The 72,089-nt window shown below is 41.6% G+C and overlaps 1 protein-coding gene across 2 annotated transcripts; it reads right to left on the minus strand.

The window, feature by feature from the left end:
- Positions 1-27,110: 27,110 nt before the first annotated feature.
- On the minus strand, positions 27,111-60,153 carry LAMP2 (lysosomal associated membrane protein 2). Of its 2 annotated transcripts, none has more exons than XM_068532412.1 (9): positions 59,945-60,153; positions 48,838-48,956; positions 47,930-48,146; positions 44,098-44,256; positions 42,974-43,161; positions 42,054-42,176; positions 38,636-38,699; positions 38,060-38,224; positions 27,111-28,980 (listed from the first exon to the last, which is right to left on the minus strand). In XM_068532412.1, the coding sequence occupies exons 1-9, from the start codon at positions 60,006-60,008 to the stop codon at positions 28,841-28,843; spliced, it is 1,239 nt and encodes a 412-aa protein (XP_068388513.1). In that variant the 5' UTR covers positions 60,009-60,153; the 3' UTR covers positions 27,111-28,840. The 2 variants fall into 2 exon arrangements, with proteins under 2 accessions (XP_068388513.1, XP_068388512.1); XM_068532411.1 differs by lacking the exon at positions 27,111-28,980 and adding an exon at positions 33,289-35,709 and having other exon boundaries at positions 59,945-60,152.
- Between the last annotated feature and the right edge of the window lie 11,936 nt (positions 60,154-72,089).

A 72,089-nucleotide genomic window follows, 5' to 3' on the forward strand; every position in this document is an offset into this window, starting at 1 on the left:
ATCTACATGTTTGTTTTTCTTTGGATTGTTCATTTAGTTTGCTTGTTTGTTATATTGCACATATGAGTGAAATCATATGGTATTTGTCTTTCTCCTTCTGACTTATTTCACTCAGCACAGTACCCTCAAGGTCCATCCTTGTTGTTGCAAATGGCAAGATTTCATCTTTCTTTAAATGAAATGTGGCCTGTTCTTAAAGTTGGAAAGAATTAATGGTGCCTCACAGTAGATTGTAGCAGCCTCAATGCTGTGGTCCCATTCATTAAGGCCTCCATATTCAAAATTATTGAAATTACTGACTCCATCCAATTAGCAAATGGTAAATATTTTTCTGTAATAGATTTGACTAATACGTTCGGTTCAGTCCCTATTTCAAAAGCCTCTCACCCACAGTTTGCCTTCATTTCCTAAGGTACATGACACACCTTTACCTGGCTATCTATGGAGCACCTCAACAGCCTTGCCATCACACACAATCTTTGCAAACATGATCTTAACCGCATCCAGCTTTCTCCAGGGGCACAGGTATGGCTTTATATTCACGACATCCTCCTCTGAGGATATTCACCAGGCACATTTATTCAGGACATACAAATATTCACAAGGGAGCTCAAAAAAGGGGATGGGCCATTGCCTCACACATAGTACAAGACCCCACCACCTCTGTAGATTCCTGAAAATTATTTGGTAAACGGAGGGCCCCTCCGTACCTAACACTGTCAAGAAACAGTTATTAACCCTCTCAACCTCCACAATGTGAAAACCAGCCCAATACCTTTTAGGCCTTTTGGGTTCTGGAGGTTACATATTCCTCATTTACAAATTTTACTTTAGCCCATTAACGTAACTATTTGCAAATCAGCCCACCTTGAATGGAGCCCCTTCCAACAAAGGCTCTAGATTCTGTCAAAATTGCAGTACAACAGCCAGTCTCATTAGTGCCCCTCAACTAGACTCCTTGCACAATTGAAGCTTTAGCAACCTTCTCTCATGCCTCCTGGAGTCTCTGGACCACCCATACTGGCCACAAGTCACTTATGGCTTTCTGATGCAAAAACTGCCCTCCTCAGCCCTGTGCTGTATGCCATTAGAGCTGCAATTGCTGACTACATCCTGGGCTTTCCTGGAAACAGAGGTCCCACAGGCCCTGAGCCCATGACCCTCCATACCCAGCTGCCCACTATGCACTGGGTCATGGGAACAGCACCGACAAGATTTCCAAGGCCACCAAGGCCTCCTTTGCTGCAGGACAGAACCAGACTGAGGCCCTCTTCCATATCCCATCTGCAGGAAGACTGGCTGCCCTGTCCTCATTTCCTTGCCAGATGTCATGGCACTGGAGGAGGCAACCCCTCTACTAGACCCCTTAGCTACCTGGGGAGCCCCTGGAATCAACTGAGTAAACAGCAGTGGGAGCTTGTACACTTTTCACATGCTGTTGCCACCACCACATGTAACTGAAGTTCATTGGAGAGCTACTGCTTTTTATCCCTTAACCAGGACACCCCTGATAAAGGATAAGACCCAGGGGTCAACACAATTGGCCAAACTTCAGGCATGTATCTAGGCACTGTTTTCCCTGGCTAAAAATCAGCCCCATCTGCACCATTTTACAGACTCTTAAGACTGCTGCCAATGGTCTGGCTCTCTGATCCAGCTTATGGCAGCAACAATAATTTCTTGTCCAAGGTTTCCCCTTTTAGGGTAAAGAATTCTTGCTTCATAGATACCCTAAATATAAATCAAGGTCACACATTCTTGTACATATACCGAAACCACAATAGAAGACCTTACCAAGACACTCTTTTTCCCCTGTGGAATCCAGGCATTACTGACAGTGACTAAGACACTCATTTCGCTTCTCAGAATACACAATACAGGGCCCTTGAACAAGACATTCAATGGAACTTTCACCTTCCTTACAGGCTACAGGCTTCAGGCTTCAGAGTGCCATAATCGCTTATTTAAACAAGCTCAAATTCACTTAAATGAAGCATGGTACACTTTTGTCATCACTCAAACATCAGGGGTGAATTATCATGAAGAGTCTGACTCCACTTTTTGATGTTTGACTACTGCTGACAGCCCTTAGGCCTCAACCCTCACTCTCACCCTGTGCCCCTCATCTGGGAAAGCTAGTAAGAAAGCCTCAGTTCTTCCTCCTTCAGTGCTGGCAAGAGTTCCAAGCCACAAGCCCCCACCCACACACTGGAACTGTCACCCCAGCCCCAACCCTAACTACAGTTAAAATCCCCAGCCAGTCTCCTTTCCTTGCTCTCTCAAGCCATCTTTGGACCAACTTGGGAGGCCTGGCTGTTCTCCTCAGAAAACTCCCTTATATAAGTAATAAAAATTCTCATACCCTCTTCCTGCATATGTGATGTCATCAGTCTTGACATCTGAACCAAATTTGGTTCACCCTACATGATGGTCACAACATATGTCTGTCATTCATGGTCTCAAGGTAACTGCTGCAGCTCTAAACAACACATCCTTATACGGGCAGCCCAAGGAGGAGGGCTCGTGGTGAAAGGTTTTCACTTCATTGGTCCTCTCTCTAATCACAAAGGAAAATCTTTCCCTGAAATCCCCAGCAAATTTCCTGACACATCTCACTGACCAGCACAGGGTTACATGAGACTAAACCAATCATGAGACTCTGCCCAGGGCTTCACATACCACTGACTAAGCAATGTAGAGGTTCTGTTAGCAAGGAAGAAAGTAGGATTTGCTGTTATTAACAGCAACATCTGTCATATGAATGGTGATACTGTCCCTTTTCAGATACTTTATGCAGAATTTTTGCAGATGGATCAGTGTATTTATGCAATATTAATTAGTACACTATTTTTCTGATTGGCTATTAAATTTGTCAGCTTCACAAAATGAACTGGGGAGCTGTCCATCTTTTTTATGGTGTGGAATATACCTCTTTAACTTACAATATGCATCCTTAACTTTATACCTTTAAGAGTTATTATAGGACTTCACTGGTGGCGCAGTGGTGAAGAATCCGCCTGCCAATGCAGGGGACACGGGTTCGAGCCCTGGTCCAGGAAGATCCCACATGCCGTGGAGCAACTAAGCCTGTGCACCACAACTACTGAGCCTGCGCTCTAGTGCCCACGAGCCACAACTACTGAAGCCCGTGCGCCTAGAGCCCATGCTCCGCAACAAGAGAAGCCACCACAATGAGAAGCCCGTGCACCACAACGAAGAGTAGCCCCCGCTCGCTGCAACTAGAGAAAGCCCGCGCGCAGCAACAAAGACCCAACCAACGCAGCCAAAAATAAATAAATTAATTAATTTTAAAAAAAGAGTTATTATACTCCTTCATATGTAATACAAGAATCTCACAACAAGGAATTGCTCTCACATATTAACCAAAAGTAACATATAAATGTTGGTACAATCTCTTTGCAGCTATATTTATAAATGAGATGGGTCAATAGCATTCTTTTTGGTAATATATTTTTCTCATTGGATATTATAAAGGCTATACAAAATGATCTGGGGAGCTTTTCATATTTTTCTATGGCTGAAATGGCATACATCATAATTATCTGGTTTTAAAGGTTAAATAGGAATTAGCACAGAATCATTTTTGTGCTTTTAATAACTGACTATACTATAACTATGTGTCTATAAATTAGAGTGCACTGAGACTCAGTCCTCTGTTTTCTACTCTCCCCTCTCCCTAGGGGATCTCATTCAAGTCCATGGTTGTTAAACACCATCGATTTCTCCCCTGTGCTCCAGACCTGTATATCCCAGAAGGCCTGCTTGATATCTCTACTCTGGTCACTAAAAGATATCACAAACCACATCTCTGAAACAGTACTCTTGCTTTTCCTTTCTTCCCCCCGTCTTCTTTGTCTCAGAAATGATACCACTATCTGCCCAATTGCTCAAGCCTAAAAACTAGGGGTCATCCTTGTCTCCTTTCTTTCTCTCAATCTTTACAACCCCCATCCAAACAATCTATAATACTGTCAATTTTACTTTCAAAATGTATTCTCAGTCTATCTCCCTGTGTCCATGTCCACTAACACCACTATAGGCTAAGCCAAATCATGATTCATTCTTTCTTTCTTTCTTTCTTTCTGGCCGTGTTGGGTCTTTGTTGCTGCACCCGGGCTTTCTCTAGTTGTGGCGAGCGGGGGCTATAGAGATAAAGAACATCTTTATCAAATACCAAATACACACAGTGTGTGTGTGTGTGTCCATTAAATTGTTGGTCTATTATTATATCCATCTAACATTTGATCCTAGCTTTATAGCACATCTTAATAAATGCAGTACAAGTTATCACTCATTTATTTTTTTCTAAACTTTCTTGGTAGTTATTACCTGTTTATTCTCAGTTGAAGCTTTATAACTTAACTCTACTCCTTTGAGTCCCAGACATACTTCCTTCAGCTGGATTCTGTGAGGCTTATCCAATCACTTCATAATTCATTCCTTTTTTTAAAATAAATTTATTTTATTTATTTATTTTTGGCTGCATTGGGTCTTCATTGCTGCGCGCGGGCTTTCTCTAATTGTGGCGAGCGGGGGCTACTCTTCGTTGCGGTGCACAGGCTTCTCATTGCGGTGGCTTCTCTTGTGAGCATGGGCTCTAGGCACACGGCTTCAGTAGTTGTGGCACATGGGCTCAGTAGTTGTGGCTCTCGGGCTCTAGAGCGCAGGCTCAGTAGTTGTGGCGCATGGGCTTAGTTGCTCTGCAGCATGTGGGGTCTTCCTGGACCAGGGCTCGAACCCGTGTCCCCTGCATTGGCAGGCAGAGTCTTAACCACTGCGCCACCAGGGAAGTCCCCATGGTCATTTCTTGCTTGGTCAACTACAACAGCTTCCAAATTGTTACCCCTCTTTATACACTTGATGCCTTATAGTCTATTCTATGCAACATCTGGAGTAAAACTTTTCAGAGCCGAGGACACTGACCCTAGAAACACTACAGTGTTGCCCCCTCATACCTAGAATAAAATTCAGTCTTCTTAATAATTGCTTCTGAGGTCATGCAAGATGACGCTTTTGTCTATGTTTCCAACGTCATGTCGTTCACTACCTTCCTAACTTATCATGCTCTCGCCACACTGGAATCTTTTCTATTCCTTGAAGACTTGAAGCTTTTCTACACTAAACCTTTTGCCTCTGGAGTTCTGGGTCTCAGTTCAAATGTCACTTTCTCATAGAGACATTCCCTAAATTCCTTATTTATAGGGGACAACCTTAAACCCCTGTGTAGTCCCTACCTCCCACATCAACTTATATATTAACTTGATCGCACATATCACAATTTATAATTACCTTGCTTATTTATTTACTTTTTTTCATTTAGTATTTCACCAACGGGATACTTTTAAATATTTTTTTTCACTGCTTTTTGTCAAGTGACTCTACTCTGTGTTCAATAGCTACATATGAAAGGAATAAAAACATATGCATCTGATGTTTAAGAGAGATGTCTAAGTTGGAAATACTTAGACTTGTGATAGAGGTAGTATTTAAAATTACAGGATTGGGGGACTTCCCTGGTGGCACAATGGTTAAGAATCCCCCTGCCAATGCAGGGGACATGGGTTCGATCCCTGGTCCGGGAAGATCCCACATGCCACGGAGCAATTAAGCCCGCGAGCCACAACTACTGAGCCCACGTGCCACAACCATGGAAGCCTGTGCGCCTAGAGCCTGTGGTCCACAACAAAAGAAGCCACCGCAATGAGAAGCCCGCACACTGCAACGAGGAGTAGCCCCCGCTCGCTGCAACTAGAGAAAGCCCGTGTGCAGCAATGAAGACCCAACGCAGCCAAAAATAATAAAATAAAATAAAATAAAATTACGGGAGTGGGATCAGGCCAACTCACCTCCTCTAACGGGCACATCAAAATTACAATGATTTACAGAACACCTATCAATGAAAAAGACCACAACCGACAAGAAAACATCTTCCGGGCTTCCCTGGTGGCGCAGTGGTTGAGAATCTGTCTGCCAATGCAGGGGACACGGGTTCGAGCCCTGGTCTGGGAAGATCCCACATGCTGCGGACCAACTAGGCCCGTGAGCCACAATTACTGAGCCTGCGCGTCTGGAGCCTGTGCTCTGCAACAAGAGAGGCCGCGATAGTGAGAGGCCCGCGCACCGTGATGAAGAGTGGCCCCCACTTGCCGCAACTAGAGAAAGCCCTCGCATAGAAACGAAGACCCAACACAGCCAAAAATAAATAAATAAATAAATAAATAAATAAATAAAAAAAAGAAAACATCTTCTACAACTAAAGATATAAATAAGAAACCACAACAAGATGGGTAGGAGGGGCGGAGTCACAATACAATCAAGTCCCATACCCCCGGGTGGGCGACACACAAAAGGGAGAATAATTACAACTGCAGAGGTTCTCCCCAAGGAGCGAGAGGTCTGAGCCCCAAATTGGGCTCCCCAGACCAGGGGTCCTGCACCAGGAAGATGAGCCCCCAGAACATTTGGCTTTGAAGCCCAGTGGGGCTTACTTTCAGGAGAGCCAGAGGGCTGTGGGAAATAGAGACTCCACTCTTAAAGGGTGCACACAAAATCTCACGTGCTCCAGGACCCAGGGCAGAAGCAGTAATTTGAAAGGAGCCTGGGTCAGACCTACCTGCTGATCTGAAGAATCTCCTGGAGAGGCAAGAGGCAACTACAGCTAACCCTGGGGACATAGACAATGGTGGCAGCCATTCCTGAGAGCTCTTTCTACCATGTGGACACTGGTGCTGGCAAGCACCATTTTGGAATCCTCCCTCTAGCTTATTAGCCTCAGGACCCAGTCCTACCCATGCCCACCAGCCTGTAGGCCCAGTACTGGGACACCTCAGGCCAAGCAACTAACTGGGAGGGGACACAGCCCTACCAACTAGCAGACAGGTTGCCTTAAGACCCCCTAAGCCCACAACCACCTCTAGACAAGGCCCTGCCCACTAGAGGGCCCAGAAGCAGGCCCCACACACCAGTGCATGCAGCAGATCTGGGACCACCAGGTTCCTGTGGCCAGAGACCCTGGGACCCAGCTCCACCCAACAGTGGGCAGACACCAGCCCCAGAATCCCAGGCCCCACCCACCAGCAAGCCTGCTCTAGCCCAGGGAACAGCCTCACCCATCAGCAAGAGGACACCAGCCCCACTGAAACCACAGCCCCGCAACATGTATACCCAAGTGACTCACCAGCAGGCCAGCTCCAGCCCTAGTACTAGCTGGGCCCTGGCCCTGCCCACCAGCAAACTTCCTCTAGCCTCAAGACAAGCTTCACCCTCCAGCAGGTGGACACTAGCCCCAGGAAAACCACAGCCCTGCAGCCTGCAGGCCCAGACCAACCACCAGCAGAACAACACCAGCCCTGGGACCACCTGGGCCCTGGTCCCACCCACAAGCAGGTCAATACAAGCTTCAGGGCACTCTGGGCCCTGCTGCCAGCTCTGTCAGAAACCAGCTCTGGGACCTGAGGCCCTGCAGCCAGATCCCAGGACCCGGCTTTACCCACCAATGGGCAGGCACTAGCTCCAGGACCTTGCTTCATGCACTAGTGGGTGGGCACCAGCCGCAGGATCTCCTGGACCCCAACTCCACCCACCAGTGAGCCAGCACTAGCCCCAGGGGCCCCTAGGGTTCTGCAGCCAGCCACCTTGTGACCTAGCCCCACCAAGCAATGGCCAGCAGCCTCTACAAAAGGCAGGGTCTGGCGACCAACTGGATCAGGGGCCAGCCAAGCTTACTGGACCACCCACAGTAGCCACAACAGAAGGACCCAAGCAGCCCCGCATAGGGGGCACCCCTAGAACATATAGCTCTAGTGACCAGAGGGAAGTGTGCTGCTGGGATGCATAAGACATCTCCTATAAAAGGCCACTTCTCCAAGGTAAGGAAATATAACCAACGTAACAGGCACATAGAAATAAAAACAGCAAGTTAGGCAAAATAAAGCAACAGAGGAACATGTCCCAAATGAAGGAACAAGATAAAACCCCAGAAGAAGAACTAAGTGAAGTGGAGATAGCCAATCTACCTGAGAAGGAGTTCAAGGTAATGATCATAAAGATGATCAAAGAACTCAGAAGAATGGATGCACAGAGTGAGAAGTTAGAAGTTTTTAACGAAGAGTTAGAAAATATAAAGAACAACCAAACAGAGATGAAGAATACAATAACTGAAATGAAAAATACACTGGAAGGAATCAACAGTAGACTAAATGATACAGAGGAACAGATCAGCGAGCTGGAAGACAGAGTAGTGGAAATCACTGAAGATGAACAGAAAAAAGAAAAAAAAAGAATAAAAGGAAATGAGGAGAGTTTAAGAGACCTCTGAGACAACATCACTGTTTGCAGATGACATGATACTACACGTATAAAACCCTAAAGATGCCACCAAAAAATTACTAGAGCTAATCAATGAATTCAGTAAAGTTGCAGGATACAAAACTAATATACAGAAATCTGTTTCATCTCTATACACTAACAACAAACTATCAGAAAGAGAAATTAAGGAAACAATCCCGTTTACAATTGCATCAAAAAGAATAAAATACCTAGGAATAAACCTACCTAAGGAGGTAAAAGACCTGTACTCGGAAAACTATAAGACACCAATGAAAAAAATTGAAGATGACACAAACAGATGGAAAGATACTGTGTTCTTGGATTGGGAGAATTAATATTGTTAAAATAACCATACTACCCAAGACAATCTACAGATTCAATGTAATCCCTATCAAAATACCAAGGGCATTTTTCACAGAAAAAGAACAAAGAATTTCAAAATTTGTATGGAAACACAAAAGACCTCAAATAGCCAAAACAACCTTGAGAAAGAAGAACAGAACTGGAGGTATCACGCTCCCTGACTTCAGACTATGCTACAAAGCTACAGTAATCAAAACAGCATGGTACTGGCACAAAAACAGATACCTAGATCAATGGAACAGAACAGAGAGCTCAGAAATAAACTCACACACTTATGGCCAATTAATCTACAACCAAGGAGGAGGCAAGAATATACAATGGAGAAAAGACAGTCTCTTCAGTAAGTGGTGCTGGGAAAACTAGACAGCTACATCTAAAACAATGAGATTAGAACATTTTCTCACACTATATATAAAAATAAACTCAAAATGGATTAAAGACCTAAATGCAAGACCTAAAACCATAAAACTCCTAGAAGAAAACATAGGTGGAACACTCTTTGACATAAATCATAGCATTATTTTGGATCTGTCTCCTAATGCAAAAGAACAAAAAGCAAAATAAATAAATGGGACCTAACTAAACTTAAAAGCTTTTGCACAGAAAAGGAAACCATTAACAAAATGAAAAGACAACCTACTGAATGGGAGAAAATATTTGCAAATGATATGACTGATAAGGGGTTAATATCCAAAATATATAAATAGCTCATACAACTCAATATCAAAAAAACAAACAACTTGATTTAAAAATGGGCAGAAGACCTGAATAGACATTTTTCCAGAGGAGACATACAGATGGCAAACAGGCACATGAAAAGATGCTCAACAGCACTCATCATCAGAGAAATGCAAATCAAAACAACAATGAGATATCACCTCACACCTGTCAGAATGGCTATCATCAAAAAGGCCACAAATAACAAGTGCTGGTGAGGATGTGGAGAAAAAGGAACCCTTGTACACTGTTGGTGGGAATGTAAAATTGGTGCAGCCACTGTGGAAAACAGTATAGAGGTTTCTCAACTAAAAATAGAACTGCCATATGATCCAGCAATTCCACTCCTTGGTATATATCTGAAGAAAATGAAAACACTAATTTGAAAAGATACATGCACCTCAATGTTCACAGCAGCATTACTTACAATTATTTACAATAGCCAAGATGTGGAAGCAACGTTAAGTGTCCGTCAACAGACAAATGGATAAAGAAGATCTGAGATGGACTTCCCTGGCGGTCCAGTGGTTAAGACTTCACCTTCCAATGCAGGGGGTGCAGGTTCGATCCCTGGTCAGGGAGCTAAGATCCCACATGCTTCGGGGCCAAAAAAACCAAAACATAAAACAGAAGCAATATTGTAACTAATTCAGTAAATACTTTAAAAATGGCCCACATCAAACAAACAAACAAAATCTTAAAAAATAAAGAAGATCTGAAATACACACACACACAGGAATACGACTCACTCATAAAAAAGAATGAAATTTTGTCATCTACAACAACATAGGTGGACCTGGAGGGTATCACGCTTAGTGAAACAAGTCAGACAGAGAAAGGCAAACACTGTATATTATCACTAATATGTGGAATCTAAAAAATAAGACAAACTAGTGAATATAACAAAAAAGAAACAGACTCACAGATATAGACCACAAACTAGTGTTTACCAGTGGGGAGAGGGAAGGGGGAAAGGAAAGATACGAGTAGGGGATCAAGAGGTACAAACTACTATGTATAAAATAAGCTACAAGGATATATTGTACAGCACAGGGAACATAGCCAATATTTTATAACTATAAATGGAGTATAATCTATAGAAATTTTGAATCACTATGTTGTACACCTGAAACTAATATAGTTTTGTAAATTAACTCTCTCTCTACATATATATGTGTGTGTGTGTGTGTGTGTGTGTGTGTGTGTGTGTGTGTATAATATAACCAGACAGGATCTGGGGCTGTGATTGGGCACAGACTGTTAGAACTATGACCCCACACCACCACTATTATGACTTCTATTAGCAGCAACTATCTAATCATTGCAATAAGAATTAACATATTCTAAACACTTTATATAGATTACTATATTTAATCTTCACAACCCTATAAGGTAGGTCCTATATTCCCATTTTACAGCTGATGGAATTGAAGCCCAGAGGAAAAAAATAAAAGTAAAATAAAATTATAGCAGTGAATAAGCTCATCCAAGGAGAACATATAAAATGAAAAGAGGAGGGGTCTGAAGACAAAACTGGGAAAATACTAACTTTGGAGCTGTGGGCAGAAGAAGAATAAATAGTTCAAAGAAACAGAAAGATAAGCCAGAGGAATAGGAGGAACATCAGAAGAATTTGATGTCACAGAAACCAAGACAGTATTGAGTGTCAAGGACGGAATGGGCAAGAGAATCAAACCCTACTGAAAAATCACGTGAAAACTAACTTTCAAAGTTTCCACTCGCTTTTGTACTGAGGTAGGGACTGCTGGTGACCTTATCAGAGAATTTTCACTAAAGTTTTGGGGGATGAAAACCAAAGTGCAGCAGGTTGAAGGGTGAAGGGAGCACAGTGAAGTGGACATAGTGTAGACTATTCTCTAATGAGAAGCGAGAAAGGCCAGGACTTGGGTTAGAGGGAGGAAATTATTCCAAGTACAGAGGGAACTTGAACAGGTTTACCCTCTGGGAGAAAAATATCCAGTAGCACAGGAGGGGGGAGGGGCGGCGGAGATGCAGGAAGTACAGGGGAAATAAGATGTAGTGAAGTCCCTGAGGAAATGGAATAGGAGGGACTGGGATCTAGAGCATGAAGGTAGGGTTTAGCAAGGAAAACCGAGGTGCTTCATGGCTCAGCCACTTGATTTTCTTGATGAGACGAACTCCAAGGTTGTCTGCTTTAGGATGAGGGAAGAGAGCAGACAGCTTGAGACCGTATAGAAAGTTTGAGATAGCAGCTGACAGTTAAGTGAGAGGGAGCTGAACCAAAGGACCCCCCCCACGCCCACTCACCCGACTTCCGGGTTTGAAATTTGTTGCGCCGTATCCAGGTGCCGTCCTTCAGAAGCTCTTGGAAACGAGAATCACTGTGAGGCGCACTGCGGGCCCCGGGAGCACAGTCACCAGCCAGCCTGCCCTGTAGGAGGCGTTGTGCCAAGGAGAGCTCGTCCCAGGTGGAACCTGGAGCAGTCGCCCAACTTGCCCGCCCAAGAGGGGGCTCTGGGTAGAGTACGGTGGTTCCCAGCATGCTTTGCGGCGTGAGTCGGAGCCCACGTCTCTGACGTGCTAGCTCGTCGCCCTGAGGGGGTTTGGTGTGGCGAGTGGGTCGCTTCACTCTTTGTTAGGAGAACGCACGGGTGAGAGGGGAAGGAGGCTGAGGAGGAGGCCGGGACTGAGCTAGGGCTGAAGGAGGACTGAGTGAGGAGCGGAGAGGCGGATCGGTTGGCGGCCACCGCTCACCACAGAGGCAGTGGCTCTGCCGACGAGGCCGCGGCGGCCATGGCCGTGGACTTCAGAGACCCCAGCAGAGGTTTCCGCCACAACGAGGTAGTTACGTTCATCAACGAAGAGGTGCTCAGTAACGGAGGCGGCCCAAACTTCTGCTTGACCTTCCGCTCACGGCCCTGGAACGAGATCGAGGACGAGCTGCAGTCCATCCTGGCCAACCCGCAGGTGCCGCGCGCCATCAAGAAGGCCTGCGCCTGGAGAGCGCTGGCCTTGAGCGTGCGTGTGGCCACGAGGCATCAGGAGCAGCAAGGCCGCCAGGTCCAGCGGCTGCAGGAGCAGGTGGGGCAGCGGGAGACGGCCACCTGGGCTCTGACCTCGCACCTGCAGCGCCTGCGCGAGGAGCGCGAGGAGACTGTCAGGCAGTTGCGTTGCACCCGCAGCTACCTGCAGCAGGTGCTGAAGGAGCACGAGGCCCTGCGTAAGCAGCTGCTCCAGGCCGAGATGCAGTCCCAGGAGTTCGTATCCCGGTCTCAAGCCCAGCAGCTCCGGGCTGACGTGTGGCCCCTGACCCCAGAGGAGCGAAACACGTTGCTGGTCACGACGTCGCAGCGCAGGCAGATGGAGGAGGCCCAGAATGCCTCGGCAGGCGGTGTGCTTTACGTGCCGCTACCCCCGAGTTCCTGGCCCCAGGTTGTTCAACCCCCTCCTCCCATGCCATTCCACATGCCATTCCCATACCCACCGCCTCCCACACCTAGGGTAGTCTCAGAAGCAGAAGCAGCAGCCGCAGCAGCAGCATTCCCACCCCAGATGCCTGCTGGGGGGATCTACCAACCTGGCATGCAGCCTGCAGTCGTGTCCCAGGAGGAGGTAGCCCTGCAGTGGGACCCGAGGATCCAAGGCCAAGAGGAAGGTCCTGTGAGGCTCCCACTTCGTAAATCCCTCGGGGCACAGCTGGAGCCAAGAAGACCCAATGAAGCAACAACCTCAGGAACAGACGCCCAGGCCACCAGAGGTAAGAAAGCCTTTAAACCCCAGCAAGAGGAGAAACCTGCCCCAGACCTCAGGAGGAGGGATTGGGACTGCCTAAGGTATAGAGTGGGATTAATTTTTCCTGATACTTGCCTTGCAATAAATGCCAGAAAATCTAGATACTAAGTGAGTGGAAAGTCTTGCCCAAAACAAGCTCCTCATTGAATTCAGGGATGGGATGTAGAAAAAGAATGGACACATAGTCTAAAGAGAAATCAATTTCTGGAGGCCCTCTTCTGATCAAAAACTAACTCTTTTATTTACATCATAAAAAATTTGAAAATCCATCAAACAAAAATTTTCATTATCCTACCATCAAGCAATAACCATTTTTAACACATATCTGTTTCTACATATGGATCTCTTTCTCCCACTTTCATATTATACATGTATATGTATATGTGTGTATATAATGTGTATTGTTTTAAAGGAAGATGAGATTTGAATATGTTAATTAATCCTTTAAAGGAAAATCTCTCCAATTGCATTTAAGTTCACAGGTTGGTGGACTTTGGATGGCTGCTACCGATTGGTTGACACCCTCGAGAGGCTGATGTGATTAAACATTCTCTTTTTCTCCCTTCTGTATTCTTCTAACCTCCTCTCTCCCATAATACCAGGTCTTTGGCTGAGAATAACCATGCTCTTAGAACCTAAGATACACTTTATTCTAGGAACACTGCTTTTCCTTGAGAATGCTATTGTTATGCTGTATTCTGCAGCAGTGTTCATATTTGTTTCTTGATTTGTTTTTATAACATTCATTGGTTTGGGCCTGTTCTTTGTGTCTCTAAGCTCCAGGAACTTCGTGTGAAGCTGAAGGAGGTCCAGCTCCCAGTGTGTGAATCCTTAGGAAATACCCTTCTGGCTCTCAGCAACCTTCACCTCAGTGAGATCTCAATTGGCTGGAGGTAAAGAGTATCAGAGAAAAGGAAACATTCCGGCACACATCTTGCAACAAGGGAGGGCAGACAAATTTTGTTAAGCTTAATGCTTCTGTTGGGGACAAGAGATAGACGTAGCAGAGTTTCAAAGAGGGGGGTGGGAGGGTAGTATTAAACGTTAGGGGTTACAGAAAGTTTGTCAAATTGCATTCATTAATTCATTGAACAAATAGTGATTGATTGTCTATTATGTGCTAGGAACTACTATTGTATGTTATTATCTGGTACACACATTTTAACTCAATTGGATGAGTTTGGTTAGATGACAGGAGAGAGCCTAATTTGGCATACAAATTATATCAGGAGTGACTTCTTTGCCTTACACATAGTATGGCTTTTGGGTAAGCCCAATTGAAATAAAGTCAAGATCCATTTCTACGATTCTGGGGGCGATGTCAAAGAGACTTGCATGGAAGGGCTTGCATGACTGAACTGCTCATCACATTAATCCCACTGGAAAGGAATGAGCAGGGGCATATATTGGGAATGTAGCCTCACAAAAGTACAGGCAGGACTTTTCTCATACTCCTGCTGATTTCCCCCTTGAGAGGGGCAGCTATTTTCCCAGTTGTCTGAAAGACCACTGCGTTGTCTTTAAGAAAGACAATGCTTTGGGAGAGTGTTGGCTACACACTCGAACCCTCAGCTTCAGGCTGCCCCCATCCCGAGCCCCCTTCCAGTCAAGAGTAGATGAAGAATGAAATGGATTCCAAGGACAGGCATTGTGCTGTGGGTGGTGCTTCCCTTGGGAGTACCTACTGGATTAGAAATAGAACTGGACTGGGACAAGCACCCTAAGTCTTGACAACGCCCCTGGGCCTTTCTCTTCCACTCGGTGTGTTCTCTGCAGGCTCTCTGCTCCCCTGAGGCAGCTGCTGCAAGCCAAGGGGAGCCAGGGTTGAGCCCAGGGGCTGGGAAGTTAGGTCAGCCTCCAGGCTGAACAAAAAGTGTCCTCGAGTTCCCCCAGGAGATCCCCATTCACCAAGCTCAACATTTGTCAGAGGTTTTCTGATGCTAACTAGTAATAAAGAGTGTGCACTTACTTGCTGTGTCTTCTGTGTAGCGTGTACCTCGGGGCAGGTTTGCTCAGAAGTGGCGGTTTAAATCTGGCTCTTCCCTCCATCCCACTGAGGTGACGGAAAATCCAATCTCATTCACTATTGAAGGGCCCCTCCTCTTCCTGTGAGTTACTCAAGAATGGGAGGGCAGAGGGTATTCTACAGGGTCTTCAGTCCATTGTGATTGTCGCTGCTCCCCTCACTGTCCAAGTCCCCACGGTTCCTTGAAGGTGGGCATCTCTGCTACTCCTGGGCCCGTGGGGCACGAGAGGTGAGGTGAGGAGGGGGCTTCTGCCTAGGCTGGGAGCCCTAATGCCTGGTGTCCAGCCTCCCTACATGCACCGAGAAGCCATTTCCCTGAGGCCCTGTATCCCAGAGGTCCCTTGAGCAGAAATTTCCCTCCCGCATTTCTGCCCTGCAAGGCACTGCCCCCTCCCTCCTGTGCATAATCCCATCAAGGTGCTCAGGACTCCAGAGAACAGCCAGGCTCAGACAGTCAGCTAACAAGACAAATGTTCCCTGAGGCAAAGGGGGGTAGAGTCTGGCTACCTGCTTGGTGTAGAGACAGGGAAGGGGCAGAGAACAGACGTGAGCCTGACCCACCAGCATTCTCTCTTCCCTCGGAGCCCTGATTACCAGGAGGCCTGGGTAACTCGGGAGGGCGCTGGGGAGGAAGGGGACCAGCAGGGACATCAACCCAAAGCTAGGCTTTCTGGGTTGGAGAATGGCTTTGTGATACACTTGTGTATGCTGATAGCTCCCTGGAATTTTGGGAGGATGGGACACAGATGAGACTTGGGAATATTATAGTACATTTTAAGCTGGCAGTTCTCAATGCATGGTTTCTGAACCAGCAGCATCAGGATAACCTGGAAACTTATTACAAATGCAAATTCTCAAGCTCCACCTCAGACCTCCTGACTTGGGAAGTTGTGGGAGGTGAGGCCTAACAGGTGTTTCTGGTGCTTACTAAAGTTTGAGAACTTTGTAACCCCTAGTGTAGTGTGAACAAATCACCCTGGATCTCATTATGGTTGGTTCATTTAGGGCTTCACAACACACTCTGATGTCCATTGGAACGTCTGTAGATCTGTATGAAAGCAGACAGCCCAGGCACAACTCTTCCATAGCTCAATGTGATCACCTAATATTTCAGGGCTGACTTTTTTCATAGCAACCTGCATGAATCTTTGGCCAGAATGATTGAGGTTGGCTGTCAGTCATCCCTTTGTTCTAGGCTGGGCACATGCAGGTAAAGGCAGCAAGTTGTTTAAGAGCCTGGGCTTTGGAGCCAGAGAGACTGGCTTCATACATCTGCTCTACCATTCACTAGCTGTGTGACCGAAAACAAACTAGTGAATTTCTCTGATTCCCCAAAAGTATTGGCTCCCTTCCCCCACCGTTAGGGTTCTTCTCTGTGATGATGGGGTAATGGGTATAAAGGATACCCACTGTGTGCCTTCTCATACCACTGAGTACGTACTATGTGACAGTGTATGGCCATTATCCCATTGGTGACCATCACAGCTCTGTAAAGTATAGGTATAATAGATACCTCTATCAATAGTTCTTCAAGGAGGATATTTTACTCCCACTTTTACAAATGTGGCAACTCAGTAAGTTACCCAAAGTCATTCAGTTGGGAGTCGGTGAAGCCTGGGTTCTAACCCCAGTCTGCCTGGCACCAAACTCCATGCCCTTTCTACTATGTCACAGAGCCTCAACCTTGTACCCTTACCAATTAATAGCAGTTAACAGGGTCTGTCAATACCTTGATGGATATAATTGACTATAATGGAAGGACTCTGAGTCATAGCAGCAGTCTGGTGGAGAGGGAAGTGAGTGGAGATGGCAAAAGAGTCAGGCTTGGTCATTGTGGAGTGTTGGTGCTATAAAAGAAGGTGCTGGAAGGAGTGTGGACATGGCTCCTAGGGGTGTCAGCCTGGTGAAAGCTGCAGAGACAGAGATGCAGAAGGCTGAGGCAGCATGCGGTGGCTGCCACGTTCCCTGCCCCACCTCCACAGAGCCCCTTGCCATCAACACTTCCACTCCCATTCGTCTCACTCAACTGCAGACGTAGTGGGCTCCAAGCCGACCCTTCCTGCGGGGGCCTCTGCAGGCAGCAAGTGTAAAGTTTAGGGATGGGGAGAAGCACCTCTCAGGTGTCACAGGAGGCAACAAAAGACCGATCGATAATAGGTGTGCCTCTGCATCCCTCTGTGGGTGAGAGAGCTGTGCCTGATGCATGGCAAAGGGCAGCTAACCAGACTAATAAGCAGTGTCAAATAAAAAGTTTTCTTTGATAAAAACAAGTTTCAAATGAGGGCAGAGCCCTGATACCTGGTAGGAGTGGAGGCTTTGTCTTCTCACAGAGCCAAATCTTATTTATAAGCAGGATGCAAGAGAGAACCAAGGAGATTAAAACCCACTCTCTTGGGAAATCATTTTCCTGAGGGCCTTTCTGACTGTCAAAGTAAACTAGATTCACCAAAACAAGAAGTAGGAAAAGCAGTTAAAACCACGCACAATCCCAAAACCTGGAGGCGACTGCTATTTATATTTTTAATGTATTTACTTTATACACACACACATATACATATATATACCCACATACATATATACCAAGACACAATATGGTACATACTTTTTTGTAGCCTCCTCAACTGTGAAAGTAGTGGCTCAAATCTGGATCCTTTCTGTGGTGGGCTCCGCACCCCGCATGGGGGAAAGTATAGGGATTGGGAGAAGCACTTCTTGGATGGCAGAAGAGCAGTTATAGATATAGATACATAGATATAGATTTATTTACCAAAACAGAAAAATGGTACATACTTCTTTCCTACATTTGTTTCTCACTTAACAGTAAGACACGAACATTGTCTCATATTTGAATTATTTGAGAATGTGACTTTAAATGGCTGTGTAACGTGCTGTCATGTCAGTGTTTCAATTTACTTAAGCTGTTCTATCTCATTGGGCATTTAGATTGTTTCCAAATTTTCATTTCACTCTCAACACTGGGTTAGTGTGCAGAGTTTTCTGTACTGTGCCCAAGAGTAAATATAATCATTTAAGATATCTTTAACCAATGTGAAAGATATCTTTTTTTGATTTATATTTCTTTGCTTATTAGAAAGATGGAGTAGTTTTTCAAATTGCTTATCCATTTGTATTTCTTCTGTCATGACTTAGCTATTCATGTCCTTATTCCAGTGTACTCATGGAATACTCATCTTGTTTTGTATTTATTTGATAGTAAGGATATTAACCTAACCCTTTGTCATACTTAAGGTGCAAGTATTTCCCCTTGTTTGTAGTTTATCTTTAAATTTGTGTGTGGTGGCATTTTGATAGTCAGAAGTATTAAATTCTTATATATTGAAATCTTTTCCCTGTCATTTCTTCTTTTTCTTTTATTAGGAAGGCCTTTATTCTGAGATAAGATACAACCATCTATATTTGATTCTATATCTTTTACAGTTTTTAAAAATTTAACTCCTTAATCATCCTTGAATTTATTCTGGTACTTATGAGGTAGGTCTCAATGTATTTTTTCCCCTAAATAATCAACCTAGTATCTCGGCATCATTTTTCAATGTTCCATTCTTTCCCCACTGATCTGAAAAGAACATCTTTATCAAATACCAAATACACACACAGTGTGTGTGTGTTGTCCATTAAATTGTTGGTCTATTATTATATCCATCTAACATTTGATCCTAGCTTTATAGCACATCTTAATAAATGCAGTACAAGTTATCACTCATTTATTTTTTTCTAAACTTTCTTGGTAGTTATCACCTGTTTATTCTCAGTTGAAGCTTTATAACTTAACTCTACTCCTTTGAGTCCCAGACATACTTCCTTCAGTTGGATTCTGTGAGGCTTATCCAATCACTTCATAATTCATTACTTTTTTTAATATATAAATTTATTTTATTTATTTATTTTTGGTTGCGTTGGGTCTTCGTTGCTGCGCGCGGGCTTTCTCTAATTGCGGCGAGCGGGGGCTACTCTTCGTTGCGGTGAGTGGGTTTCTCATTGCGGTGGCTTCTCTTGTGAGCACGGGCTCTAGGCGCGCGGCTTCAGTAGTTGTGGCACATGGGCTCAGTAGTTGTGGCTCTCGGGCTCTAGAGCGCAGGCTCAGTAGTTGTGGTGCATGGGCTTAGTTGCTCTGTGGCATGTGGGATCTTCCCGGACCAGGGATCAAACCTGTGTCCCCTGCATTGGCAGGCGGATTCTTAACCACTGTGCCACCAGGGAAGTCCCATTCCTCTTTTTTTTTAACCTAGTTTGAGAAGATTTCTGTTCCTTAAGGCTTTAATCTTAGCCCTATTCTCTCTCTTCACTTCCTCCTTCCATGATCTTATCTAAACATTTGACACCTATCATCTTTAGGAAGAAGATTCCAATCTATACAATAAAAAAAAGCTCACGCTTATTGCTTACTATGTATATTTGGTGGCATTATCTTATTTAATTCCCTTTAAAACCCTACAAGATAGGTAGTAGTACCACCTTCATCTTACAGATGTAGAAATCTAGGCTTAGAGAGGTTAAGTAACTTGTGCTGCGTGTTAAGAGCCAGGATTCAAATTCTTTTCTGATATACCTGCCATCCTAAGCTATGTAGCGTTTAAAAGAAGGAAACGTGAATATTAAAAATTCTGTCTGCTTTAAAACTGAAAATCATAACCACCACAGATACAGACTTCTGTTTTTGGAATTGAAAATGACACAAGCAGCAGTATGTCATACTAAAGGGAGGTTGTAATGGTAGCGTGCTTAAAGGCATTGGCTCTGACCACTTGGGTCTGAATCCCAGATGCATTCAATGGATTAATGGTGTTATAATCCACCTACGGCACTCTCCACAGTGCCTGGTACATATCAACTCTAAGATGTACATTTTTGGGAGTTCCCTGGTGGCCTAGTGGTTAGGATTCCGGGCTTTCACTGCTGTGGCCCGGGTTCAATCCCTGGCTGGGGAACGGAGATGCTGCGCGGTGCAGCCAAAAAAGAAAAAAAAAAAAAAGATGTACTTTTTCCACATTTTTGAAACCAGTAGGTCTCTCACAGTTTAACTGGCAGTATTTATCTTACAACTGATGGCATCTTAGATTTGATGAAATAAGGTAGAAAGTGCTTAATAAGTGTTTAGCTATTACACAAGATGACCACTCATCCATCAGCAAATATTTCTTCAGTGTGAACTATGTGCCAGGCACTGTTCTAGGGACTGGGACGGACTAGTAAACACAGCAAAGATTCTTGCTCTCATGAAGTTTACCTTCTAGTGGGAGACAAACATGAAATACAGATTAACAAGTAAAGTATATAGTATGTCAGATGGTAATAGGTGGTAAGTAACAGAAGTGAAACAGAGTAAGGGGGATGGGAAGTGGTGGGGGCAGGGAGTGCTCTATTAGAGTGCGCAGGGAATGCTGCCCTGACTAGGTGACATTTGAAGAGACCTGCATGGGATTAGAGGGTGAGCCATGAGGATAGCTGGGGGAATACCTTTCCAGGTAGAAAGCAGAGCAAGCGCAAGGGCCTTGAAGTGAGGGCACCCTTAGGGTCTTTGAGGGGTAGCAAGAAGGCCATTATGGCTGGAGAGAAGCGAGTACAGGAGAGTAAATGAGGTGGGAGGGGGAAGTGCTGCAGATTATGGTTGGAAACTTTAAGTATGTGGATAAGGATTTCTTGAAATCCTCTCAAAAAGGCTCTAGATCTAAGAGTAGGAACTGCGTATTGGGGCTCACAACCACCTAGCAAGGATTGCCGAGTGTCATGGCTACACTGCACTTAAGGCTGGGGGACGGCTGGGGGGTAGAGATGGCATTAATTTAGGTAAAGTGAGGAGAGAGACAGTTCCATTTAGTCTCTTAAACACACTAATGCATAGTCAAAATGATTCATGGTGCAGAACAGTTTGAGGGCAGAATGATAATGATACGTGATCAGAATAACTAGATGAAGCTACTCTGAAAAAAAAAAGTGACATTCAGGGCTTAACATTACTAATGAGGTACAGCACAAACTGGCCTTGGTTTGATCTTTCAAAAGGCATGCTGCCACAGCATCCGTCCTTGCTTCAAGTGGGCTGGACAAAACTAAAGTTATTTTAAGAATACGGAAGAACATTTACAGGGTAACTACATGTAGGACAGAAGATTACAGAAGTCAGATTTCTGTAACCATTTAATGTAAGGTACACGGTTTTTTAAAAATCTTTTGTTTCTTAGCAGCCAGGATGCATAGTGGTTAAGAGCATGGTCTTTGAAGGCACACGGAGCTGGGCTCAAATGTCAGTTTTGTCACTTACTCTTTGTGGGAATTTTGTTAAGTAACCAACCGAGGTAACCTCGGTTACCTCCTCTGTAAACTGGGAATGATACTGCCCAACCTCAGAGAGTTGCTATGAGGATTAAATGAAATGTGTGTAAAGTGCACAGCACTGTAACTGCTCAATAAAACTATAGGGCTTCCCTGGTGGCGCAGTGGTTAAGAGTCCGCCTGCCAATGCAGGGGACACGGGTTTGAGCCCTGGTCTGGGAAGATCCCTCATGCCGCGGAGCAACTAAGCCCGTGCGCCACAACTACTGAGCCTGCGCTCTAGAGCCCGCGAGCCACAACTACTGAAGGCTGCTTGCCTAGAGCCCGTGCTCCGCAACAAGAGAAGCCACCGCAATGAGAAGCCCATGCACCGCAACAAAGAGTAGGCCCCGCTCGCTGCAACTAGAGAAAGTCTGCGCACAGCAACGAAGACCCAACACAGCCAAAGATAATAATAAACAAATAAAAAATTTATAAAATAAATAAAACTATAGCTGCATTTTCCTACTAAAAATGTATTGTATACCAAGATTTCTCCTGTTCATTATCTCTTGAAACAGAGGGACTCAAATTTACAACTGCCATCCAAATACATACAGACAATAAAAGCAAAGAGAAAGCAAAACGTTTCCTTAGAATTAGGCAGTTCTATCATTACAGTATACACACTGAATTTAAAAAGATGGACCTCCGGGCTTCCCTGGTGGCGCAGTGGTTGAGAGTCTGCCTGCTAATGCAGGGGACGCGGGTTCAAGCCCTGGTCTGGGAAGATCCCACATGCCGCAGAGCAACTAGGCCCGTGAGCCACAACTACTGAGCCTGCGCGTCTGGAGCCCGTGTTCCGCAACGGGAGAGGCCGCGATGGTGAGAGGCCTGCGCACCGCGATGAAGAGTGGCCCCCGCTCGCCACAACTAGAGAAAGCCCTCGCACAGAAACGAAGACCCAACACAGCCAAAAATAAATAAATAAATAAATAAATAAATAAATAAAATACGTTAAAATAAAAAATAAATTAATTAATTAATTAAAAAAAAATAAAAAGATGGACCTCCAAGTTGACTTTTTAGATACATGGCAACATACATAGAACCACTCTACTTGCTATCAATAATCTTAAAGTGCTTCTTTCAGAGGCTCTATGAGGTGCAGAGTTGTGAAATATATTCAGCGAAGCTGAGACAAGACAGGTTCTATCGAGAACCCCCTCCCCAGTCCCACAAATGCAAGGTAAGGCCATTTTTTGACTGAATTAGAAGCCATTAAACATTTATCAGAAAATGAAACCCTGTTACTCAGGAACTATGGAGAGATCCAAAGTTCAATTCCTTCTCCCACCAAAAATGTCTCTTATGTAAAAAGGAATGTATGTCATTTAATCCAATCATATAACATCTGAGCATTAGGCTGGGTTCTAAGGAATTTTCAGAAAATGGATAGCTCCTTCTCAGCCCCTGTCATATCCCTGAGGTGTATCTTGCTCAGAATGGAATGAACTTCAACAGTGAGTACAGTGAGTATCAATGCAGACATACATACATATGCTGAAAGTACATTTATTATGAAGCTCTTAAATTTGATTTCCATATTTTATTTTCAATACTTTCTTGGAATTTTCATGACCACATAGGCCCCCATATTTGAAATGTCTGCATTAAAGGTTCTAATGCCTTCTTAATGACGGCACTTGGTTAATGTGCAGACCTATGAGATCATATGAGTCCTACTGACAATTCAAAAGACAATAATTTGAGGTACTTAGATTTTATAAATCAATCCAAGCTCTTAAGACTGAGAACATGGAATAAAAATGAAGTTATCCATAGTGATATAGATTGTATGATCTTTATTATATTTTAATCCATCAATCTAAAATTCACACACATCAGATCAAACAAGAGTACCACAGTATTTATTTTGTAGGTATTAATTAGGTTACTATATTGATATATACAAAACTTTAGGTAGCAGCAGGCATCAGTTCTTCCAAAGAAGCTTAGGTAAAAACAATTCTTTATATTTATGAGTTCAAAGTCCTACTATTTGACCCCCCTGTTGTACTGACATAAAAATGAACTCAGTGAGCAAAGCTTATTGAACACTCAGTTCATAGATTTTGGGCTTCCTGTATTTTATTGGAGTTGAAGCAGTTATTGTTTGAACCCTCTGTTAATATTTTATATTTCAATTAATCTTAATTCTCAAAGAAGAATTAAAACATGTTTGCTAATTATCTAAGATAAAAACCATGATACCCAATGAAGAATTAGTGATGTTAGTCTCCTACCCCAACAAGTAGAAAACTTTTAAATGAACCCATAATTTTGAATGTATCTGAATTTTCCAATCCATATACCTAGCAAGGTCACAAGCTGATTTAAATAATCTGGCTTTTAGACAATCATCTCAAAAATATTTTTTGAAACGAAGCCACTGTTCTTTATGATGCCATCATTTTGACCAAATAACAAATAAGCAATTGTTTTCAAAGAAGAACATTTTAAAAGGAAACATTCTTTATATACTTAGCAAACAGAGGAGAGCTTGAGTCTACAAGTCAGAACCAGAGAGTTCTAAGGGAAATGTAGTTGAGCAATCTATTTCTACTCCAGTTTGGAATATATGCTTTTGAGATGCACTATATATAAAGAGAGTAAAGAAAGATGTTGATGAATTTTCTTTTTTTTTTAAAAAACAAAATTTTCCAATTTCATTTATTAATCCAAGGAACATTTTTAATCCAAGGAACATTTTTAATCCAAGGAACATTTTTAAATTATTTATTTTTGGCTGTGTTGGGTCTTTGTTGCTGCGCACAGGCTTTCTCTAGTTGCGGTGAGTGGGGGCTACTCTTCTTGAGGTGTGGTGGCTTCACTTGTTGTGGAGCACAGGCTCTAAGCACATGGGCTTCAGTAGTTGTGGCTCGCAGGCTCTAGAGCGCAGTCTCAGTAGTTGTGGCCCACGGGCTTAGTTGCTCCGCGGCATGTGGGATCTTCCCGGACCAGGGCTCGAACCCATGTCCCCTGCATTGGCAGGCGGATTCTTAACCACTGTGCCACCAGGGGAAGTCCCAATCCAAGGAACATTTTTAAAGTGAAGGCAGATCTTTGGAAAACTTTTGTTTTTTAGTTATATAGAGATAAAATAGCTTGATAAAATAAACATCTGCCTTATGCTAATAACAGGAGTGCAAAGCAGCCATTTGGACACTAGAGAAATACAACAGTGTGCTTCCAAATCAAAGGACAATTCAATAGCCTAGCCAATCAAGCAGACACTGGGAGGAGTGGCCTCTAGTACCTTACTCCAGTAGCCAGAGCCATTAGAGGTCCCTACAGGGATGTAAGTCTGTATCAAGATCAACAAATTTACAGAATAATCCTGGTCCAGCTCTGGCCAGGCAGCCATCTGACTGATGATACTTCAGGGCCCACTAGCCTCTAGAGTTAGCACATGCTGCTGTGAGAAAAAAGAAACCAATACATTAAAATTATCAATTAGAACTTATTCATACAGGGGATGAGAGAGTACAGGAGGCACACAAAATAGAGAAGCTTTGTTTTGTTTTTTTAGTGGAGGATGAATTAACTTTGTGAACAAGTTAAGGCTCTAAGGGAAAAAAAATTCTAAATCATAACTCTAAAAAAAAATAACCCTTTCTATATCAACACCTTAAAAAAAAACCGCAATAGATCTTACTTCAACCTTCAGCATAAATGGCAAGTCTGAGGTAATCAATATATTCCAAACTCCAGTAGGAAAAAAAAAAAGACATCTCTGTTTGTTTGGGGTTTTTAAAAAATATTTATTTATTTATTTTGGCTGCACCGAGTCTTAGTTGCGACATCCTTATTAAAATATAGTAGCCACTAACAGTAATTAAGAAAACAGCCAGACTTTTGCTATTAAATACAATATTATGAAGACATTCCTTTCTTTTTAACTAGCAGGAAAATTAAATCAGAATTTAAATAATCTTGTTTAGGCGGTGGGGAATCTAAGTCTTATTACAAACCAAATTTTATGTTTGCCACCAATGAAAACGAATTCACTATGTTCTTGAATTTATTTCCTGAAGCAAGCTAAATTCTCTAACAGCTTTGATTTTGCAAATAATGTCAAAGAGGCAAAATACAAGTAACTGCAACATATAAAATTATACTTCAGTAGAAATGCTTTCGTAATTGGATTCAGAGGCTTAGAATCATTATTCACTAAAAAAAAATATTCTAAGCCACAATTTTTCTTTCAATTACACTTTTACAAAGGAAGAAAAAATAGGAAAAAAAGAAGAAATTGGTCCTAATAGTGCTACTCATGCCCAAGTTAGCTAGCAACTCACTGAGGTTAATCTGCATATCTCAAACAATCAATTGCACAGCATTTCCTGGCTCTTTAGCCAATGGAAAACATAACTTCTGATGGCAAAAAAACCCCAAAAAGCACTAGATTTAATTGATTACACAGACTGATAACCAGTACGACTTTTCCTTCTTCCAATCATATAAGAGATAAAGACAACAATTATAAGGAAGCCCAAGGCCACACCCACTGCAACAGGAATAAGAAAGTTGAGGTCAGAGTCAGCAGAACATTCTTCAGCTGTTAGAAGAGAACAGACAGAAAGCAAGGAAAGGAAATTAGTAAGGAATGCAATTAAGCAGAAACAAGAAAACAAGAAACAAGCATTTTGAAAGAGTACATAGGTTAGTCTTTTACAGCATTACCCTTATTTTCTTATTTTCACTATGTCCACCCAAGTATTTCCAAGCAACCGATCCTCCTGTATCTCTCACTGTCACTTCATCTCAAATCACACCTAATACCTCAGTACAAAAAGCAGAAGTTAAGGGAAGAACGGGAAAGGGTCCAAAACAAAGAATTGTGCTTGCCTAATATGGGAAGATTTTATGTTGAATTGTCTAATGGCACCGCGGGGAAAGAGCGGCACTGCGGGAATCTTCACTTAAAACCGCTACCTGCGTATTTCCCCACTCCCTTTCTCCCCTGCCACAGCTATCGTGAAAATATAAATAAGAATTCTGTATGAGTAATAACATCTAAGTTAAAAAGGACTCATGATCAAGAAAATGCTGTATAATTTTTTTCATACAAGCATTAGGTAGCTATCAGGTTATATGTAATTTTAGCTGAGCAGTGGCCTGGAAGAATAATAGCAGAGTCCAATGGACATTGTAGTCCACTCCACTGGACCACCAGGAAGGTGGTGTGCACATGCAATGTAGATTCTGAACTCTGGACTGAGACAGAACCGAGTTTGAATCTTGATTCCTTCAATTACTAGCTAAAGGACCTTGGTCAAGTAATTTAAACTGGGCCTCACTTTCCTCATCTGTAAAAGGGGGATAAGAATACCTATATTATAAGGTATCTGAGGATTAAATGATATTTCTAAAGTATATGATACACATCAGGAGGTCAACAAGTGTTCATTCCCTTCTCTTTTCCTCCCATGTTTGTGATCCCATCCAAGGAGGTTTAGGCTTTGAAGTAGCAAACAGAGGTCAAAATAGAAGCCACTGAAAAAGCCAATATTCAGTACTTTTAAAAATACTCAAGCAAACAAAGTTGGTATCATGTGTCATTTATTGAAATTAGTACAGAAACTCAAAGTGCCCAGTTCTGATCTCACAGTTTCAAGTTTAAACTAGTCTTACTATTGAGTGACTAGACTTCATTGGGACAATTTTTAATCAAAACGCTAATAATGGTTTTGTTGCCTGCTAGATATGTAACCTCAGTGAAGTCACTCCTCTTTCTGAAAACATTATGGGGTTATAGTAAGGAATCTTTAAGGTCCTTTCCAGTATAAGTCTAATGCAATTAACAAAATGTGATACTTGGTGTGATTTATGATTGAATAATAACTTGCATTTTTCCTCTAATTTTATCTTTTCTTCCTCTTGCACTTTTGTCACTCATAAAAAAATGCTGCTGAGGTTCTGAGTATATAGAACAGATTTTAGTAATGACATTAGCTTTTATTAAAAAGATTTACTATATTTTACTGAAAGCCTTCAGAGACTGATAGCTGGGTACCAAAATGCTGTAATCAGTGAATTACAAAAATTCTGAACAAGCCAATATATACACAGAATGAATTAATAAAATAATCACTTCCATGTGAAATTCTCGAGTCTACTGATTAAGCTTCCTTCTTTTTTTAATTTTTTTTATTTTTTTTTAAGCTTCCTTCTTATTTATTTGTCTATACATTCAATATCTGTGCTGCACTTCTAACATGGAGCGTGCTTCAACAGGGGCTGATTATCTAGCTCATTTTCATGCCAACAGCTTCTGTCTACACCCCATCTATGCTCTGCCCCACAGGGGCCGTCTTGGAAAAGGCAGGAGCCGAGTTGCTGCTTTGCTTCGCTGCCTCCCTTCTGAGATTGCTGCTGCTTACAGCTCATAAGTACCAGTCTGATGACAACACTAAATAGATTTTAATGCTCTAGAGACCAACAAGATGAGGTAGAGAAACACAACACAATCTCTCCTAATTAGTTCATAGAATATTTCTATCTTGCAATGCTGATCAGGCATCCAAGGAAGAGAAAAACATTTTAAAAAAGGCAAGTGGTTAAATATGCTTGAATCCTTTCCGTCTATTATTGCTGAAAAAGAAAGTTTTTTGAAAACTCTAATTCTGAAGCCAGTTGAAGCTCTGTTGTAGCCTCTTGGGTCTGTTTTTTACCTGGGGAAAAGTCACAAGCCAAAGATACTGACTTCATCTTCAAAGAAAGTCACATAACCTAAAAAATGCTGATGGTCCTGAGGACATTCAACTGAAAACCAAGTTTAAGCATCTGATGGGCATTTATGCCACATCAACATTTATTTAATGAACTATATGCAAAGGCACTGTGATGAGCTTAAATCAGGATAATTCTTATACTCTGAAACAGAACACCGGTAGTGAAACAATATTTATTAATTCCATTAGGAGACAACTACATATTTTATCTTCATAATGGCCATGTTAATAAGTGTAAGGCATCTTGGGTTAGAATCAAAATTTGGCCAAGGCTTCTTAAGATAGACCTTAAAACACCACACACCGATGTTCTTTTCAACAAGTTTGTCTTCAGGACCAGTAAATACAACATTTTTTTAAAAATTTTATGCTGTTCTATTAACAGTTTTTATTAATAAAGAATTATCTCAAAATGCTGGGACTGATTTAAGAAGTAAAGTTTCAATATATCAATCTTAAAGAACAAAGTATTTCAAAACTGAAAGGGAAGAAAATCTTGTTATGTGCATGTATTTTTATATAATCAATCAGACTGCAGGTTCTAAAATTGCTCATATCCAGCATGATGGCGCTTGAGACCAATAAAGTAAGCCAGCAACACTAGAATAAGCACTCCTGCCAAGGCTGCTCCCACCGCTATGGGCACAAGGAAGTTGTCGTCATCTGCACTGCAGTCTTGAGCTAGATGTGGAGAAAGGACAATTGAGAACAGAAACAGTGACAAAATTTCAGATCTGTACATTTTAAGTTAAAATGACAGTACTTCCCAACACACATATTTGTTTTTTACACCAAGGCAACAAGTCATTGGAATTCATTAGCAGCAAATGAGATGTTCCACAAAAGTGATTTTCCAAATAACCAAATCATATACTTTTAAGTACCAAAAAAAATGCAGTCATTTTGGATGAAAAGATATATAAAATGATCACATACTTCACAGATTTTTCAAATGGAAGCTAATGGATAAATATAATTAGCCTTTCCTTGATGATCAGGCTGTGAGCTTTCAGAGGCAAATTGTTATGATGTTGAAGAAGCACAGTACCTGGAACACTGCAGATTGGGAAGTATTAATGAAATGAACCAAATGAACAACTATACATAGCAGATGTAAGAACTCAATGCATAGGAATATGGGGCCATTTAGTAGTAAGAAAAGGTATAAACTGGCCCTGATTGCATAACTGTTTGCCTCAAGATTTCAGTCTGGTGTAGGAGTCAGATAAGAAAATCAGCGGTTATAATTTCACAATGTGCTGTAATAGGGGCAGGGAATACACAGTGTCATCGAAATATTTCAGAGGCACACTCAACTCAGCCTTGTTACACAAGACACAGTTTGAAAGAGGTGACACCAGAGCTGAATTTTTAAGAATGAATAGGAATTAACCACGCAGGTAATGGGTGAAGGGCGTTCCAGGCATAGAAAGCAGCACAGACAAAACTATGGAGGGTAAGAAAACACAGCACTTCAGGTGAAATGCAAGCAGGTTGGCATAGCTAGAACAATGGATTAAGAGGTACTCTTGGAAAAGAGGTGGAAAAGGGTACTAGGATCAGCTCACAAAGGCACCGTATGCTCTAGGTAGTTTGGCCTTATACTGATGGCCCCCCCCCCCAAAAAATTGCTGCAGAATTTTAAGCAGGATATTTGTTTCAGAAGTTATGGCAGATGGAAGACTGGAAGTACTAAGTTAGGAAGCAACTCTACTGCTAGAAGCCAGATGACCAATAATATGGTCCTGAACTCGGATAATGAAGTGCAGATGCAGAAGGGATGGACTAGAGATCCAATTAGAACACAGAATTGACCAAACAGATGTAGGAGGAGACAATATTGTAGAATGGCTTCCAATCCCATGATTATGTAGACACTGGTGCCATTCATTGTGATAGGGAATACAGGGGGAATATATGCATTTCAGTTTTATTTGTAGTTATTTTTGTGTGGGTTTTTTTAAATTTAATTTTTAAAATCTACGTGTCAGGGGAGGGTGGAGAGGGATATGTGGAAGAGGGAGACATTCCGTTTTAGATCTGCTGAGTTTAAGATACCTATGTCCTAACCAAGTGGTTGACGTGATAGTTCAAACCAAGGACAAAGATATTTCTCAGCAAGGGCAGATAGAGTAATAAGAGGATCAGAGACAAAACCCTTGGGAACACCAATATTTGAAGAATAAAGGAGCAGGAAAAAGTAGGAAAGGCAGGTAGAAAATGGTGCCACAGAAGCCAAGGAAGGAAACAGTTTCAATTATCATGGGAGAACAGTGTAAAATATTAGAGATGCCTGAGAAATGTCCACTGGATGTAGCAATACGGAGGGTGGGGGCTGTTGCAGGTTTAGGAGTGAATGGGAAGTGATTGACTGGTTAGGAGATCAAGAACTTGGGATGCGGAACACACAGTACTCGTTATGAGACATTTAGAAGAAAGGTAGGTAGTTAGAAGGGGGACACAGGGTCAAGAAAGGATACCTTAAGGGTGGAAGAGACTTGTGGTTACAGGATGAGGGAAACAGCCATGAGCATTTTACAGGTTGAAGACGCTGGTACAAAGTCTCCTGGGAGGAAGGGGAAATGGGATTCCAGAAGCACTGACCAGAAGAAAACCTACTGAGACTGGAGAAGAAAGGGATAGTGCAGATGGAGATATGTTTGCAGAGAGAGGAGGTGGCTGGCGTGTTGAACCACCGCTTCTATTTTCCATTTCCTGAACCACCGCTTCTATTTTCCATTTCCTTGCCTCTTATTGCCCTAGTTCTCCTCCTAGCTTGCAATTTACCAGGGATTGATAAATCAGATAATTAAGCTTATTAGAACTGTGCCGAAAATAAAAATGAATAGCTGCAAGGCACATCTGATTGTGTTTGCATGTAAGAAATGTGCCAGCCTTTTGCTAGTCTCTGGGGCAATAACTGGGAACAAGATGCAATCCTAGAGTTTATGGACTTTATGACATCAATTTTGGCTGCCAGTTCAATGATCTTTTTCACTTGCTTCTTGGTTTTGTTAAAAATCCAGATAGCTGAGGTTGCCAGATGTGACTTGTGAATATATGGTTTTAAGAGCACCCAGTTAGCTCCTCCCTTTCAATTTCCCAAATTACCACCCAGCATATAAACTATTAGGTGACATGACCATAAAGTATTATGTCTTGGATTTAATGTAACTTGGTTTTTAAAAAATTCATTAGATTAATATCTTATTCTGGCAACGAATTCATAGTCCTCTTTCCCAAATTGGGTATTTGACCTAGTACTGAAACGACTTTCATAAATAAGGCTTTCTTAAGGCTTTCATGCAAGACAAATATTCCCAGAGTAGATCAAAAAGGCAATTCTGCTAATACAAAGATCTTTCTAGATGCTGTCATTTACTTAAAATGCTCTCAGTTAGTATGTGAAGTATTAATTTATAATAATTATTGATTTTTATGAATTCGGCCTTTAAAAATTCTTTAGGTAATGGAAAGAAATTTTGGTAAAACAGTAATTTTTATAAAATCACATCCAAGAAAAGAAAACCTCATTCTATAAGTCATTTTGACCTGATCTATTTGCCTAATGTACACTTGAGACCTTTCTGGGGAAAAGTGTATTTGTGGAAGAGTTTAATAGTCACGGAAGCAATGAAGATTTTTAAAGATAAAGTGTCATTGACCATTGAAATCTCAGTGGAAAGGTTCATGTAGATTTTTAAAATGCTGTTAATCTTCAATTTTCTGTTAGTTCAGAAATTTTTCAAATACAGTTTTCAGTGTGAGGGCTGAAAAGCTGAGATGTACATTTATAATAAAATATAAAACACACACCTCTTCAAAACCAATGTGTCAAAAATTCTCTTCGGAAGAATCAGCATTTAGAAGCACATCCTTATGCGACATCTTATTTATTATATACCTTTTAGATCTATAGTCAAACTGTTTGAAATATATTACATGAATCTGAAAAGATACTTGAAGCTACTCTATACTAGTTTCAAAAATAAGATATGGTAATTATTGATGCAGAAAGTTATGTACCAGGGTAGAAGATCAAGAGATAGGTAGGAGAGAGATGAGCCCAAGACAATGTAACATTATCTACCTAAATAAACAGAGATAAAAGTCTATACTCCTAAAAATATGAGTCTCATAATAATCCCTCCTAAAAAAACGCAAGAAACTTCAGATGGTGTGTTTTACACTGTATGTAAATATGTTCTTGATGCCTAACAAGTAGCTTCTTATCAGGTTCCTTCTAAAAATACTCAAATGTTTATTTTTCTTCATTGAAATGAAAAACTATCACTCAAAGAAATAAGAGTAACAGGACTTAACAGCCCTCAGTCCCCAGATGAAAAAACGAGAGAGACCCCAGCTGAGTAGCTTGACCAAAGTCACATGGTAGCTAGTAGAGCTGGGAGCTCTGATGACTAACTGGCAGTCACGTGGCTTAACTGGGTAATCCAGAGGAAAGCGACTAGCCAGGCTGCTAAATTTTTGTGTGTGATATACTAAGGTGGACTGGGAAGCTATCTGGAAATTGGAAGGTTCAAGCATTTTAACGTGATCTGAGAGAAAGATTACACACAATCCTATTTTGGCTTGGATCAATAGGTCAGTTTGTGTGGCTGAAATGTACAGATACTAAATATCAGCCTCAATTTAGGACCTGAGAAAAGTGTACAGAGATATTCTGTCGCTTTTACTATGAAATAAATATTCTAGATCACTGGTTTCCTAATTGCCTAAACATTAGATTCAGCTGGGGAGCTTACACACCACACACACCTCATCCCAGACCTGATTCTTACTCTATAGCCACCCCAACATCAGTAGGGACCTATGTATGGGACCACTCTTCCAGACAGTAATACACAGAACATTCTGAAAATAATTAATTCTACTTCTGAGCAGTTCTTAAGTTTTTCCTTTTGGAAGAAATTGCCATTATGTAGTATACAAAATCTAGACTTTAGCCAACGGGAAAGAAATGTGAGCAAATTTCCTTAAGAAATAAAAGAATCTTTATTGTTTGTTTTAGAAGCAATATGTTGAGCAAATGGACAGGCAAATATCTGAAGAGAAATACCATACATCAACTAGTGGTTTAAACATCTGAGGAAAAAACATGGAAAGTATTTACATGGACCAGTTTCTTTATACAAATGCTAACCCATGAAAAACACCCAGAAACCAAATAGAGTGTTAGATCATCAAGGTGTAAATCTGTTAAAGCAAAACTACAAAAGGTACAAAGAACACATGGCTATAGGAAATGATAGTGTAAATAACAGCATATAAACTGGCCCATGTAAAATACAAAAATATTCAATTAAGTCAGATTTTCTATAAAACAGTACTAATTAGAGGTATTTTAATATAAATCAGATATATAATCTAAAGGTAGAAACTTTTAGAAACATTAACAGCATTAAGCCAGTGTGCCACCCACTTGTGCTTCCAACTTTTATTTTTTAAAAAAGCTGCTTTGTTTTGACTCATGAGAAATATCTAAGGCTCACATTCTTGCAAGCATTATCCATTCTTACAACGTTAACAATCTTACACTAAAACACTATTTAAATAAAAAATATTTTTTAAAAATCAGATTTATATTTAGCCTTTAAAAAGTGCCTTAAGCTGGCAATGCAGCTCAATGTAGCTTTTAGAGAGGGGCTTAGTCAGGAATCTTATTCTGAGCCAGTAAGATTTTCAGGCTACTCTAAACAGAGAGCAAATTTAAGTGGGAGAAAATATTTATCATGCCAATATAACTCGAAAGGTAGTTATAGACATACACATGCTAACATGCAATTGCCTCTGTGTGTGTGTCACTAGACTACCAAATTTATTCAATGCAAACAACATTTTGGAACCCAGATATCTCATTTTCTAGTGAATGGGAGGCACACATAATCTCCCATCCCCCAAAACATGGAACCTGCCATATATTGCTGCATGTTAACAATTTTTTAATATTTGCTCAGCCATCTCAATACCAAAAAAAAAAAAAAAAGAAAGAAAGACCTAGAAGCAGCAAGAAATACTTGATGTGCTAACTATCAAGCAGAAATGTTTTGCTTTCTCATATAAACATTAGGTGGTGCAGGTTAAATGGACAATTGGTGCATCTCCCCAGAGCACAGAACTCAACACAAAGTACATGAATTAATGATGATGCTACCATAATGAACAATAATAATGTAAGTTTTGATTAGCAGAGAACTATTTAAATGTGAAAGCCACATTAGTAAATGTTGTAGCAATCAACACAAGCTGGAAACAAAGAACAGCTTTTTCATGAACAAAGAGAAGGCCAAGACTTTTGGGTTAGGTGCAAGTTCTTTATCTAGGTTCTAGGACATACTGGCATTTCTTCTTTAAGGAAAAGAAAAGAAGAGAATAAAACAAACCATCACCAACAAGGATACTAGAAAGCTAAAGGAAAATCTACATTAATTTTAGCACTGCATGTAGAAGCCAATTTACGGGTACAAAGGACTAACACCCCAAATTGGCACTGCCTAGCAATTATCTCTAGAACATCTAGAAAATGGACTGAAATGCCCAGTTGGAATAGTCTTGTGTCTTACAATTTAAAAGACGGAAATATCCAGTTTTTTTCTTAAAAAGATTAAACAATAAGATTAACACCTATTCTAAAATTTTTAAAGCTTTTGTATCTTTTGTCACTACAGCCACATTAAAAACAAATGTATTCAAAAGGCATTAGAAAAGCATGCATTGCTAAGAACATAATAATACTAGACCCTGTTCAAATCTATTGGCATATCTCTCATAGTCAAATACACAGCAATGCCAAAGCAGCTAAGTTAACCTGCAAACAAAATCACCAAAAAATGCAGAGGAGCAAGTACAAATCCACTGTAGAATGTGTTGTCTCAATTCGACTGCATGTGGAGGTGCGGTTAACCCTTTCCTAAGCTGTATATTTCTAGTCAGAATGTTTAAAGTGAGAACAATGCAATACTAATTCAAGACAATAAAATAGAATCTATAATCCACGTGATTTTGCACATGTTTTTTGCTGTAGAAATAACTTTTAAATTCTTTAGTTGGGAAAACCAAAATCATGTGACTAATTTATAGTTTAGAGTTTTAGGGGTATTTTTATCTATTTAAGTTCGAAATCCTCTGTACCACTTGTTGTTAAGATTAGAACTGCAACTATATATACCTTAAATCGAACAGTATTGCATGTTGGATCTTGGATCTTGTACTTGCTTTATTGTTTTGTAACAGAGTCACATGTGGATTAGTGTTACAGAGTCTGATATCCAGCATAACTTTTTCTTCTGCCAATTAGGTAAGCAATCACTATAACGATAATCAAGCCTGAAAGACCAGCACCAACTATAATTGGTATTAGAATGGTGTCATCATCCAGCGAACACTCTTGGGCTGTAGGTGAGAAAAAGTGTGTAACAAATAATGAGTATAATGAAAAAAATGATGTCCAAAAGCAAAAGATGTTGATTCAAAATTCAGAAATGCTCTTATAAGATCAACTTTAAGTAATTAAGACATATATTTTAATGATAAAGCTACATAAAATTATGGAGTGTCCTAGAATTAAAATCCTAAACCTTATTTGTCCTTTCATTCATGTATGTGTGTATATATAGATATATATGAATATATACTCATTTATATCTATGAGTAAAACACATACATGTGTCTATATATTTCATTGTTTATATTCCAAGTGCTTTCCAAAATAGGAGTATTACTTTATCAGAAATGAAGAGAGCTAATCTAGCCAGATAGCTACATAGCAGGATTAGACTCTTAGTGGTAGAGTGAATGTCTTCTGGGAAACTCGGAGCAGATCAGGAAGGTTTAACTGTGGGATCAGAACAGCCATGCTGGCTCTGGAATCCTTTAGAGCAAAGATCGGGCAAACTATAGCCCGTGAGCCAAATCTGGCCCAAGGGCTAAAAATGCCTTTTGAACATTTCTAAATGATTGGAAAAAAAACAAAAGAAGATGATTTTGTGACTCACGAGAATTATATGAAATTCAAGTTCCAGTATCCACAAGTAAAGCTTTATTGGAACACAGCCTCACTCATTTGTTTATTGCCTGTGGCTGTTTTCATGCTATAACAGCAGAGCTGAATAGTTGTGATAGAGACCACATGGCCTCCAAACCTAACACTTACTGTCTGAGCCTTTACAGAAAAAGTTTGCAGATTCCCGACTTCAAGTATATGCTTTTAGCGGCTGCAAAAGTCAAGAAACTGGGACCTCTTACTAATTTGAGTGTGTTTACCACATTTATCAATCTGGTCAGGGCTGGCAGCCCACAGGGGCTATTTTCCCCATTTCTAGAGAGTAGTCTGATCCAGTAAAATCCAATCAACACTCTTACCTTACTGAAAGTCTATTTCCTCCTCCTAAACAGTGAAGTATTACCAGTGTGTCGTATTTATAGGTACCCACAGTCAAGAACCTAGCTCCACAAATAGATTACGCATTCATTATCAGTACTAAATGTTGTATACTCCTTTGGGTGACATTTTTAATTCTACGTACATAAAAACCAAAGTTTCAAATTAGAGAAAAAACACAGCTCATGTCTATTACAGTTGACTAGATAAACAGGCTTGAGCGGATTTTACACTGCAAATGATTTTAAGTTCTAAACACAAATCTAGACCTAAAATTAAGGTAATAATGTAGGGGAGCTCGATAAAGACTCAAAAGTAAAACTATTAAAGGATCAAAATAATTGAAGTACGTAAGCAAAACTGACAAAGGGGGAAATGAATTCTTGAAAGTATTTTTAAATTGTAATTAACCCTTCTAATCACAAGAATGGTAGGGTAAAGAGCCCAATTTATTCTGGCCTAACCAAGTCAGGCTAGGTGTTCAGCACTACTGCAAAACACTGCTGAGCAGCTCGCAGCACATTCACTTTAAACACAGCTTCCACATTTCCTTCTAAACCATAGAATTAATTGTTAAAAAGGATGTGGATGACTGGGATGGCTCTGCTGGGCAGAACTGTGATCCACAAACCATCAATTTTAAATAATTGGTTTTAAAGGACGAGCCAATTAAGGAATTTTATGTACTTTTTCCTCTTCAAGCAAATTTTAATCTTGTAATGCCAAATGCATATTTCATATTCATATAAACACACTGTAATAAGCCCTTCACAAAGCTTTCACTAAAAATCTGATAAATACCACCATTAGCCCTGAGTAGACCTTCAAAAAGCTTCATTCACACTGGCACATGCTTTTAAAACTCTCCAGATCTTTCTGGCTGGCCAAAACATAGGTCATGATATCTGAGGCTTTCCTACTGCAATCTTTTGTCTTAACAAAATGAGACCAAACTGCTTTAATTCTGGTATGAAAATGTTTCCAGCGAGAAGATGGCCCCAAGAAGGCGGAGGCAAGATGCTCAAAAACTGCTGCTCCCAAGTGCCACCCTTCCCACAAACTACAACCCATGGAGAAATGTCTACACCTTCAGTAAAGTTCACTTAAAGCTCCTATCAGTTTTAGCTTTAAGAACTTTGTTGCAAATGGTTTTGAGATCACAAAACAAATCTAATTTGAGCAAAATGATGAGCTAAATATAGTTACACAACTTGCCCAAGGCTATGAGAACTCTACAACAGAGTCCAGAGGTGAATTCATATTCCTCTATTTCAGTGCTTAAATTCCCATGACTCAAAGGAAAAGCCACCCAGCAGTCAACCTAAGAACATAAATTATTAATAAAACTTGCTTGATTCTTACCTGTAGAATACTTTCCTTCCATCACATTGAAAGGCTGAACCCTTAGATCAAAGGTATTTATCTGAAATGCTCCAGACACTGAAACAGTCTGCTCTTTGTTGCACATATAAGAACTTCCCAGGGGGGCATCCCAGTAGCTGAGATTGTTATTTGCAATGCTAAAAACTTTAAGGGAAAAAAAAACATGTTAGTAACTTCTTATCCCATCAACAACAACAACAAAAAAAATGGGACAGTCCTCAGGATTTTTCTGTGAAATATGGGGGCTTAGGGTACAGGGTCTGCCCACAAAAAGCCATTCTTAAGATCACTAGGTTCCGTATCTCTCTATAGATGCTTCTACAGTCTAAAACTCAGTCACATTCTTAACTATTATCTACCATGCTTTGAAAATATGGGATACTGCAAAAGGTAGAACACTCTAGTTCTAAGTTACTAAGTTATGGTCGAAGTACAATTTTGACATAGAATCTTCTGGTCCATTAAATAAGGCACTATTTGGTAACAAGATAATTACGGTTTCTATTCTTTCAGTGTAACCCATACTCTTTTCCCCGAGGCCAATGTTTTGCTTACCAGAGCCATTAACCAAATACATGCTGACATTCACCTCCTTTAGATAGAATCGGTTTTCATTTCTCTGTGTGAAAAAGAGCTTCCAGTTAATCAATGCATCACAACTGTCTACAGGTACAGTTAATGTCTACAGAAAGAAAGTAATCTAATACTATTACCCAGAAGATAAAACCACGGATTAGACCTGGACCAGTAGAATAAACTGCAACTAAGTAAAGGGACTCAAAATGTGACAGAAACCCCTTCCCTCTTCATTTTCTTTCCAACTTTTGGACCAGAGGTGTGCTCATATGGTTCTTAGACACTCAGCAATTCACTCCCTCCATTCCATTCCTTCTGTCACTTTCTGAGCCCTCACCACCTCTAGCCTGGATCACAACAGCCTCTTAACGGGGCTCCCTGCCTTTCAGCCTCTCCAGCTCTAACCATTCCTTCGCTGCTATTTTCTTTCTGAAGCACTCATCTGATTAGCCAGTCATTCTAATTATTTCAGTGCTTTTAGTATGTACAAGGTAACATATCTAAGTGTTCCAGGGAGCCCGCAAAATGGACCAGATATGGATCCTGCCCCCACCACGTTTGCAATCTGCCAGGTAAGAGAAGATAGATATAAATAAATAACCATATTACAAAAAAGTGATAGGTTATGAAAATTAAAAGGCGAGAAGTTACTTCCAACTAAGGGAGGAGCAAAGGTAACACAAGCTTAGGGATGGGCCATTTGAATTGGGTAGGATTCAATTAGGAAACAAGCAGAAACGAGAAGGCAACCGCGTGAGTAAAGGTAGTCAGAAAATGAGCATAATCACAAGCACACTAGCATCTGAGAACTTACGAAGTGACAAGCGCTGTTCTTAAAACTTTACATGTGAGGCTTCACGGAACGGAAGAATTGCAACACCCCATTTTGTAACTGAATTATGGAGGTTGTTGAGTAACTTCCACAAGGCTACACAGTAGTCAGTGAGCTGGGATTTGACACCAGAAGTCTGGCTGCAGAGCCTGGGTACTGGTTACTCATACGCTCTCCTACCACACGGGATGTGCACAGGGAACAGGGTAAGGGAAGCATGAGATTCATAAAAAGGGAAAGAAGGAATCATAAAGCTGGATATGCAGGTTACATTGCATGGCAGGGAGGGGAGGCTTGAACTACCCTGGCATGGAATTTAGATGTTTTCTTATTGGCAAAACAGAACCACTGCAGGTTTCTGAGGAAGAGCTGAGCTTCAGGAAGATCAAGCTGATGCTGAAGTACATTGGGGGAGGGGAGGAAGAGATGGGACTAGTTAGGAGGCTGTCTGAAACATCCAGGTAAGAAGTAATGCAGGCCTGAATCAGTAGGGAATGAAAACCAGGGGGCAGACTAAGAGAATTTCAGGAGGAAGCATAAAGAGGACCTGACAACCTTATCGCATCTCTCCTTGGCTTGGCATTCAAGGCTCTCCACAATTAGTCCCAACTACTCTTCCAAACTTAATCTTTTACTAAACATGCTACATGTCTCATTCTCCACCTGGTCTTGATTGTGTTCCTTTATCCAGGCAGGGGTAGCTTGTACTTTTTCACTTACTCCCCCCATTCTCCCCCATGTGTACAAATCTGACCCATCCTTGAAGGTCCAGCTTAAATGCCATCTCTTCTGTTAAACCCTCCTGACTCTCCTCTAAGTAGAATTAATGGCTCATTCTTCTACACTCTTATAGCACTTTGTATCTTCCTCTGGTCTAGCACTCATCCCACAGCACTCTACTTGCCCAAAGAATCAATTCCAAAAGCCAGCATGACATTCAAGGCCTTCCATAAAAACAGGAATTATTAGTACATTGCTATCTTTACCACTAATCCATGGGCATCTGAAGAATACAGGCCTTCCTCTTTGTATCCCACCATAACATCCTGCACATACACTGAATTCAATAAATTATCCTTAGAAGCAAGTGTCATGATAGGATTGAAGGTGAGATGGGCCCCACTGAACTCTGGTGACACTGCAGATGTTTCTTGATTTTTCAAAGTGCCTATAGCATGGTTAAAATGTCACTATTTTGAATTACATTTTAGAATAGTCTGCTGGGCAATTAAATATTGTAATCATTAAATATTACATGTTTCCCCATGAGAGTCAGAAGAAACCATGTTCCTTTTAGGATCTTACCTCAGCTAGAAAGATCAAGCTCAATCACTCAAAAGGGAGTGAATCTAAAATATTACTTTCTTCATTCTTATTGACTGTAATATAATCTCTATGAGGTAACTTGGGAAGTCTGCTCTTACCACACTGAAGATGACAAGCTCAACTAGACATTCTTAATAGTAGTTCACTGGTCATATATGTACTACAACGGAGTAATTATTTGAATGCTGGAAAAAGGGAAGATTTTTATAAACCTTTCTAAAATATAATCCTCAATTACTCGGCATATATTCCATAGAGAAAAGAGGCTTTAGACTCAAAATACCAAGTTCAGACACGAAACAAAGACATACCTAACTTTTCATATATCAGATGTTGAGACTATTTCCCCGTCCCTAGATAAGAGTAATCTGATTTAAAAGCAGAACTGTTTTTTAGCGCCTTATACAGTAACTTTGGTGGTTCAACATTTTCCCTCATTGATAGCCCCTCTTCCCCATTCCAATTTGCTGTAACATGTGTACATACACATACACACACACACACACACACACACACACACACACACACACACACCCTTCGAAAAATTATGGGGATAACAACTGCTTCTGAGAAGGTGGAAATAAAGGTCCCCAATGATCAATTTATGCTACCTAGAAGCAGAACATGCATGGAAACTTCTGCTTAGGGTTCAGCCCTTGATATGATCATGAACAACAAAAACCTGAATGCTGCCATTATAAACTATCCTGCACGTAAAGCACTTGCACAGAGCCTTGTACATAGTGAGTACTCAATAAGTGTTAGCTATCATTATTACTGATACTATTACAAATAGTATAGCCTTGAAAAAGCCTAAAATATTATAACAGACAAACATGAGAATTTTCTAACCAATAATAGAGAAAAATATTATGGAACTTACTTTGTCTTTTATAAGTAGACTTTATTATAACATATCTATATGGATATATTAGACTTTTTTTTTTAATATGGGTTAATTCTTACTCCTACCCTAAGGTCTATATAAAAACAGAATAGCAGAATTCGAGTCCAGCCCACAGAACATCGAAGTGACCCTGAGGGATTAACAGGGATCAATGGACTACACTTTATAATTAAGTAGTGTTGAAATAGAAAATAGAGGTAATTATCCCTCTCAACAAATACACACACACACAAACACACACACACACAAACACACACACACACAGACACACACACACACCTTTTTAGACTTTCAGATGTGCTCCCCTAATTTTTGATGAACCTGTTACTCACCACAGCAAAGACGAAGTCCAGATACTTGATGTTGCTGCTGCTCAGCCTAAGTAGAGCAGTTTGAGGATGGCAGCTGCCAGTGAAGTTGGTTGTGTTGGGATTGATGTTAATAACCGAAGCAACCTTCAGGGGAAGAAGAGGGAGAGGTACAGATGAATCATAAAAATCTACAGCAAAATCTTATACTCTAATAAGACCAAGTTCATGGAGAACAAAAAAATCCTTTTGTCTCCTAGATATGGATACTTAAGTGTATGATACCTTACTTTCAAAGCTGGCCTAGGTCCTCAAGCTATGACTCAGAAGACTTAAAAAAAAAAAAGGAAGACAAGAGGAAAGCTTCCTCAAATAATGAGCCAAATGAAAACACATTTTTTAATGGAGCACAAGAGCCATCTGTCTAGCTTTTTTAAAGTCCCAGGACTCTGAAAATCGGACTGGTTTGCTGGCACGCCCTCTGTAGCCCCAGTGGAGCACTGCAACCAGAAGTGCCATCGTGCACCCCTATCTATATCTACCTATCTACCTATACCATTCAAGTCATCAAATAGCTGGAGAAACAGCTGCACTGTTCCACACCTACAGTGTGGTTCAGGTAAAAGTGTGAAGGAGTTATATTTTAAACTAACTGAAATAAAGATCAACTGCTCGTATTCTGATCTACTGATGGCAAAAAGAATCTACACCCCAAAGAGTCCTTTAAACTACTAGGTTTCCTGCTGGCCAGTACAACACCTTGACAGTGACATTAACTCTTCATGGTTATAATAACTCAAATTAATCAAAACTCTACAAGTCAACACAAATCTCTATTTAAAACTGCATCATTCTAATAACACTACGCTTGGGGTGAAGGCTGGACCCACTACATTTGAAAGGAGATACAGAAAGAATGTATCAATAAAAACAGGCAACTATACCTTATCATGAGTAATGTTCAGCTGCAGCCCCATGGTAGCCAGAAGACATGTCCCGTTGCTATTTACAACTGAATAGGATCCAACCTCTGGCTTTTCCTTTGGAGAGGGTGTTGTGGTAGGAGATGGCACAGTGGTGGGAACGATGGGCACCACTGTGGTTAAAGTTTTATCTTTATCACACAAAAACTCTGAAACAAACAAAGGACAAAATAAATGTTTTAATTCATAAGGCCAGGGAAGAGCAAAATATTTCTCACAATAAAAGTCCAAAAGGGTTATGTTTAGGGTAGAGAATATCTTGATAGTATTATTTTAACCTAAATGAGGCAGAGGTCCTCTAACTGCTGCTTCATATGCAGACAATCTTAAGAGCTATGACACGTCAGACAGGCTCCAGACACATACAAATGCATTATCTACTCACGCGTGGCCACACACTCATCTTTTCATGATGAGTCCCTTAAGTCCCTTTGTTCCCCCAAAACTTCATCTGCCTCTGAGGTGAAAATCAGAGGTTTAAGTTTGAAAACAGTTTGCCCCTACCTAGGCCTGCCCTCTTCTTTTCCACATATAACCACTATAAGGAAAAATACGGTTTTTAACTGAAAAAAGTTTAAAAATCATTTAAGGATTTAAATACAAATGAACCTTTTATTTCAACCCCTTCTTAGGAAGTGTTGGTAGTTTTCCAGAACTGGTGCACGAGAAATTATTGTTTTTCCAATAAAGTCATATAAAAGTTACAAAATCGATTTATAAAAGTCAAGATTAGAACACAGAAATCCCATTTCTCAGCTTTTGTCTTGGATCTTCAAAAGCTGAAGAGCTGAGGATCCAATGCTATCTGAGGATTTGTTCAAACAAAGATTAGGTTTTAGCCACTGAAAACACTACAGGTAGCACATTTTAAAAGACCATTCCACAACATGTACATCAGAAACTTAAAAGTGCAAGTTCCACGGGAATAAGAATTGCTGTTATTTATAAAAACTTTACAGTGCAGTGTAAGGTGTAAGTCTTAACATATAAATGCTTTAAGATAACGACTTCAACTAAAGCTACCTGTATACTCTAATCTTAAGTTAGGACCCAAGTATAGAAATATATATATTTTAAGTGCTCACCTTTTGTGCTCACTGTGCCATTTTGGACAAAAGCTTGTACATGAACATCCCAATAGTGCTGGACAACATCATTCTTTCCTAAGGTTAATAAACTATTGCATCTAAAGATGTCATTCAATGGAACTCTGACTGCCACACGGTCAGAAACAGTAAAAACTCCTGTAAAAGAAGATTAACAATAGCTATTTCCAAGAAGGTAGGAGGAAAGTGATCATATAAATATACATTAGACTTTCATCTCTTCTGTCTGCCTGCCCCGCCCCATTCCTGAAGTGACAAAAGACAAGGCCTGTTCCAGAACTGACAAATTCACTGTGGCTGAAACACAAGGAGTAAGAGGAAAGACGTGATGGGGATTAGGAAGGAAAGATAAGTTGTAGGTGGTCACACTTTGAAGCATCTTCTATGATCTCAGGACAGGTTGGGCTTTATTTTGTTAGCAACAGAAGGTCAGCTTCAGTTTTTAAAGCTGGGAATAACAAATGTATCATTTATTTTAAGGAACACAGCAAAACTGTAGAGGTTAGGCAGAGCAGAAAACTTTTAAGGAAAGTCATTTAAGAGGGAAACTAGTTAGAAGGCCAACGAGTTGGTTAAGGGGAAAGGCGAGGAGGAGTTGCCTAAACCAAGATAGTGAGGTGCAGTAAGAAGAGAGTAAAGAGGCCAAACTGAAGACACATAGCTAAGGTAGAATCAACAGGACTTAGTGACGAAACAAAGAAGAGAGATGGAATAATCAAGGATTATTTTTGTGCTACTATCCCAAAGTAAGTTATAGTAACTAAAATGAGTTTTTGAAACCTCTTCCTGGATAGGATTTAAAGACTATTCCATTTCAGGAAAATTTCAGAATATGAAAGCAATAAGTTACCACCTTTCTGTGCAGAGTTATTATAATGCTTATATGGTGAAACTTCAAAAGACTATGATCACACTTATCCACCCAAATGGCTTAGCTTCTTTTGGAGAAGCCAAGGAAGGAAGTTATTCAAGGCCCTTAATATAGGTTGCCTTCTGTGCCTCTCCATCACATAGCAAGGCAGGACTTATGCTGCCTTGGCACCCCCTAACGGCCAAAGGAAAAAAAATTTTTAAACCAATGAACCAGAACATTTTTCTCCAAAACCGTTTCTCACTGTTAACATCAGTGAATAGATGTATGAACTAGCTGTATGTAGATAGACCTCAAAAACAAACGAGTGCAAAAACAAGCTGTAGACATACTGGAGTTACACTATAAAACTATGTCATTTTTAGGGCTTCCCTCCTGGCGCAGTAGTTAAGAATCCACCTGCCAATGCAGGGGACATGGGCTCTATCCCTGGTCCAGGAAGATCCCACATGCTGCGGAGCATCTAAGCCCGTGCGCCACAACTACTGAGCCTGTGCTCTAGAGCCCGCGTGCCACAACCACTGAAGCCCGCATGCCTAGAGCCCGAGCTCCGCCACTGCAATGAGAAGCCTGCGCACCGCAATGAAGAGTAGCCCCCGCTCATCGCAACTAGAGAAAGTCGCACGCAGCAACAAAGACCCAATGCAGCCAAAAATAAATAATAAATAAATAAATAAATTTATTTAAACAAAGAAAAAAACCCATCATCAACAGTCTATTTAAGGAAGCCATTTAAAATCTCAAATAGTTTCAAATATTACACAGAAGCTAGCAATAAAAATTGCATCTTCCCTTGTTTAAAATAAAAGGGATGAGGGAATTCCCTGGTGGTACAGTGGTTACGACTCCACACTTTCACTGCCGAGGGCACGGGTTCAATCCCTGGTCAGGGAACTAAGATCCCACAAGCTGCACGGCGCGGCCAAAAAATAAAAAAATAAAAATAAATAAAAGGGGGGAGAGACTGGCATTAACCTTTCAGAGCCCACAGTTTTTCCATCAAATCTGTCAGATTAAACCCCATCTGCTTTTACTGCCACCCCCCTTGGTCTGGCTACTCATTACATCATCACTTGATTCCTATAACAGCCTCTTAAACTGGCATCTCTGCCTGTAGTCTTCTCACTTCCAATTAATCCTGCAGAACATTCTTTATAAACTACTGTCTCTGCTTTTGTTACATCATTCTCCTGCTTAAAAACCTAAAATGGTTCCCTGGTGCCTACCCCATCAAGCTATAAATGCTTTTCCTTGGCTTCCAAGGCCCCCTATAATTTAGACTCACTGCACCTAGCCAAATTGATTTTCCTTCTACTACACACACAGCCTCTATTTTAATCAGGCAGCTCTCCAATTACTGCTGTGCATACTATGCTTCCCCCTGCTGGAAATATTCTGCTCAAAATTCTCCACTTATTCAAAATCTACCATTAGGCCAAGTTTCAACTCAGGTCCTCCTTCTCTACACCAAGCTTTCTCACTCCTTCGATGCATGCTAACCTCTGCTCCTCATCAGGACCTCTTGTCCACAGGCATCCACTGATGGGCTCAGGGACGATGTACCATATGCAAAGTTTACTCTGTACTTTGAGAGGGTCTAGAGCTTTCCTCACATTGTCAGAAAAGATTTATGAACCCTCCATGCCCAAAACACAAACAATAACAAATTCACAAGGATCTCAATGCTTTCCAATTTATCCATATAACTTGGGTAAACAACTTCACTTTGTCTCTCCAACTAGTTTTTAAGCTCAGTGAAAGTTAGGGACAAATCCTAATACTAGTTCTGAAAGACAATATATATGGCAGAAAGCTAAATACCAAGATACCCAATAATAAACTTGCTTTAGTTATCCTCTCAAACGAAGACATCAGTAAAAAGAAAACTAGGATTTAATTTCCAAATCTCAGTTAGTGATACCTCCCAAGTTTTACATGAGCTCATTCACTTCTGGATCTTTAAAATATGATCTTTTGATATCCCATAAATCCAAATGAATCACTCATCCCCAAGTCCAGGAAACTAAAGCCCATCTACCTGTGCTTCTGGGGTCAGGATGAAATACTACCTGTGAGAAATGCTAAGCTACTACAAACACCATGTTAATATCCCAATCTCAGTGGAGGGGGGAGAAAGGAGAGAATTATATCCCTAACAAGATTGAAATCTCCATTATCCATGCCTTCAAAATATTTTAACACACATTTCAGTTCTAGTAGTCACAACAATGGCCTAATTCCCAAAGCCTTCCCAAGTTCATTTTGACCTAAAATTCTCTCAAAATAGCAGCAAATGTTGATTTCAGTCATCTTACGTTTTGTTTTTTTTTAACTTTTTTTCCTTACCTTTTTTACTTTTCAGTCAAAATCCTACCTAAATGGTAAAAAAGATTTGAAGATGAAGTATTTCTGCTGGTCTCAGGTTACTAAACTTGTACACATTTAAAATAGTTATTAGTTAAGGATTTTCTCATTCATTCAACACTTGCTGAGTGCCCACTACTGAATGAAATAAATAATAGTAGTTAAGCGCATGGAGTCTGTAAGCTCAACGCACTTTGGTTCAAACACCAGCTCACGCACTTATTAGCTTGTGTGACCTTTGGGAAAGACATCTAATCTCATCAAGCCTCATTCCCTTTACCTGTAAAATTGAGATAACATCTACTTCCCAGGGTTGCTGTTAAAGATTAAGTGAGATGCTGCTGGCAACACACTTAGGATACTATTGATACATGGTACATAGTAAAGCACCAAGCAATGACAGCAAATATCCTTCCTGTGTCAAACACTATGCCATGCAAGGGAATACAAAGACATGATGTTTCCATTCCAAACAGGAAGACAGACTTGCATAAGGATGGCTTTTAAATTATTTACATTTTTTTTATTATTAATAAAAAGCAAAAGAACACAACACAATCCAATTCTTAAGGTTACCTTTTTCTTTCGCATCAGGAAATGTTGTGCTATCATTAGTGTTGTAGGAAAATGAGATGCTGTCGATTGAATAAGAAGACGTCTCCTCCTCTGTAAAATTCACAATCCAGGAAAAACCAGATCCAAACTGCACTGCAATTTTGGGACCATTCTGATCATCCCCACAAGAGCTTCCATTGTACTTTGCAGCACCAAGGTCTGAAATGGTTACAGTTTTCTAAAAGAAAAAGAAATCTGGGAGTTAGGCCCAAACAGGCAGCAATGAGCACAAGCATTTCCGAGCGGGGTGCCACTGCAGTTGACTTCACACCCCCCGTGGCCAGCCTGGCCCGTCTGTGCTGACCAGTCTCATATTCCTCAGCTACACACCAGTCCCTCTGGAAGAATCCATGCAAGTCTAAAAGGAAAAGGAAAACCGGCCTGAACTTCTGTTATTAAGTTGATTTTTTAAAAAAATCAGATTGTAAGCAGGCAGGACCTTAACCAAAAGAAATAAGAAGGCAAAAAGGATTGAGAGGATACCCCACCCCCCCAAAGGAGACTTTAATAGCAAGCTATTAAAAAAAGGACAAGCTTTGATGTTAGTACATGTTACAAACATTATAGAAGTAGTTAGACCTGAAACACCACACAGTCTTCAGATTATCTGCCCTTAACCAACTCCAAAAAGCCTCTGAAGAACTGATGAATTAAAATATTCATTCCTAAATAAATAAATAAAATAAAAAATATTCATTCCAACACTAAATAGAATACCTTCAAGTGTACATGCTAAAATAGCTCCACAGAATTTACACGTTAAGTCAGTTAACATATGAAATCTTATTTGTATAAATGAATACAAAGGATAAAAAAAGAGTAGAAGTAAATTCCTACTATAAAACTCAAAGAAAAATAAAAATACTTACATTATGTTTGTCTGTGGTCTCATAGCGTATTGTGAAATTCATCTGCCATTTTGCATAAAGGCAAGTGGCATTTTCTGAATCTGTCAAATTAAGTTCCAATGCATAAGACGAGACAGCTCCTAGATTTATTAAAAAGAGTTAAGATTTTTAAATTGGACTACAAAAACATACATAAAATAAAAACAAGCTCTATCCAGCACTGAAGCTCAACCAGCTCTAAAATGAAACAAAGTATATATATATATGGTAACTTGGCAATTATCTTTTGATCGAAATCCTGTTGATAAAGTTAGCAATACCCCTTTCCCAAAAAGTTTACTCAACATAGGATGCTTAGGTAATGGCAGACTGGTGACATTTGCCTTTTACCTCCTAATAATCTTTTCCACACTCTGTGCCTTGCTAGTTTTGTTTTAGGCAATTATAGTTTACCTGTTAGGACTTTTGTTTTTTAAGGTAAATGAGGTGAAGGGGAAGCATGGGAAGGGTGTTAAACTCCTGCTTTTCTCAAACCAGCTGGTGGAACTTTCTCTACATAAATAATGATAGATCTGATTTCTGTGGTCTTGCTGCTTTAAATCCTGTCACAAGCTATGTGACCTATGACACTTAGAAGTCTTGGCAAACTATTTTATTCCAATGTGAAAAAATGATGATGTGGGCCAGGGCTAAGCGTGTGTACCACATGACCAACAGTACTGCAAAGGTTGTTAGATCCATAAGCAAAAGGTTAATTTTTATAAATGCAGCGTTCATCATTTTTGTTTCATAATAAAATCCAATTGATTAGAAAGCCTAATTAATCTTTTGACATGGGACTTCCCTGGTGGCGCAGTGGTTCAGAAATCCACCTGCCAATGCAGGGGACATGGGTTTGAGCCCTGGTCCAGGAAGATCCCACATGCCGCGGAGCAACTAAGCCCGTGCGCCACAACTACTGAGCCTGTTCTCTAGAGCCTGCGAGCCACAACTACTGAGCCCGTGCTCTGCAGCAAGAGAAGCCACTGCAATAAGAAGCCCGTGCACCACAACGAAGAGTAGCCCCCTCTCGCCGCAACTAGAGAAAGCCTGCGCGCAGCAACGAAGACTCAACACAGCCAAAACTAATAAATAAATAAATAAATAAATTTATTTATTTTATTTTTTTTAATTAATTTTATTTATTTTTGGCTGTGTTGGGTCTTCGTTTCTGTGCGAGGGCTTTCTCTAGTTGCGGCAAGCAGGGGCCACTCTTCATCGCGGTGCGCGGGCCTCTCACTATCGCGGCCTCTCTTGTTGTGGAGCACAGGCTCCAGACGCGCAGGCTCAGTAGTTGTGGTTCACGGGCCTAGCTGCTCCATGGCATGTGGGATCTTCCCAGACCAGGGCTCGAACCCGTGTCCCCTGCATTGGCAGGCAGATTCTCAACCACTGCGCCACCAGGGAAGCCCAAATAAATAACTAAATTTATTTTTAAAAAAATCTTTTGACATGGACTTAAAGTTCCTTCCTACATTCTCAACCTGCTACCTCTCTTTTAGAAGAGAAACCTTTCAGGGACAGAAAAGCCTTGGGACTTTTCAGCTAACTTGACTCTGATCTTCTACAATAGGTTAAACATGGGGACATTACCTATTACATTGAAGAGCCCAAGAACTCAAAATACGATACGCCAGCAAACTCAGCAACAGCAGAAATGATGGGCCATCATCTAAGGATTTTCTTCACTGTCTCACGCATATACCCAAGGGGTGAGCTGTTTCCTGTTAAGATAGCTGCATAGCCTTGAATGATACCTGAGCACACCTGCGTCACCTACAAGTGGGGACACGCTCTAGACTACAGAGAATAAAGTCCTAAGAGGAATACCAAGAAGGCGTGCCTCAGCAACAGCTTTCAAGCTGTACACAAAGCTCTCGTCATGCTCTGCATGCTCTGGAGACCGGGCTGCCTCGCCAAGCCTGAATCTGATATGCTAAAGCTTGTGGTTGCTGACAATGCCTAAATGTATCGGCTAAGGCTCCAATAAGACCTTGTGAGGCCCAAGTAGGTTTTACAGGCTTTCTTTTCTCAGAACAATCTGGAATGGAGCTGGCATCATTGATCCAAGGCTACCCTGCAGTGGTGTTGAGAACTGCAGCTTAGAATTCTTCTAATCACCTGGAGGCCTGCTTTCCATACACAGTCTCTCTTGGTCTTGTTTAAAGTCCCTCGTTTTAACATATTCTCTTTGTGAATATTCAAAGCATTCAAAACTATCAGAAACAACCAAGAAAAGCCTGGCATGTATTAATCATTTTCTTTCCAAAGATATTAGAGTAACAGACAAAACAGTGTAAAACAATGATTAGTATCAACATGTGCTGGGGTGGAGAACTCCGCCCTATGGAGTAGAAGGCACACGTTGTGGTTCACATTTGCCACTACATTAATATCAAAACAGCCTACTTGCCAACCCATAAATGAGAACTGAGAAATGCCCCGAGGGTCCAAAACATTCTGTTCTCATGCCTTCATAGTCCTTCTCGCTGTGAGAGCTATGCCTTCACAGGGCTTCCTTGGCATCCCGGTCTACATCTCCAACTGCACAGGGGCCACTTTTACTCAATGCCTATCACCTCAAACTCAACAATTCCACAATGAAAATCTACTCTTCGACTTCCTCCAAACGGAGCCCGCCTTCTCAGCCTCACTGGCTCGAAAGGAAAGGCAGGACCTTGTACCGACACTCAGGCTCAAAAGGTTTTGGGAATTAGCTTCTACTTCATTCTCTTCGTTAAGTCCTATTGATTTTTTTCCCTTCAAATTCCCTCTGAAATCCAATCCTTTGCCTTTTATTTCTATTCCAACTCCACCACCACACCCCTAACTTGCTATAGATACCTCCTAGCTACCCCTAGAACTGCTGTCAGATTAATGGTCCTTAAATACCTCTTCCTGGGGCTTCCTTGGTGGCACAGTGGTTAAGAATCCACCTGCCAGTGCAGGGGACACAGGTTCAAGCCCTGGTCCAGGAAGATCTCACATGCTGTGGAGCAACTAAGCCCGTGCACCACAACTACTGAGCCTGTGCTCTAGGGCCCGTGAGCCACAACTACTGAGCCCATGCGCCGCAACTACTGAAGCCCGCGTGCCTAGAGCCCGTGCTCCACAACAAGAGAAGCCACTGCAATGAGGAGCTCACGCACCGCAACGAAGGGTAGCCCCCGCTCGCCACAACTAGAGAAAGCCCACGCGCAGCAACAAAGACCCAACACAGCCAAAAATAAAAATAAATAAAATAAATAAATTAAAAAAAAAAAAAAGAATCCACCTGCCAATGCAGGGGACAGGGGTTCGAGCCCTGGTCCGGGAAGATCCCACATGCCGCGGAGCAACTAAGCCCATGCGCCACAACTACTGAGATCTGCGTGCCTGGAGCCTGTGCTCCACAACAAGAGAGGCCACTGCAATGAGAAGCCTGCGCACCATAACGAACCGCAACTAGAGAAAGCCCGTGCATAGCAACGAAGACCCAACACAGCCAAAAATAAATATAATAAAAACTTTTTTTTAAATTAAAAATTAAAATTAAATACCTCTTCTCTCAGGATACTTTCTTGATCAAAACCTTTTACTGGCTCCTAAATTCCCACATTAAATTTAAATTCCTCTGCCTGACTTTCAAAGTAATCTTTAATCTTGTCCCACCCTATTCCTTCAACTTCTCTCAAGCCATGTTCCCAGAACACACCCTTTAATTTGCCTGAACTTGTTCCCCTGGACCCATTCGCCATGCTCTAGCCAACCTCCCAGGCTTCTACTGCTCCTAACATTTGAAATCTACTTGTTCACCTCAGGAGGGATTTCACTCTTTCTCCCTGTCCCAATATCTGAAACACCCGCCACCCTGCCTTTTTGTTACAATTTCTGGCAAATATCCCCACCCACTACAACAGCTGAAAATGTTAGATACTTGCTTTCCCAGCCTCCTTTGTGGTAAGGATGGCACTTACTTATACTAGGCTCCATCCAGCAAAGGCATCCACCCCAGATTCTGAATAAGAGGGCGGTGAAATGCAGCCAAGAAGGGAACTATCACACTCAGATGGAAGTAGCTACAGCAGGATCAGGGTCCCAGGCAACAAGGCCAGAACAGCTAGTGGCAGTGGCCAGCAGTGCAAGCCGCAGGTTAAAGCTTGGTGATGGCAGTGCAGTTCAGTGGCATGAGTTGGGGTACTGAACTAGGCTTTGGGGTATATAGTCAAGAGCTCCAGTAATTCTGAGTTACCTAATGAACATATTTTTATAAAGTAAAAATTTACTGATGTGTTACACACAGGAAAGTACACAGCATACATTCGGAAGGGATTTAAAGTGCACAAAGTATACAGCTCAAATAATTTTCACAAACTGAACCCGCTTGTGTCAGGAAACATTGTGTCAGGAACATTCCAAGTACTCTTCAAAGTCCCCCTGTTCCCCCTTCCAGTTACGATTTCCCTCCTAAGGGCGGCCGCCATCCTGTCTTCTAACAGTACAGTTTACTTTTGCCTGTTTTTCAACTTGATGTAAATGAAATCATTCACTATGCTCTCTTTTGTATCTGGCTTCTTTCACTCAATATTATGTCTGTGAGATTCACCCATGCTGTTGTGTGTAACTGCAGTTTGTCATTTCTCTCTGTGTATAGCCTTCTTTCACTGCTTGTCTATGCTACTGCTGATGGGCATTTGGATAGTTTCCAGTTTGGTTCTATTACAAATGGACACATCGGTGAACACAGGTGAACACAGGAGTATGTGTATCTATTAGGTATGTGTCTAGGAATGAAATTGCAGGGTCAAAGGGTATGCACATGTCCCAATATCTTTTTAATAAATTCCTTTTCTGCTTAAAAAAAAAACAATGAGATTTTATTTCTGTTGCTTACAATTAAGAACCCAGACTGATAGGCTGTCCACTTTTCAGCAGCCATTTTCTCCATAAAGATTTCCTTGACTACAAAAGCCCTCAAGGAGCAATCATAGTGCATAGCCCCACACTTGAGTGTATTTTACACTATCATGAATTATTCATTATTTTATGCCTGTAAATCCTGTCTCCCCTACTGTCATAAGCTCCAAAACAACAGTTTTCAACTGTTACTTCGCAACAAACTGATGTGCCATGGTAAATTATAGTATACAGCAAGTAATTTGTTAACTAATAAAAAAGTAACAAAGTCCATGAATGAATGATATACATGGGTAGATTCAAGATTCCCTTTTGATAAGGTCTCTGCCACTCATTTGAATTTCAATATGCTCCCTTAAACAGATGATCTTATCTATGCCACAGCCCATAGGAGTGTGTCTTTTATATGAATGTCATCCATCACAAATGTCATGGTGGGGGAGACCATGTTTATTACTTCCCTCTATCTCCTATCATTCCTAGTAGTGCTGAATACATATTAGATTCTCAATAAATACTGATTGATTAGATCAAGGTGAAAATACCATGCAATAATGACCCAGAACACAGCTTAATCTAATTACAGGAAGAGCCTTTAGCTCTTCCAAATAATGAACCCAACCTATCAGGCTTCTGGATACTCCCTCAACCCCCATGTCCATTTTTTGCAATAAATTTTGACATGAATTTCAAGCTAGGAATAATCCTTCTCCCAGAAATTAAGTTTATGGTTGAAACATTTACACTTTGGTAAAAAAATCTCCAGCAAGCCATTTTCATCCATATTGAAGTGTTTGATTTTCGAATAGCCAAACCATTTTTGTCTAAAAGGCTTTATGACATTAAAAAACCACAGCTGAATATATCCTAGAGTGTGTAATTATAGAGCTGACAGTTTATTCTCCAAAGAGAAGAAAAAGGCAAAATCAACTTTCTCAAATTCAAATATCCTCTTAATCTTGTTTCCAAAGAGATCATTTATAGGTTCTTTTAGAACTCAGAACAAACTCTGTTCTCCAAGCATGGCACGCTGCAAAAAGTGGCTGGGTTTTTATAAGTCTATTTGACCCAAAGTGTAGTTGAAAAATATACATTTGTAAACAATATGGGGGTGGGGTGGGAACATAATACTAGTGGTAAAACAAAACCAATAAAAAACAAACAATGATCTAAGAGGCAATATAATGGGACGATTAAGAGTCCCATCACTGGCACTGAAGAGCTAGAATTCAAATCAGGCAGTCCAATTTACTAGCTGTGAGACTCTGGGTAAGTTAACCTTGCTAAGAATTGTAGTGTGTACTTCTCCAATACATTCTTCGAAAGCATGAAAGCCCTTCAGAGCTAAGAGAACTCTGCCAAGCAAGTTAGAGATTCCAGCTTAAAAGTTTCCCTTCTAGTAAACACAGCACCTAAAGGGATCCTTCCCAAATTTTAGGTATGTCTACTTTCATCATACTTAGTTATGGACTCTTGTCCTCAAACTCATCAATTCAGAATGAGGTTGAGCAAAGGGTCTTAAAAACAAAAAACAAAACAAGTCAAAAAAAAAATCAGGACATAGGCAACAATATCTATTTACTCTTTCTTTTCAACTCATAGGTCTGTTAAGTCAAATTGACTGCTCCTCAATTCCTAATATAAGTACAATTACCGCTTCGGTTTCTGATACTCTGGATTTCTGGTAAATCTCTTAAAAAATAAAAGTAATAATAGATTTTAAGCTATGAAATAATTTTTTTAAGGTCAGAGAGTGGGTAAGGAAATAAGACTCAACACCATTCAACTAATGGAAAGGGCTTATTGCTGAGTGCTGTTTGGCAGACCTCCAGAATTCTTTTGCAATGCACAGCAGGATACCAACAAGTACTTATAAAGTACACTTTTGGATCTGATGGGATTTCTGATCATTTTAATCTGAAATTATGATTGAAATGCTTTTGTCACTATAGGAGGAAGAGCAGTCTTCCTGCACCATGGAGCACCGAAGTCAGCTATAATGCTGTGAAATAATCCTTGATCACAAATTCCACTCGATGATATAGGGGAAGAAAGCTGCACTCATGGGGAATATGTGAATATCTATAAATCCTATCAGGTGTGATAACCAATGACTAATGGATGAATAATAAGCCTGTCCTTTCAAGTATCTTTATTAAAGCTAGAATAATTTCAGCAAATCTTGAAATCAAAGTTATCAGTGGTAAGGCTACAGAAAAATCTCAATGCTTACTTTCTTGCTTTTTGATCACCTCCAAAAGAGAGAGATTGGTTCTTTGTGGAAACCTTATTCTCCTTTTCACCTAGGACTTCCTAGCTCCCCAGGTGAACCTCCACTACTATGTAGGTGTATGTGAAGGGGTACAGGTAAGATACTAGCATTATTGTATGGGATTATAGTTTAATAAGTTACTATCTGTACTGCTTAGCACTGATCTTGAAGTTCTCCAACGGAAAACACACACAAAATATCTTGCAAGACCTAATTTAAGGTTCACAGAAGAAAAAGGAGACCGAGTTGGTCTAGTTCACCGTTATATCCCCAGTGCCCACCAATGAAGACCCTCAACAAAAATTTACTGAGAGGTAACCATGTGCCACCTGGCCCTGTGCTAGGGAGGCAATGGGAAGTAACAGTACAGAAGACAGTCTCCACTCTCAGAGACTAAGACCACAGGGGAGACTTGACTATTACTGGGGGAAAAAAAGAGTGGGAAATAGGCTAGCCTAATAACCTAAGAGTTTGGGAAAGACAAGATTTACTCCTATTCCTCCAAATAAGTCACCTGGCTGGCCTCCTTCCAACACTCAGGTCTCTGCTCAAATGTCACCCAACAATGAAGGCCTTCTGACCACAAAATGTCAAGGAGGGTCAACCCCACCACCCACTGCCTATCGTCTGCTCTTCTTCCTCATTACCTGCCTCATTTTCTTCACAGTGCTTATCACTGAAATTCTATTATTTACCTTTTGGGCTGTCTTCCCCCACTAAAATGTAAGCTCCATGACAGCAGGAACCTGATCTGTCTTCTCCATTGCTCTATCTATCCCTTTCACCTAGTGGCTGGTACACAAAAGTCATTCCTTAAACAACTGTGGAAAGGCGGGACTCCGACCAGTGAAGTACACACTCAGGACACTTATATCAGGTTTTTTCCCACCCAGAAAAGCCTCAACCCTATAAAAACCAGATGTCAGACTAGTTACAGGAATCAATAACCACAGAAATCTGAAATCTATGATGTCACAAAGGGAACATAAGCAGTGATGCTAGGAAAAGTTTTTCATCCACTACTCTCTTTGTAATGCCTCTATACAGCTTTTCTTCATAAAGTTCTCTAGTCAGTTATAATTCATTCAAATAAATACCAGCATAGCTTAATCTCTGTGAAAAAGACCAATACATAGGCTCTGAGAATTCTTTTCTATATTTACTCTAGAGCAACTATTTTTAAAAGCTACCTGCTGCAGCTGGGATAGTGTTACAAAGTTACAAAGTGAAAACGGCCCAGCTGGAAGCTAACGAGACCATAAATTCAGGAACAGATCCTCCCTTCGTTGGTACCCTCTGCAGTAGTCAGGAACAGCATGAAATTCATAGCAGGTACTTTACAAATATTTATTGACTTTTCAAAAAACTATTCTTGGTATCCATTTTGATATATAAAAGTAATATGCAAAACCCACCAAGCAACTGAAGAATTGCTAAATTCTTAAGGAAAAAAAAAAACACATGGAAGGAGTTTGAGCTCCACATTGAACCAATAGCTGGGAGCAAAAGCAGCTGTAGAGAAAAGGGAGTTTCCATTTCATCCTGGTACCTTTGACAAATCTGACCTACCTACATTATTAACTTTTACTTCTCCAAACCCTGTTCTGAACTTGAAAGTGGAGGGAATCAATCTTGGAAATCTTCCAAGAGAATGAATCTAGTTAGTCCCAATCAATAAATGGCAAACGAGCAGATGAGCTGATGGGTTCTTTTATGTGCTTCTTTTTGCCTGTTTATTTTCTGCAATGAGCAAGCACTGCTTTTGTAAAAACAAAACAAAAAAAAGCTTTCATTAAAAAAAAATTTAATGACATGAAAGCCAACAAGACAATGATTATTTTTTTTCACTTTCTCTAAACAATAACAGTGTTGTTTGTGCAGATCCAATTGGCAGTGAACTACTGATTACCAGATGCCTTGGTCAGATGTGTTCTAGTCACTCATAAGGTGCTTTTCGTTGTAAACAATCCTCTCTTAGGGTCGCTTGGCCCTCAGTGAGTACTTCACAGGGGAGTTAAGGCTTCGAACTGGGTTTGAGCAAAGCCTCTGTGGCCCACTTTCAAGAAGGGCTACAGAAGAGTTTCCTGCACTATGTGCACAGCTGGACTCTCTTTTGGCATCAGGACCCCTTTACTTTATCCACTGAAGACCTCAAAGAGCTTTGGTTTATGTGAGTTACATCTATTGGTATTTGCTGTACTAGAAATTAAAACTAAGAAGTGAATAAAACACATCAGACCCATGAGAGTGGTGATGTCATCACACATTCATTCTATAGCCTCTGGAAAACTCCACTGTACTGATGAGAGGATGAAAGTGAAAAAGACAAATGTCTTAATATTATTCTAGAAATAGTTTTGATCTGACAGAACCCCCCCTCCCTGGAAAGATCCTTGAGAATCACTAGATTAGATCATCAAGACCCCTTCCAACGCCATGGCTCTGGAGATTTCTCATCTTTTGGCACTACTGACGTTTTGAGGTGGATAATCCTTTGTCGGGGGTGGGGGAGTGCTGTCCTGTGCATTGTGGGATGTTTAGAAGCACCCCTGGCCTCTTACCACTAGATGCCAAAAGCAATCCCCAATTGTGATAACCAAAAATGTCTCCAGATATTGCCGAATGTCCCCTGGTTGAGAATCCACCATTCCAGGGTGTTGATTTTATTCTACTGAAATGTGAATTACAAAATGTGCACCTCTCACTGCCTTCTCAGGCCCCTAATATATCTACTTTCTCTCTATTCCCATCTGGATCTGTTCCTTCTCTTCTTTTAATAGTTCACAAACAGCAAGAGTCAGTGGTAGCAACAAGCGCAGGATTTATCAGTTCAGGAAGAGGTATTCTGGTCAAAGTTCACCTTTCAGGCATTAAAAGGCCTCAGGGACCCAATGCTTGGGGGTGGGGTGCACATAGCACCATCAGCCAACATTCAGCCAGTCATTCTTAGGACCTGGTAACAACCCAATCCTTAGGAAATTACCTACCCTCCTCCTCCGAAAACGAGGTAATAGGCCAGTTGTGTGAGAGGGAAGAAGAAATGGAGCTTCTGAAGGCAAAGAGGCAGTATACAAGACTCAGATATACCACCCCTCTAAAACCTCAACATCTGGGGACTTTTTTGTCAGGGTCTAGCTGGGAGGAAGTAACAAAACTGGTAAAAAAAAAACAACCCACGATGTCCTCAGCACCTCCAAGTCAGATATTCACTCCCCACCAAAGTTCCTACTCATCCCTTTTAGTCTCCAGAGGCTGGGTCCAAGTTTTCTCCCCTGGAAACTGCCCCAGCCACCTTAGATCCCTTCCCCATCAAAACTCCAAGTACCAAACTCCAATCCATCATCATTCTTCACCTCTTTAATCACCCTTCCTTCACAGCGTCAAATTCCTACCCCCCGCCACCCAAGCCTCTCACTGCCCCTCAGAATCTACTCGTATCTGTTCCCCCCACTTACCCCAAGCTTTTCTCCACGCAGGCAGTCTCTTCCCTCAGTTTTCTCTCCCGCCCTACAGTTTTCCACCATCTTCAAAACTCTTGCCTGATACTAGGACCAGGACTCTAAATGTCTATGCCACCCCAGATTCTGCACGTACCGCCCCCTCCTATGCTCATCACTCCTTAGTATCTCCCCCAAGTTACTCTTTCTAACCCGATGCGCTCCACTCCTCTCTCTTCCCTACCTCCTCCCTCGGCGTCCACCCCCCCTTACTTGCCCCGTTATGGACCCTTCTCCCCTGCCATCCCTCGGTCGGGCCTTCTCTAGGTCATCGCTCGTCACCTCGGGCCAAGCGCCGAGGCCCAGTGTCAGTCGTTCAGCTTCTCAACCCCCTCTCCCCGGACCAGTCTTTCAGGTTGTGGTCTCTGAACTGGGCGCCCCGGGCCCAGGCTCAGGGACTAAGCAGGAGGGCCCGACAACTCACCCAGGACGAGGCAGAGCAGAAGGAGCCCGGAGCCCGGAACCGGGGCGAGGCGGAAGCACACCATGATCCCGCAGAGCAGGCTGCTGCGGCGACAACTGCAGCGACAGCAGAGAAAAGCCTCGCGGAACCGGGGCAAGAGCACGGCTGACCACCGACCACAACGCTGCAAAACCCAGGACTCGGCGCTTCAGCGCCGGTCATAAGACCAGGGGCGGGACTCTTTCTTGCCTTCACCCAATCACCGCGTTTGAAAGCGGCCGGGGGTGGGGGGGGTGAGGCAGGGCCCGGTGGGCGGGGTGACCACGCCCTGGCTTTTTGGTTCACACTCATTCTTACGCTCCTAGGAGATGGGCGCGGACGGCCGTTTCTAAGGCTAAAGAGAAACGAACTTTTTTTGGGGGGGGGGAGATAGATAGTAGAGATTATTTCAGTTCCGACTCCTTGAGGAAGGAGAGAATACTTTTGCTGGAGTAAAAATGGTTGCTAGGCATCGCAACGTAATACCTACAAAAATAATACATGATTATTCTCCAAACACTGTTGCCCATGCAGTTCATGTCATTAAAAGGACAAGGGAGCTAGAGGGTGATACAGAGTCACTGAACGCCAGAGCAGGGCTTGGCCTTGAAGTTCACCTAGTTACAACACCCTGTTTTTCAGATGGGGAAACTGAACTCAGAAAGAGGAAGAGTCTTATTTCAAAATAGAAAGAAAGAAAATGAGGAAGAGAGAAATAAAATAGAAGGACAAAGGGAAAAAAACGAAGATCATCCATATTCCTACTACACAGAGAGACTATTATCTATCTGTCCATCCTTCAGGTTGTTTTTCTTCTGCCTATACACATGTAAATATTCTTGAATTAGAATTCATACTAAACATACTATTTGGTATAGTTGACAATTGGACGGATGAAACCTAAAATATTCAACAAACGAAAGCATTCAAAAACTATAAAAATCTCAAGTTGGGATAAAGCACTGATTCTCAAATAGTAAGTTTCCAAAAGAATTATCTGGGGATTTTTAATAACATATTGAATCCTCAACCTCATTCCCCAGAGATTCTGAAACAGTAGATCTTTGGCAGTCCTAGGAATCTGTTTTTATTTTTTTAACAGGAACCCCAAGTAATTCTGATTCCTATGGTCCCCAGACTACATTTTGAGCAACACTAAAATAGAGCTTCAAAATCATCTAGTCCAGGAGATCTTAATCTGGTTCCAATGGATGAACTTGGGGTCGGGGGGTGTCTGTGAATCCCCAAAAATTACATGCAAGATTTCTGTATGTGTATTTTTCTGGGGAAGTTTATAGCTTTTACTGGTTCTTAAGTGGGACCTGTGACTCCTCACCCGAACACCCGCCCCTGCTCAAATATTAAGATCTACCCTCCACTGTCCTTTGCTTTAATGTGATTAATTCCTGAAAGTGAGAACACTTAGCAATGAATGTGTTCTGTCATGGGTGAAACTGAGTCATGAGCAAGTGACTTCCTCTAAGAGGGACTGACATACACTACAGTATTAGGCACTGCCTTTAGCAAAACAAGGTCATTTGACTGCCCCACCATCAATAAGGCTAGGCAGCAGCTATGTCCTGAAGAACCCACAATTGAGTTGAGCACTCAGAAGTTGCCCCGCCCCCCAATTCTTAATGAAGCGACTCTCTCCCTTCTCCCTCAGCTGTAAACTGCCTACCTTTAATGTTCAGTGAAACTCTAAGTTCCAGAAGAAGAGACAAAAGAGCATGGTGGAAAGAACATTGGATGGGCAGTCAGAAGAGTTGGGTATGAGATACCACTTACTGGCAGCATGACCTTGGGCAAGTCACTTCATCTCTTTGAGCTTCTATATCTTTATCCAAAAATAACATAGTGTGACTAGAGCTGTTTCTCAATCCTGGCTGCACATTGGGATCACTTGTAGGGCTTAAAAACTAGAGATGCCCCTTGGTCCCGCCCCTTGAGATTCTGATTCAGTTGATATGGAGTGGGGCCTGGGCATTGTGTTTTTCCCAGAACTCCCCAAGGCAATATTAATGGGCCAGACATGATCTCTCTAAGGTAGCCCCAGCTTTACAATTGTAGGATTCTATGAGAGTAAATGCTCACTTGTTTAAAATATAAGAAAACAAAGTGTCCCAATGAGTCAAACATCCCGTTTAACAAATTGTTGTCCTGAACTTCTTGCAGATGTCATCAAATGAAAACATGGAACACAGAGAGATATCAGCGGCCTTACAAGCTAAATCCACCGCCATCACCACCTTTTCCCCTGACAAAAACAAATGCTCGTTCCTTGACTGGGACAGCCTCCTTCAGGAGACAGAACAATGTTTTTGGGGTGGTGAGTAAAGGTTGGGTTATTTTGTCAGAAGAAACAAGCCAAAAATTCTCAAACCTTTGTTTGGTCTGAGTGTCCATACTTGCAGTTGTTTAATGTCCCCTCCTCCAACACTGAGAGAACTACTCCCTTTTTTGTGCACTGTCTCCCATCACCCCCACCCAGTTGAAGGAACTTGACCAGAGCTCTTCTGCAGGAGAGGCAGATCCGTATGTGGGACTAGGGTCCATGGTTTGAGGAACTTTGTGAGATCCCCTGGGATCTGAGCTTCACATCTGTGGACTTGATTATTGATACTGCTGTAAACAGAGCGCTTTTACGTGCACTTCCTCTCCTACCGGACCTCGTACCTCCCCCCAGGGCAAAACTCCTCAGTCCCCCACCACCATAGGTAGATTCTGACTCTTTGGAGCAGCTCATGAGAGCTCATGACTTTTTAGCCAGGGAGCAGGGAATCACTGGCAAACACTGCCCTAAATGTGAACACACTGAGTGGTGGCAGAAATAATGACCCTCTCAGAGTTGGTAAATGAGAAAACAATGAGATGTGTGGGTCTGAGGGAGGAAATGAACAAAAAGATACAGATTTAGAATGGAAAAAATGACAAATGCTTATTAAATAAATGAGCGACCCTGAGGTACTGGTGCCATCTACCTGCCATCTGTTGAATGAAGAAAAACCCACTGTCTAAAAGTTGGGAGTTCTGTTTTATTCAGGGAGTTTACTGAGCACTGTAGCCCGCACCCGAGACAGCCTCTCAGAGAGCTCTGCGGAACTGTTCCAAAGAGGCAAGGGAGGAGCCGCGATATAGAGGAGTTTTTTGCTGGAAAAAAAAAATGTTGTCGAACATCAAAAATTACTGCTAATCACAAAAATACCAGACATCTCAAGTTAATGATTTTAGTGCTTTTCTCTGTATGGGAAGATGCAAGAATCTGGGCTCATTGCAATTATTCCTTAGATATGCATCTTCCTTATCTAGGGCCAGTATCCTGTTTTCCTCCATCCTGAATGCCCCTGGGGCGCGCTGTCGGGGGTGGCTGCCTGCAGCTGCTGGCTTGGTGGCAGGCGACATTCTTTGTTTACTGAAATGACAGGCGACATTTTTTTCTCCCCACATCATGCAATTATTTTATTTGCATTCTTTCTCTGCCATTTTTCCTTTCCCTACCCATCTTTTTTTAGTTTCTCCTACACTCCTTTTTCCTTTCCCCTCTGGCATGGCCCCCTTTTCTGGGTAAGCCTCCAAACTGTGACTGTATGGTCATCACTCAGCCCCAACAGAAAGGTCACAGTGGGCTCAAAGGGCTGCCAGCCTCGAGCTAGAGTGCGCTGGGTGAGTGGAAACAGGCCATTGGAGTTATTTGTTTCCCCCAGCAGGATTCTTCTCGACCTGTCCCCCAAAGATCTGGTCTAACCTGCTAATGATTCTCAACTTGCAGCATGCATCACAATCACCAAAAAGGCTTCTGAAAACACAGATTACTGGGCCCTACTGTGGAGTTTGAGCCAGCAGTCTGGGGTGGGGCACGAGAATCTGCATTTCTGGCAACTTCCCAGGTGATCCTGATGTTGCCATTCTGGAAACCACACTCTGAGTAAAGAGGCCCCAAACCGAGGTCACCTGTCCTCTGGGGAATGGGGTTAAGAGGTGGGGGAGAAGAGACTTTCATTAACTTCTACAGTATTTCAATTTTTACAGCAATCAGATTTTTTTTGTAATAATGGTTTTTAAATTAATGAGTGCAAATCATTTTAAAAAATCAAATAATTTTTTAAAGTATGAAATCTAAAGGAAACACACTTTCTAAAAAAAATTTTTTTAACATCTTTATTGTAGTGTAATTGCTTTACAATGATGTGTTAGTTTCTGCTTTATAACAAAGTGAATCAGCTATACATATACATACATCCCCATATCTCCTCCCTCTTGCGTCTCCCTCCTACCCTCCCTATCCCACCCCTCTAGGTGGTCACAAAGCACCAGGCTGATCTCCCTGTGCTATGCGGCTGCTTCCCACTAGCTCCTGGACTCCAGTCCCACTCCTCAAAGTAATAACTGGTAACAATCTCTTTTTCTCAACTCTCGGGAAAAAATTATGCATGTACCTGCATATATATTTACATTTTTTAAATTAGATAAATATGAGCATGCTGTACATATTGTTTAGCGACTTGCTTTTCTCACTTAGTGGCATATCTTGAGGATGGTCTTTAAAAGTCGTATAGCTTTGCCTCATTCTTCTAAATAGCTTTCATTGTGTAGCTGTACCATAATTTATATTTATTTATTTAATTTTGGCTGTGTTGGGTTTTTGTTGCTGCACGCGGGCTTTCTCTAGTTGCGGCGAGCGGGGGCTACTCTTCATTGTGGTGCGCGGGCTTCTCATTGCGGTGGCTTCTCTTTGTTGTGGTGCACGGGCTCTACGTGCGCAGGCTTCAGTAGTTGTGGCACGCAGGCTCAGTAGTTGTGGCTCATGGGCTCTAGAGCGCAGGCTCAGTAGTTGTGGCCCACGGGCTTAGTTGCTCTGCGGCATGTGGGATCTTCCCAGACCAGGGCTCGAACCCATGTCCCCTGCATTGGCAGGCGTATTCTTAACCACTGCGCCACCAGGGAAGTCCCTGTACCATGATTTATAAAACGCAAATATTCTTAAACCCCTCTTCCCCAAACAAACCCCTAGATCTGTCTGCAGCATCACCCTGTGGTTAACATAGGAATTGCATCACATAGCAACACCATTAATAATAAGGGAATTTTAATAAATTACTTAGACTTATGTCACTGTTTTGAAAAGTGGAAACTTGCCACAAGGTAAGCACCGCTGGTGTGGCCGGAGCAGAGTGAGGTCCAGCCGTTGTGATGCTGAAGTGGATTTTTGGAACCCATTCAGCCATCTGATTATCATGCAACATTAGGAAGGTCATTCCATGCTCTGTGTGCATCTGATATTCCTCGCCACACCCCCCCCTCCCAACTTAGAGGAGAAGGGACATACTCAGCTGATGGAAGGAAGTTACTTCTTAGAAGAGGGACAACTTTAAACACTAGTTGGTCTCGTGTGTGTGTGTGTGTGTGTGTGTGTGTGTGTTTCACTTTAATCATTTAAAGAGGGGTGGTATAGTGCAGTAGTTGAGAGCGGGGCTCTGGCATTGTACTGCCTCAATTTGACTCCTGCCTCTACTACTTACTAATTGTGTGACCTCTGGGCCTCAGTTTCCTCATCCATAAAATGGAGATAATAATAGTAGTACCTATGATGTAGGATTATGATAAGGATTGAATGAGGTACGTGAAAAACCCTGACAAGTAGTAAGCACTTGACAAACATTCCTGTTACTGTTATTAGTCGTAGTAATTGTAGTGTTCCCTTCTCTCTGCCAGTGTGTCATAGACCTAATGACTTCTCACTGGTGCTCACTGATTAAGGAAGGACCATTGCTATCCTTCATATTTTAAAATTTTTTTTATATAAATGCATACATGTCCAATGAAGAACGCTTGTAAAACACTGCTAAACACCAAGAGGAAGATTAAAATAACCTGTGGCCCTACTTCCGCCTAGAACATCCCTTCTCCTCCCACCTCCTCCAACACCAGGCTGGCTTCTGCTTCTCCTTCAGGTGACATGACTCTCTCCCAAGAAATCTTCTTTAACCAGTCAAGGCTGAGTTAAGGGGGTTTCACCAACGTGCTCCCCTAAAGCTCTGGACTTCCCTCATCATGGCGTTCAGCACACTGTAATTGTCTGTTCACTGGCCCAGACCCCACCGGAGTCTGTGAGCTTCTTTAGGGCAGAGGACATGGCCATTTTTTGTTTAATTTATTTTTTTTATTGAAATATAGTTGATTTACAATGTTGCAATAATTTCTGCTGTACAGCAAGTGGGACATGGCCATTTTTTTCACCTATCTATGCTCATAGTAAGCGCTCAGTAAATGCTTATCAAATTCACGAATGAATGGCAGGTCTAAGAATAGGTTCTCGCTTTTGGAGATCATATGGCCTAAGTGCTGAGCTGGCGGAACGGTCTCCCCAGCAGAATATTTCCCAAGTTTTTTCCATCTGTGTCACATCAGGGAAAGTGGCAAGGTACATGCCTTCTTTCCACTAGACCAGCCAGCTGACCAAGGACAAACTGCTAACTTCCGCTTCTACCACTTTCTCACTTTCTCTTCGTCTATATGTCTCGCTTTGTTGCACTCTCTCTTTCTTTCTTTCTGTCTCTCTCTCTCTCTCTCTCACACACACACACACACACACACACACCCCTCCCTTAGCTCTTCACTGGAATCTCCACATTCTCTTTCAACTGAATAGATTATGAAGGAGAGGGATCCCAGGACATTAGGACCCACAGAACTGTGAGACTGTGTGTTGCTTAGGCAATAATGTCATATCATTCCCTTCCTTTGCAGTTGGGGTTTGGAGGAGAGGGCTCAGAGTTAGAGATTCTTACCTCCCCCCTTTATGACCCTGTTGATGGTGACAATAACCTGAGGCTTCAAGTGTAACTGAGAAGGCTGCTGCCAGCTCTTTGGAGTAAGATGGCAGCCACTTACTGCAGGCTCCTGATAGGGAATGACAGACATTTAAAATCAGAAGAGCTCTTGTCTGCTTCAACCCCTTCATTTTGCCCGGGGAGGTCAAGTTACTCGGCCAAGTTTCATGTCATTGAGAAAGGCCAGGAAAACACTGAGGGCCCTGTTCAGTTCTGGAATTTGTTACATGGAGACCTTAGCACTCTTATGAATTGAAATGTGTAAGTTTCCTAGCAACTTCACTCTTCCAGATGTTATTTATTCCCTTTTCCGGCTGACTGTTCATGGAAGTCCTTGTTGGCTTTACAACGGGCTTTGAGGAAGACAGTCCATCTGGCCAACTCCTTCATTAGGGATGTAATAGGAGGCACGAACAATAAGTACACTTCTCTTGATTCCATCCCTTTCCTTCCATCCATGTTTCCCCACCCTTTCTCCCCAGGCACAGTGATTTCTGAGAGCCAGGGTGGCTTCCAGGGTAGACACAGCCACCTGAAGACCTGTGAAACCAGGATTCAGACACCAACCTTCCTGCCGCATCCAGCACAGGGCTCGCACCTAACACTCACTCACGCTCCTCAGCATAAAACCCAGGAAAGCTGGTTTCTGGGCCCAGTTTGGCCACTACTCGCTCCGTGGCCTGTTCAGGTCACTTAATCTCTTTAGCCACTTAATCACAATTTCCTCTACTGTCTAAGGGTTTGGACAACAGCAGTGTTTCTCAAAGTGTGTTCCAGGAAGTCCATGGGCTCAGAGGAGGTATCTCAGAGCAGGTGGGCAGGACGTCCTGACTTTCACTCCACACCAACAAGAATGGCTCCAGTTTTCTCTGTTTTATGTATTTTTTAAATTACTGCTAGATCTTTACTTATTTATTTATTTTTATTTTTGGCTGCATTGGGTCTTCGTTGCTGCGCACGGGCTTTCCCTAGTTGCGGCGAGTGGGGGCTACTCTTCATTGCAGTGCGCGGGCTTCTCATTGCGGTGGCTTCTCTTGTTGCGGAGCACGGGCTCTAGGCGTGCAAGCTTCAGTAGTTGTGGCACGTGGGCTCAGTAGTTGTGGCGCACGTGCTTAGTTGCTCCGGCATGTGGGATCTTCCCAGACCAGGGCTTGAACCCGTGTCCCCTGCATTGGCAGGTGGATTCTTAACCACCACACCACCAGGGAAGTCCCCAGTTTTCTCTGTTTTAGATCATGGGTTTTTGTGGGAAATTTTGCTTGAACAAAGGGCTCTGTGGCTAAAAAAAACTGCAAGAAACTTTGCACTAGAAAATCGCCATGGTCACTTTCAGCTGTAACAGTCTAAAATCCTAGCTTCTTTCTGGGTTTCCAAGATAGGCCTGTCTGATAATGAAGGATTCTGGTATCTTTTGTTCTAAAAAGAGCAGCTAAAATGAGAAGACTTGAAGAGCACATCCATGGCAGGCCTCTAGGGTCACCTCTAAGCTGGTGACACCAAAAAAATAGTAATAGCTACACGTGTCCTATATGCCAGGGATTGTTGTAAGCCTTTCACATGTAATTCTCACAACGACTCTATAAAGTAGGCATTATTGTCTCTGTTTTACAGATGAGGAAACAGAAGCACAGAAAGGTTAAATAACCTGCCTGTCTTTGTCAGCTCGGGCTGCTATAACAAATTACCGTAGACTGGGTGGCGTAAGCAACAAATATTTATTTCTCATAATTCTGGAGGCTGGGAAGTCCAAGATCAAGGTGCTGGCAGATTCAGTGTCTGGTGAGAGCCAGAGCTGGTTGACAGACAGCTACCTTCTTTCTGTGTCCCCACATGGTGGAGACATCATCTCTCTCATGTTTCTTCTCATAAGGGCACTAATGAACCCTCATGACCTAATTACCTCCCCATAGGCCCCACCTCCAAACATCATTATGTTGGGCATTAGGGCTTCAACATATGAATTTAGGGGGGACACAAACATTTAATCATAGCGCTGCCCATGGTCACATGTCTATTAAGTGCAAACCCTGGCAGTCTAGCTCCAGTGTCCATGTTCCTAACCATTACCCTGGTTGTACAAAGTCTCTAGCACCAGGTGCTGTTTCTAATCTCTGAAAATCCATCTGCCCATTGGACATACCCACTCAAACAGCTCATTGTCACCTCAAACTTAATTTCTCCTAAACCAAACTCATCATTTCTCTTGTTCCCCAAGCCGGGTGTCCCTTCCCATTTCCTTTGTCCTCATGAAGATTTCTAGACTTTGTTTTTAATGTCTTGACATTATCTTTTTTTTTTTTTTAATTTTTTTTTTAAAGATTTATTTATTGATTGATTGATTGATTGTTATGTTGGGTCTTCGTTTCTGTGCTAGGGCTTTCTCTAGTTGCGGCAAGTGGGGGCCACTCTTCATCGCGGTGCGCGAGCCTCTCACTATCGTGGCCTCTCTTGTTGCGGAGCACAGGCTCCAGACGCGCAGGCTCAGCAGTTGTGGCTCACGGGCCTAGTTGCTCCGCGGCATGTGGGATCTTCCCAGACCAGGGCTCGAACCCGTGTCCCCTGCATCGGCAGGCAGACTCTCAACCACTGCGCCACCAGGGAAGCCCTCTTGACATTATCTTTAATCCAGCTCCTCCATACCCCAAACTAGCCACTCACCAAATTCTGTTGATGTTTCTTTTACTATTTCTCTTGAATCTATCCTTAGCACTCTATTCCCACCCTAGACCAGGCCGTCATTGTCTAGCTGCTCTCCTTGACTCTAATCCTTCTTACACACCAATGTCACATTGATCTCTCTCAGATATTGCTCTTACCACATCCTCTTACTAATCAAAACCCTTCACTAGCGGGAGCTTCTGGGAGAGATTTTTCCTCTCACAAAAAGAGATGAATTGGAAAAACACTCCAACAACCTCTTGCTTGAGGTACTAGAATTAGGATGTGATGTTTGGTGCTGTGGCAGCTATCTTGGAACCATGAGGGGAGACATCATTGTTGCACCGAGGATGTCAGAGCAAAAAGACAAAAATGTTGATGATATGGTTGAGTTGCTACACAAACCCTGGGACTGCCCACCTCGCAACTTCTTGTTAAGTGGGATAATAAAAGTCCGTATAACCTTAAGTCACTGTTAGTTGGGGAACTTTGTTGCTTGCACTTGAAGTCATCAGAACTAATATCCTTCATCCATGAAGCTGTCCATTTGTTCCACCAACAATTCAAATCCTGAAATGCTTTCAAGATGCAGTTCAAACCCTCCTTCTCTGCTGAGCTTCTAGCATTTAACATGTGTCCTACAGTTCGGTACTTCATTACGATGAGGTTTTGTATAACTTTTCACTCTAGCTTCTCCGAGGTTCATTTTGACTTTCCAACTAGACTAAGTTCCTTGAGGAGCATGCCTTCTACTAGCATATTTTTCCCCAGCGCTGCCAGCAGTGCTTAACATGGTGCTGCAGTCATCAGCCTTCCTTGTCTGAATAATAATGGTGTCTGTAAACTATTGGAATGTTTAGTGCTGAATGAGAGGCACCTTGTGTCTCTCCTCACAATAAGTTCTTTTTTTACTCCAGCACAAATAATTCAAAGTCCAAAGTAAGCAGGTGACATTTTATGAGCTCAAAGGGTTTTTTTGAGATTTGACAAGTTGTTAAATATTATTTAACCCCGAAATCTACACTGTGGAATGAAACAGACTCATAGACATAGAGAACAGACTCGTGGTTGCCAAGGGAGAGGGGTGTGGGGGAGGGATAGATGGGGAGTTTGGGATTAGATGATGCAAACTATTATATATAGGATGGATAAACAACAAGGTCTTACTGTATAGCACAGGGAACTATATTCAATATCCTGTGATAAACCATAATGGAAAGGAATATGAAAAAGAAGGTATATATATGTATAACTGAATCATTTTGCTGTACAGTGAAAATTAACACACATTGTAAATCAACTATACTTCAATAAAATTAAAAAAAAAGAAAACAGAACTTTAGGTATACAATTTTGTACATAAAATATAGATTTTACCTAAAGATGTGAAAAAAATCTATACTGTGGAACATATAAATCCGTGTTTCTCAGTCAACTATACTTCAAAAAAATCTGTGTTTCTCAATAATGACTGCACAGTAGAATCACCTGAGGAACTTTTTAAAACATACAGATGTCAGGATCCCACTTCCAGAGATTCTGACTTAATGCCAGGTGTGGTCTGTGTGTCAGAGGTTTTAAAAGGTCTCTGCGTGATTCTCGTGTACAGTCAGGGTTCAGACCCACTGCTATAGATCACTGTGGAGGTCCTAAAGCAGGGTTCTTAAACTCTAGTGTCCATAAGAATAACCTGTGCTTTATGTCAAATGATAATTTCTGAGCCTCACTACCACAGAATTTAAGAGTCTGGCTGGGGCCCAGGGATCTGCATTTTTAGAAGATAGCCAGGTGATTCAAATGTATTTGGTCTGTGGGATACATTTTGAGAAACTCTATCCTAAATGAAAACATATTTAGAAAAGTCTGTGGTCCATTTACTTGCTTAAAAATATACTTTTGGCAGAAAATTAATCTGTCGCTGTTGTAAGTCAGATATGGGAAAAGCAATTACGGTTCTCTGCTCTAAAGAAAAAAAAAAAACAACCCAAGATTTGTTCAGTGTTTAATGAATCACACCGAAGGACAATGCTAATTTCCAGTGCGTTAGAAGTGAGTGTAAGTATGGAAAAGAAAAAAGAAAATTGTGTTTTAAATGATAGGAACATTTTCCTTAAAATTAAGTGGTCATAAACTTTGCAAATGATCCAAATCTAGGAGATCGAGCTATTTTGATGACTCAGATTCAAATGCATCAAGACTTCTAACAATGTGGAACAGACTGGTACAGTGAGTCCAAACCAGTGAGATAAAACTAAACAGAGATCAACATAAAGTCTGCTTTGACTTTTTTGTTTGTTTGTTTTTAGTGTTTCACAGGTACAGGATGGAAGAGACCATACTTGGCGAAAAAGATCTGCAGGTGCTTATTACTGACAAACTCAATGTGAGTCAACAGTGTGACTCTTAAAAAAAAAAAGGTGTAAAGTGCAAGCTTGGAGCACTTAGGTAGAAAACTCGAGTCAAAAGAGGTGATATCCCCATGGACTCTGCCCCGGAGTCATAGATCCAGTTCTGGGTGGGTACCACAGTTTTGGGACATTAAACCAGAAAGCCTCCAGGAAAGGGAGATCAGAATGGAGAGGAACTCCGAGATCTCCCCACAGGGACTTGCTCATGCTGGAGAACAGAAGTCCTAACGG

The sequence above is a fragment of the Eschrichtius robustus genome, chromosome X (genome assembly GCF_028021215.1).
Source record: "Eschrichtius robustus isolate mEscRob2 chromosome X, mEscRob2.pri, whole genome shotgun sequence".
NCBI lineage: Eukaryota > Metazoa > Chordata > Mammalia > Artiodactyla > Eschrichtiidae > Eschrichtius > Eschrichtius robustus.

What these genes read in the sequence shown, in the direction of transcription:
- LAMP2 (XM_068532412.1), bottom strand. Translation starts at nt 60,008, where the DNA reads ATGGTGTGCTTCCGCCTCGCCCCGGTTCCGGGCTCCGGGCTCCTTCTG. An exon ending in TCCTGATGCGAAAGAAAAAG is followed by an intron (nt 44,257 to 47,929) that starts GTAACCTTAAGA and finishes CTTCTTTTACAG; the next exon opens with GAGTTTTTACTGTTTCTGAC. An exon ending in TGGCACAGTGAGCACAAAAG is followed by an intron (nt 43,162 to 44,097) that starts GTGAGCACTTAA and finishes TGTTTGTTTCAG; the next exon opens with AGTTTTTGTGTGATAAAGAT.